The 72,089-nt window shown below is 38.0% G+C and overlaps 2 protein-coding genes across 3 annotated transcripts; one reads left to right on the forward strand and one right to left on the reverse strand.

Moving 5' to 3' along the window:
* Positions 1–12,162: 12,162 nt before the first annotated feature.
* On the forward strand, positions 12,163–28,725 carry COPB2 (COPI coat complex subunit beta 2). Of its 2 annotated transcripts, none has more exons than XM_074877734.1 (22): positions 12,163–12,308; positions 13,909–14,046; positions 14,667–14,753; positions 16,506–16,632; positions 17,718–17,866; positions 19,022–19,168; positions 20,458–20,557; positions 20,692–20,834; positions 21,057–21,256; positions 21,836–21,946; positions 22,222–22,310; positions 22,391–22,497; positions 22,786–22,929; positions 23,623–23,753; positions 24,054–24,261; positions 24,494–24,604; positions 25,404–25,618; positions 25,876–25,968; positions 26,047–26,227; positions 26,367–26,435; positions 27,868–27,957; positions 28,396–28,725. In XM_074877734.1, exons 1-22 carry the CDS (start codon positions 12,306–12,308, stop codon positions 28,489–28,491), a joined length of 2,739 nt encoding a protein of 912 aa, XP_074733835.1. In that variant the 5' UTR covers positions 12,163–12,305; the 3' UTR covers positions 28,492–28,725. The 2 variants fall into 2 exon arrangements, with proteins under 2 accessions (XP_074733835.1, XP_074733837.1); XM_074877736.1 differs by having other exon boundaries at positions 27,871–27,957.
* A 479-nt stretch (positions 28,726–29,204) lies between these two features.
* Positions 29,205–35,431, reverse strand: MRPS22 (mitochondrial ribosomal protein S22). The gene is made up of 8 exons (XM_074877737.1): positions 35,314–35,431; positions 34,905–35,059; positions 33,990–34,154; positions 32,651–32,794; positions 32,066–32,149; positions 30,962–31,107; positions 29,671–29,779; positions 29,205–29,384 (listed from the first exon to the last, which is right to left on the reverse strand). The coding sequence occupies exons 1-8, from the start codon at positions 35,423–35,425 to the stop codon at positions 29,292–29,294; spliced, it is 1,008 nt and encodes a 335-aa protein (XP_074733838.1). The 5' UTR covers positions 35,426–35,431; the 3' UTR covers positions 29,205–29,291.
* Positions 35,432–72,089: the final 36,658 nt, after the last annotated feature.

Consider the following 72,089-nt stretch of genomic DNA (forward strand, 5'->3'; position numbering starts at 1 on the left):
AGAGCACTTCTGCGGAGCCATTTATTCAATTCAGCCAGATCAGATGCTGAGTCAGGTCATACACATCTACAGATAGCACAGACTATAGACTATGAAGCTGCAGAATTTAATGCATTCAAAGTATCAGTGTCAGAAAAATGTGTATTGCTATTCACTGTTATTGATATCTACTTCAAAGATTTAACAATGAAAGAATGCAATAAACTTCCTGACTGTTTAGGAACAAGGCTTTTAAGTTAAACATTTTTCTTTTCACTTACATGTTCAAAACATGCAACTAAAAATAAAAGCATGTGACATATGGCAATTTTTTCTATTATCTCAAAAAATATTTGAGAATTTACATTTATTTATATAAATATATATCACATTGTATTTTTTAAACAACAGTCTAAATTAGACTCACATTTTCTAAACATTTTTGAGAAGCCACTATCAGTAAAATAGTCAGGAATAACACCTGGAAGATGAGCTTTACTGGTTAGAGGATTAAGGCAGAGCTGAATGGCTCCCTTTGTGAAATAACAGCCTTGGTTCTCTAAAAACACAGATTGCTGTTTGCTACTAATGGGTGCCTTGAGTAGCATTACAGCAAATTGCTTTCCTTGATGGAATAAACTGAATACACAGAAAACATGAACACTTAGTTAAAATGTTAGCACATCAAAAGTCACTAAAGGAAAATAACTGTTTTCCAGAGAAGGGCTTTGTATGATCATAATTGAACTATTTCTGTTTTAGTGAACCTGTGCCATTTAAAATGGGAAGCAGAACCAGATTTTCTACTGCCATGCTGATTGCAAAGTCATTCTGCAACAGAGCAAATTGAACACTTAACTGTGACTAAATCACAATGGCAGGAATAAATTAAGTGTTGGCTAGCGGGCTGCAGGATACTATGTGGGCCCCAACGGAAGTCTAGACAGCTCCAGTCCTTGCCCCGGTATGGACTTCCAGTTACAACATCTGCTCAGAGCAATAGGCTTATCCGACTGTTTCAGTTACACCTCTTCCTACCTGATTCACCTCGCTTAGCTTGTGTTGTATCTGCACTTTGCAATTCTACAGGGGCAATGCAGAACTACAGGAGGGTAATATTTATCATGAGATGATCTCATACCAACTGGCTGAACTTTCTCCATGGAACAAGTTAACTCAAAGGGATTGCAGAACATATTTTAGTATAGTAGTTTAAACCTCTGTAATGTTCCAGTAACACAGCATGAAGTGCAAGGCAATGAAGATTCTGGGCCTTAAGCTCAGACTTGGGTTTACAGGTATTCATAACCTGTTTTTTCACAAGGATCAGTCTCTATATTCTGTTGATACAGTTTATGTCTGCCTTTTGTTTCAAAGAAGAAAGTCAATCCTTCCCAAAGTCATAAATAAAGAAAAAAACCCTGTTTGGCATACTATAGATCTCAATATAAACAAACCATAAGCAAGGCTGTACATGAAAACACTATAATAACTTCTCAGATATGTATTTTCATTTATATATGACACAACTCTGTAGCTGTCCTAGTGCAAGTAATTTAAATAAAATGAGACCTAGAACATATTAGGAATCCTCCAGTGAAAAGCAGAACATCTTCTGGCACCTTGGAATAGGGTTAAAAAAGGCCCAAATAATCCCCCTCTCACTGCAGATTTGTTTCTTAATGGAAGTAGACACAGATTAAAATTATTTCATAGAATATATCAGTATCACTCTATTGGATATAACAACAGTGCAACAATTTATCTAAAAATGTGGGCTTGCAAAATATTTGAAATCTATGTAGTCCTTTGCCTAGATTACCAACAATAGTAACAATCAAGACTTCTAAATATATAGCCTCTGGATATAACTCTGCAGTCACACACGTATACAGATTCACACAGAACAGTTTCACCCTAGGCACTTTACAGTCCAAATCCCTTTCCCAAATGCTAGAGCATTTGGGCTGTACGCTTTAGTTGTTTTCTGGATTCCACTTGGACTGAAGAGCAAAATATGGAAACGTTTCAACCAATTGGTCTCAGATTGTTAAAAGATTACAACTTACCCTTCTTTCCTGACTACTCCATTAGGTTTTGGTAATGAAAACCATTACTACTCCTATTCTTTCCTGTCAGCTGCATCAGCAGTAATTAATCTCCACTGACTGAAGAGCATAAAGGTAGCCTGGTGCTTTTATTACCATTTTTTTCCACTGCATTATAATGATTATGAATCAAAAAAGATGTCAGAGAACACCTTTAGGTAGAAGAGGATTCAATCTGAGAACGTCTATATCTAGTCCAATGCCAGGTCTTATTATCTGGCAGTATTAATTAGAGAGGGAAAAAAAATAAATTTGGTTTACGTAGCTCTCCTTAATGTTTAAGACTGCAACCATGTCACTGTATGGTGAAATGAGCTGTGAAGTACAGCATGCCTGTCCTATCTAATGCATGATATAGGTAAGCTTTCTTAAATACTTAATACTAATACGCTCTATGGTCCTTTATGAAGTTACTTGAAGCCACAGAATAATTTGCAGCATCTTCTCTGAAGTTTTAATTTAGTGATTTTTTTTAGAAGAGAATTTTTACAATTATGTTTTTAATAAAATGAGTAATACAATAAACTTTTTTTTCTATACTATCATCTTCAGCAAAGAAAAATTTCCTCAAAAGTCTGCTCTACACTGCAAAGGCTTATTGCCAGAAACCTCCTTTTGTCGCTAGAAGTATAAACACAAATCTGATGTAAGCTAGTAAAGCCCAGTTTTTGTCTCGTCCAAATTAAATCTACTTTCCCAAACAACAGAATTCTCTCAGCCAACATACAGTCACCAAAAATACTGCTGACAAAATAACACTTGTATAAAGTGTTAAATAACCAGAGTTATTTTATACAAGCTCCCATCTTCTACTGCAGTCAGAACCAGTCTTCTGAGTCCCATCTCTGAGAAGCCACTCAAACTCCATCACGAATTTTTATTACATTTACATAGCAATATTCATCAGCTGTCATGAAATAGTTCACATTAAAAATTCAGATAGCATTTTCATTAAAGTTTATTTTTAAATAATTTGAAAGTTTCAAATGGTGTATAGCATCCCTTCCAGTTACAAACCCATCCAGTGAGGCTGGATTTTGTCAGCAGAACAGCCAAGTATGTATAGGAACATAGCAACATCCTATCATACAAGATCTGTTTTTGTAAAGGATGGCCTGGTGCAGCTCTTTGACACACAAAAACATTATCACAAAGTTAAATAGTTCCTGTTGGTCAACTTAATGCCAGGAATCACTCACATGCAACTGTTCAGCTACAAATCTCTACACTGAAGTACTGCTTAACCAAAAATGAGGAAATCACCCATCTTCCATTGAAAGGGAGGCTGTTATGATTTTCCTTAGATTAATGGCAAGAAACTGCCGGGTAAAAACATGCACACAGTTTACCGTGGAGCAGCTGACCCGTGTTAATTTGTTATACTATGGCAACCTACTTGTGCATCACAAACTATAGACATGAAGTTTATTAGTGCAGAGACTAATGAATGAGGAATAGAAACTACAACACTTGCCTTGATCTGTGGTTAAACAGAATATTTCAGTCTCTCTCTAGCCTGGTCCACACAGGAATTATTTATGGATATAAACATGTCAGTACCAAGATCAGTGATAATTTTTACAAATGTATGAGTACATATCATAAAATGGACAGTTATACAATATTAAAATGCTTTACAGAAGTAGAGTTTATCCCCCCTCCCCTCCTGGTATGGAAAAATGTGCACCAAATGAAGCATATTTATAGAAGCAGTCATCCACACATGCTAAATGTCTGTTAATATGTGGTGTAATGGACACTATGCTAACCTGCTTCTACTCTTAAGTTACAGTTGTGAAGCAGAGGGACATGAAAAAAAGTGGGGAAAAAAATGTATGAAGAAAAACTATTTTTAAAGGGGTTTTGTCCAAGACAAATAAAGTATCAGAATAATAGAAGAGGAAAATTGATGACCAAAAAAAAAAACCCAAAACCCCCACAAAACAGGCTGGAGTCAAAAGAAGCAGTGAAAATTGAAAAAAATTATTTACTTCAGTAGAAGGCCTTCAAAATTATCGTTTAAAAATATGTGAAAAGCATTCTTCCCCAGACAGATTTGCTAAAGAAACAGCTTGATTTCAGGTCCAGACACCAGCCAGGGGGAAAAGAAAAGTTTAACAGAATCAAGGCGTCATCTAGTGGCTGATCTTCTAAACACACAGTTAAGGGGGGCATCCTGTGGTTTTATTAGCCGAGTTTCCTGTCCTCTTCATAGACTCAAAACAAAAAATACTGTCATTATTGTAATTTTATATCTCCATAGTAAATTGAATAACATTCTTAATTTTTTTAAAGAACAGAACTATTAAGACAACATGTGTAGTCTAAACCACAACTTTACAAGTACTTTTACTTTGAGGGGATCAAATTCCAACTATATGCTAGCTATATATTATTAAAATTCAACAGTTTTAATTTGGATAGCCATATAAAAATAGTACTTATCTTCTTCTGATAGGAGAAGTCAATGTGCCTCTTCATAAAGGATATAAAACCATGTGTAGGTGATAGTTATTATTACTGATAGGAGGGAGGGGGGAAGTTGACGATGTATTAGAGAATTGTAGCATTTTCAAGAATAGCAGCATAAGAGGAGTTGAAACAGAAACCTTTAGGATTAAAAGCCTAAACTTTTTAGCTTGAACTAAGACTCTATATGGATCCTCACTCATCAACAGATACTTCATCTTTGAGAGTGAATTTGTCCAGAAGATCTGAATGCTGCAAATCCTATGTCAGGTTCCATTTATGTAATATATTGACAAAGGACTGAAAGAGGGGCATTCAAAGCTAAAAGCAATAATTGCTACAGTCTAACTTTAAAAATTCAAATGTTGGATAGGGATGGTTGTGATAACTTGCAGTCTCTATACCACATGAAGAGGGTACATAGCACATACTGTTACTATTGAATTACTTATATGACTATCTCTGAAAATTTTAACGATTCAGGTTCTACTAGAAATGGGAAAACAAAAGAAACAGAACTTGTATAGGACTTGTATATATAAATACATTGCTACCTTTGCCTCTAGCAATACATTATTTATGTGTGATTATTATAAAAGAGCAAGGATAAAATCTAATACAGCTTTCACCACCACCTGCTCCCCTACATAAATAACTGGTTACTGTGTCATTGTGAAGAAAAAGCTTCAAATACGAAGACACACATTCAGTGTTACAAAAATGCCACACAATTCTGTGATTGCTAATTGATTGAACTACAGTGCAAACTGAGAAACCATGTAACTATGCAGCTCAAATCACAATGATAGAGTGGTCTTAACCTTTCCTAAAAAACGCCTACATATTACAACTATGAAAACAAATTAAAAAAATAAAAATAAAATTTTTTAAAAGCCCCAAACCTGCTGACAGAGACACTTTCCATCTGTCAGGCATATCTGGAGAGAATGGTTCTGGATTATGGTCATATTTTGGGTTTCTAAAAGCTACTTCTGACACCCTACGTAAATTAGACTGACCTGAAAACAAAACATAGTAGCAGGGTTTTGGTTTTATGTGCCTAGCATACCACAAGCCTGACCTGCATTTGAGTCCGTGGTGAAACAACTGCTATCAAACTATAAAACACATAGCAGAACATTAGGTCATGCAGGATGAGTGCCTAAGCAATAGGATCTTAGTAACAAGAATGACAGCTACTTTTCAACCTCAATTTCCTTCCCATTGTTTGTTGAGAAAATACACAACTGAAAGATACCCTTATATCATTGCAGTCCCATAAAAGCAGTTCTAACACCATTACTGTTCCTTTGAAACAGATCATAATGTAGAATATTTAGATATTAATACTGTTCAGTTTGTTTTAACTAAATAAACGTGTCTTGGCCGTTTGATTCTGTATTGTTATGTACATTGTATATGCAGATGTTACACCAGGGGCTAAAACCTCATCTCTACATCTGGAAAACACAAAACTTCCTGATCAAGAGAAAGCAAACAACTTTGTTCATTCACAAACTATAGTCAATTATCAAAGTCTGGCCACTAACCTTTCACATTGCCTATGGGAGTGTCAGCTCTGTACAGCTGTGGGAGATTCAGTATGTTAAGAGTCAAATCATGTGTTACTGGTAAATGATTAAGAGGCCAGTCAGCATTGGCCTGTCAGCCCTGCACAGCTGTGGGAAATTCAATACTTAAGAGCCAAATTGACATTGGCTGGTCAGCTCAGCCAGAGAGCTCTGTTTGAGGAGCTCTGCTCAGGGAAGCTTGGCTAAGGCGGAGAGCTCTGCTCAGGGAAGCTCCGCTTGGTGAGTTTTGCTCAGGAGCTCTATCTGATGCTGGCTGGGAGTAAGCGCCAGCTCTGCTCTGTGCCGGCTTGGAGGAGAAGCAGACCTTGGAAGAAAGATAAGTCAGCTTGAGGAAAAGTATGGAACTGTTTCTGGGAGAGAGGGTTGATGACTGCCTAGTTGCTGATTTGTTTATTATGAAGTAAGAGCTTGGATGAGAGCATAAGCATGTATTATTGTATGAGTATGTATTAATGCAAGAAGAAAAAGAGATACTAAAGAAAATAAACAGTCCCTGTCCTGCAGAAAGAAATAAGAATGTTGTGATGTGTAAATTATTTTGGCCGCTAAAACTTACTACAACTTAGTACAACTTACTACAACTTATCAAAATTTAATACAATGCTGCTCTTAAACTTCTTTTTATTACCACTTTATAGCTGGATAAAAAGTAACTCTGTCAATCTTGTCTAACATTAATAGAAAACAAACACAGTATTTCCAGTTTTCTAGAGTGCTGGCAACAGATCATTATGATCATTGGTAATACTATTCAATAAACATTTTTTGCAAGCTTATGGAAAGCCCTAGGCTGAATCATTTCCCAAGCTGTCCAACTGTGGTTAGCAGTGATAACGTAATAATATATCATAGCAATTAAAAGTGAAAATGAATCAGTATATTTGTCCTGAAATCATGAATATCACTATAGAAATTTTTAAGTGGCTTTTGGACCGATGGTCCTCAGACAAGAAGATATAATTTTATAGGTTTTCTAGTTCATGTTATCTCAAGACTATATTCAAGGCAAACTAAACTGCTTGCTGAATCAGATCTTAGAAACAGTTTGACAGATAGGTTTAAAGAAGAGCAGAGAAAATGGAGTAAGTTTATCTGAAGCCTCAAAACGCAATAAAAGAACATTAATAGCAACATTCAGCTATAGTGAAAGGCATTGTAAATCTGATAAAAAAAGAAATTATATGCTCTAAACTTGGAATACCTGGGAGGATATATACTGCTGCATTCTAAACCACTTCTGTGGTTTCAAGGCCTGTCCTTTTGCCACCGATCTTAATGGAAGTGGAATCATGCCAAATTGTGACTACGGTCTCCAGAAAATAAAACATGAAGAATCAAGTGTTAATAAATCAGAAGCACTAGCAGGTCAATCAAGATCATTCCTGCTAAGTGATTACATAAATGAACCAAAGATAGCACTTCTCTAATCAATCAAATGTACTCAAAGAAGCTGTGACACAAGGGGGTAAGAACTGGGGTCTTTATATTATGTACAACACTTTGTTCACTGTTCACGGATAACCTGTCTTTTTGTCAGAGTTCTCTGTTTATGGACATCTCTCTCCTCATTTTTAGCAGGTGAGTAACTTACTGTGCTACCACGATTAACACTTTATGTTATATTCTCTGCTTAAATTAAGTCCATATTAGATACTGCTAAAAATATTGATGATTATCTTGTTGCCAATTTTGAAGAAGCTGGTTTTTTGTGCTCCCTTAATATATTTTTTAAAATTACTAAATCTTTATATGTAACTTGAAAATACAAGCTGATATAGGTCCCTTCTTCAGATGAAGACAGCCAATACAAAAAAATCTAAACCTACACGGGCCAAAGTTTGGCAGAATTGTAAGTTGAAAAGGCAGGTCTATAATGAAAGTGTCAGGTGGTATTATTTTAGGTGACTTCAAATATAAAACTTCCAATCCCTTCTTTACATACTGCAGTATCTATTTTCTCTGTATGCACCACATATATGATTGTATTTGAACCAACAACCATTTTTTGAACCTATCAGTTTATGCACCTTCAGGCTGCTACTGGCAGGTTGCAGATTTTGGCCGGGACAGGGCTATTTTTTTGTAATACAAACTCTACGGTTTTGAAAGTTCTGCTAAAAGTTCTGACTTCTTTACTGGCATTTTAATTCCTCATTATGCTAGTGAGTTTAACACTCTGACCTCTGTATGAGTCAGGATTGCATTCAAGGTTAGTGCATGTTTCCAAGAGAGTGAGAAGAGACAAAGGCTGGGCATCTCAGACAGGAAGAGACAAACTGCATTCCACAACACTGCTGCATCCCTGATCTGCAACAGAGTGAAATACTAGTTTCAAGGGAGCTTTTAATTCAGATTTACAGTGGGGTTTGTCTCACAGCTCTGCCACCTACATGTTAATAACACCACCTCTTTAAACCCACTGTGTTCCATCAATCTTCACTATCTCCCAAGTTAAGGCTGCAATGAGTTTTACTTCAGTTCACTGCACTGCAAATATTAACTCCTGGCAATGAACAGCACTTCACATTAATTTTTGCATATGAAATAAACACTTTACAATACTATAGAGTTGACCTAAACATATAAAAGCCTCTGTATATTCTAAAAGAAAGGATCTAATGAGACTAATACAGTAATTCAGGTTACAAGGTAACTCACAGAATACTTAGGGAATTAGTAAGCCATACATAACACTACCTCAAGATAATAAAGTTAGTCAAGCTCAGAGATGCTGGCAAACTGAGCCCCAAAGTGAAATACAGTGATCTTGGGAGGTACCACGTATCCCATAAAGAAAATAAGCAATGGCTGAAGTCTAGAGAAACAACGAATTTACATAAGAGGGGTGGTGTCCTGGGTAGAACAATCAAGGCAAAGAAATATTGGACCCTCAGGACTGAGCTGCCTACTGCAACAAGCAGCAGCACACACTATATTTATTACACCGGGTATGGATCTAGCTAAGGGCATCTGTTAGATTTTTGCCTGAATATGAATTTCCAGGAATATGGATATGGCTCCTATTTCCAGACTTCTAGTCTTTACCCGATAGAAAAAGAAAGTGGATTAGTGTTTTATTGTTGGCCTTCCCCTTCTCTGTTCAAATTCATTTGGTACACTGAGGATAAACTATAGGTTCTCGTGACTGGTATCCCAAACTACTTTAACCTTTTTCTTTGGAAGAACAACATTGTACTATTTTTAATCTTAAAATGCTCTATCCTGTTTCCAGAAGACTTTTTATTGCCATATAAATTCAAACCCTGCCAACAATTTCATAGCCAAAAGGATCTAAGCTGAAATCTCAGAAAAGTAAGTTCGAATGGATTGGCTGTCCTGAGAAGCAAGAGCCTTGTAAAGAAGAAATTACCAGTAGGCTGGAACAGTACCACAGTTGCTCCCTCCTTACAACTGTTGTATCTCTTGTTGCAATCCCATTATAGATGCTGTGTTTCTCACTAAATCACCACCAACAAAAATGTGCAGAATTCCTCTGGGACAGAACTCCAATACATTTTTTAGTTTCACAAAATTTAATGTGTCAGAATGCAATTGCTTCAACGACCATCACTTAGCTGGGCAGTTTTTTAAAACACCCTTTTTTTGTAACAAAAAGGTCCTTTTTAATGCTTTGTGTTGAGAACTTTCAAGAGATTTAAAAGTAGCTTTGTACGTACAGGAAATGTGTCCTGCAACACTGTATACCAGTTCCTTTATTATACACACATATCCATACTTTATGGAAATGCTGGTTGTGTTTCTAACAAGAAGACAGTTGTAGAATGGTACTAGACACTGAACTGTAAATATTCTGTACAGCTTGCTTTCTGGCTTCTTAGGGAAGCAAGGCCTATCATTGCACTCTACTGATCTGTGGCCATCTCATCATTCCCCCTCTACCGTTCTCTCCTCCCCCCTTTTCCCTGTCTATGGTCTTAAAGATATCAAGTAGCCACAAAAGCAACAGGAGACAGACAAACCCAAGTTTGTGCCCTTCCTCCAAGGTAAAGAAAATGCTTTCAGGCCCAGGAGAAAATAGCTAAATGCCCAGCATCCGTGTATGTTGCTCTAGGAAAGCTGCAGCAAGTGCTACTGCAGAGCCAAGCAGGTACGAGTATGAAAGGGACACTGAGGAACTTCAGAACAGGGCAATGCCCACAAGAAGCAATGTTTCATGTTTCTTCTGTTCCACTACTCTGGAAGAAAAGATTGTGATGGGGTTTTCTACCTGAAAAATATTTTTCATAAGCATAAGAATAGCTGGGTCACATAAAAGAACCCAAAAGAGATTCTGTTCTTTAATATCTGTACTGAAAGTCTTCATATAGACTCCCCATGGTTCTAGCTATTTTGTACATAACCCCCCATGAAACAGTGGCTACTACAGGATATATAGGAAAGAATACGAAATGAAAACTAATACTTAATGATATTTCCTCTGTATACCCATTTAATTTCCAGTAATTTGTGGATCATGGTCTTCTTGACTCAGAACTGGTATCTTTGCATCTAACAGCTGTGAGGGATATTTCTTAATTTCATTGCTTTATTTCACTGCTGCTCTCCTACTGTAAGGTCAGCCTTGGCTTATACCCCATGCCTCTTCTCTGCACTTCAGTTTTTCTATTATTACAGCTTCCCAGGAGAAACTAACAGCAAAGTAATTTCTTCCTTTCCCTGTTGTTATTTTCTTGACTAACAAGCTCTATTCCTTCATCTTTCACTTACCTTGCTTGCTGTCTTTGATTCCCCTGTGAGATCCTCACCTCTCTCTGGACAGAACCTCATTGAGGTTTTTGAAGAAAAATATACAATGTGTGCTGTTTATCCTCCACTACCTACATTCTCTAATAGAGGTATCCTTCCCCTACATCTCTTCTTTCAGTGTTCCGTCTCAGCTGCCTAAAAATCACGGATTAGACTCAAAAGTCATGAATTTTACTCATTACTTGTAAGCAAGCTTATCCAGATTCTACATCCTGAAACTCTGTACTCAAATGTTTTAAGCATTATTCTACAATCATTATTATAATGAACTGAAAGTGAAAAGAAAGCCTTAAAGGAAGCTGAAAGTCTAAACTCACTTGTAACTGACAACATGGTGCCCCTATTCTTGCTTCAGGCATTTTGCTTCTCACTTATTTTCATTAAGCTTCTGTTTTTTCGAATTTTAGGTAATCTGTCTTTTCTGTCTTTGCTCTCTTGGAGTGAAAATAACAAGAGTTGACGAAATCTGTCACCCCTTTGTTTGTTTATGTCATTCAAACTGTAAACACTCCTGTGTGGTAGGATAGAGCACACAGGGCTCCTAATCCCCACAGGTGAACACTTATCAAGAGGAGTATTTTCTTTAACTGAATCCCGATGAATGCAAACACACTCCGTTCCTTTATATGATGAAATGTGGGGATTGCAGTTTTTAATTAAAGATGGAACTTCAATCTGGCAGCAGTGCTAGGAGAAACTTTCTCAAGAGTGGTTCTTTGTGCTTTGGTGCTTCCCAGAATCTCACATTCCCCACGTTTCTGCTAGATGCTGTTTGGGGCTGCGGTATCTGTAGCTTCAGCTGACAAAAAGATTAGGAAGTGTGCCAGGAAGCCTTTCACATCTGCAAGGTCTGCAGAACTGACCAGGCTTGTGTCTTTCTTACTGAGTGAGAGAGGCACCCTGGGCTCCTTGCAGGGCCCTGCCCGCGCAGCCCCGCCCAGGGGCCGGCCCCGAAGGGCACCGTCACCATTCCGCAGCACGAGAGACCTCGCCGAGCGGGCAAAGGGCACCCGCGGCCCCTTCTCTTCTGCAGCCCCTCGCAGCCGGGCAGAGCCGGTAGTTCTCCTCCAGCCCAGCAGCAGCCGCCTGAGGCCCGAGGCCGCCCAAAGGGCTGTAGCGGGACAGCGCGGGCCTCACTTCACCTCACGCCACGCGCACCGCAGCGGCCTGAGGGGACGGGGGCGGGGCGGCCGCGCGCGCCGCCGCGCGCGCCACCGCGCGCTCCCCGCTCCCGGCCCGCCGCGGCTTCTGGCTCTCGCGAGGCCCGGGAGCTGCCCGCGCTGCTCTCGCGAGAGCGGCGCTCCCGGAAGCTCCACGTCGGAGGGTCGGAGCCGGCCCGGGGCGTAGCGACACCTCAGCCGTCGGCGCGGCCGCGGGGCGACGCGGGGCCATGGTGAGTCCGGGGGCCGCTCCGCCAGCGAGGAGCGCGGCGCGGCGGGGGTCGGGCCGCGGGTGCCCGGCCCGAGCGAGGAGGGTTGGGGGGCTGCCCCGGAGGGTGCCGCGCCCGTTAATGACGGGCTGCAGCGGGGTAGCCGCCGGTGCAGGGCGCTTGAAAAATCCGTCCTGAGCTCCTCGGTGAGGTAGCCCAGCCTTGCACCGCGCTCGCCTCCAGAAAAACAGCGCAGTTCGACGCGAACTGAGAGCGAGAGGCCTCGCAGGGGTGGGGGCCTGAGCAGCCGCCCCCAGGACGAGCCAGGAGCCAGGCCTGGACAGTGCGGGCCCTTCTGCGCGCTGCTGGCCCGGCCTAGGACAGCTGGGTTGGGCTCTGGGCGGGACAGGCCAGGGATGTCTGCGCAGGGTCTTCTTGCTCTGTTTGACCCGGGCTTCCCTGTTCCCGTCCTGTCTGAAGAAGTCGTAGCGTTGTTCTGTGATTTCCGTTTAATAAGAAAAAAGCATTTGAAAGTCGCCTAGCATTGTTATGCCTGAAGTCAGAGAGCAGATCCCTTGGGCTGTGTTACCAGTGTGGTAGTCATCAAACAGACCTAACAGCTGTCAAAGTGTTTGAGTACATGTTGCATTTAACCTCTTAGATCAGCCACAGTCTGGTCCTTAGCAGCAGCAGAAAAGAGCAGTTCCAAGGATACACACAGAATCACGTGCAATTATCTTGCCTGCTTTTCTGATATTTATAGCACGAGAAATAATCTACAAGTACATTATCTACCATCAGGTGTCATGACCGTAAGTTACAGGTGCTACACAATAGCTTGGTACCTTTTTCTCCTTGCAGTGTCTAACATCTGTAACTGCAGGTTTTATTAATGTTATTCAGCTACTAAACACATGGAGCATTCTTTGATCAGATCTTACCCATAAGTTCTCTGAGGTAAAATGTCAGCAGCATTAAGTGAGCCCAACAGTCTTTGAGTGTCTCAACAAATCTATAATGCCTCAAATATTTTAGAAAATCACTTTGCTATACTTCATACCTTTTAAAGACTCTGACTTTACATTGCTAGTGGTGAAAGTGGAAGGTCAAAGTCTCTCCCCAGTTTTACAACATGGTGTTCCATTCTGAAACTTAATATTGGAATTGTGAACAGAAATAAGTTTATAATGGGTAAATGTTGTTGTGTTCTGCTGTAATAACTGGCTTTTCCACCTGTTTTTTTCAGGTGAAGTAGCAGGAATAATAATTTTTTATCATTTGTCTTAGAAGTAAATTCACTTGTTCAAGGAGAACAGGAAGATGTGCGGTGCATCTTTTTTTTGACTGTGCTGGAGATACTTTTTACAATATGAAAAAATTCTGAATTTCACAAAAGTAAATTAAATAGACCTGTTACTGTTGGTGGGGATGTGATGTTTCCAGAAACCACTACGAAAACAAATAAGCAGATGGATAGAAAAGAGTAGTAGTCTTCTGTCTGCCTGAAAAGCAGGATTGACTTCTTTTATTCTAAGGGTTAACTTCAAGCTTTCCTTCTTCCATCATATTTCTGTGCCAGTTTTATGTTGAATAACTCAGTTTTGTCAATTCTTTTCCTCTCTAGCCTCTCCGACTTGATATAAAACGGAAACTGACAGCTCGGTCTGACCGGGTAAAGAGTGTAGACTTGCATCCCACGGAACCATGGATGTTGGCTAGCCTTTACAATGGCAGTGTCTGTGTTTGGAACCATGAAACCCAGGTGATGATTTTAGTTTTCCTTTATCATGAAATCTTCATAGCTGACAGATGTATAAATTCTATTCTTCAGTGCTAGATACATAAGAAAATTTTAAGTCACTGCCACTAATTGACTGTACTCCCCTGTCTTATTACAAAAGACACTATAACAATAGACAAGGAATATCTTTAGCTGTGATCTTAGTGATGTTTAATTTCCTATAAATCTGTTTTTCAAGAATTACTTCCTTTGTGGATGCCTTGCAAACTAACACCTTTCCTTCTGAAAGATTAGATGTCTCTGTCTTGTACCTCCATCTATATTTGTGAAAGTTGTAGGAACTGTTAGATCTCCACCTATCAAGTATAGTTGAAATTGGGCAGCAGCTCCAAAAATATTTAGAGGTGGGGTTGGGTTAAGAATGAAGGGAGAACATAAAGGTGATGTTAAAAGAACAGAGCAGACAAGTATCTCCCTTCTTAGACAGGTATGTTCCTTTTAAATAAAAGTGTGCATGTAGTGTTGTAGGATTCTTGGAGCGTTGCCAAAGGCAATATACTGGACACTTAAGAAAAGAAAAAGAGCTGATTTCAAAACTGGTATTTTCTCCAGTGCTATAAACTTATTATTTTTATTTTTAGACTCTGGTGAAGACTTTTGAAGTGTGCGACCTGCCAGTGAGAGCTGCCAAATTTGTGGCAAGAAAGAACTGGGTTGTTACAGGAGCTGTAAGCTATCGTTGTCTTGTGATTTCCATATGCAGTAGTACTTTCTCTAATTGATTTTCATGGCGTTCCTTTGTGCATCACATAATATAATTTGATACGGATTTGTAGAAGAGAAAGGAATAGTTCACTATTCCAGTTTCCCCAAAATTTTCTCCTTTAAGTAAGCTTAGAAACTTAAAACTTTTCATTTCAAAGCAGAACAACCTGATGTGGTGGTTAATTCTGCATGGTAGTGCAAGGTAGATCTAGATTCAACTTTTACTGTCAACTGGAACACACTCAGCACCCAATTTTGACTAAATAGTAGTAGTGTTACTGTAACTAAGATGAAACTTGACTATCCTGTGTAAGATGACTTAGAAGCTACTTTCTACCTTTGTTGTTGGTTATATAAAACATAACTTTTTTTAGAGTTTTACCTCTTGAAAAATACTCTGCTTTTATTCAATGAGTCTGCTTTGAGGGGAATAGTTTTATGCTATTCTTGGTAACACATTTTTTTGATGGAATTAATGTTTTTTTTGTCTAAATTGAGGTAATGCATAAAATTTTTTGTCTCGATTATTTTTTTTCTAGTCTTCTGCCCTATACACAGAGTAAAAAATTTCTTGTTGTTTCATTGTCTTATGCTGCCATGACCCAGTTACTTCAAGTGCACATAAGTTAGCACTGTTTCACAAGAAGTGCCTCTTTGGCAGCACGAGAGTTCAAACAGCTGCACAGGAACTGGATTAGTAACTGATGAAAGTTAGTCTCCATTTTTATTTTTATCAACTTAATTTCACCTGGATCAGTTTCTTGATCTGACTCAGTGTGCAGCTGTATTTGTCCTAGCTTTCTCAAGGGAGGCTGCAGTGCAGTAGCAAGAAATGGTAAGGAAAGGGCAAGAGAGCTGCATTCAGCAACAGGGCCAAGTCTTAGTGACTATGAAAATGTGACGATAGTCATTGCTTATTCTTTGTGTTCATGTTCCTTATGCTGATAGGCTGATCTCAAAAGAGCATACTTGCCTTTTCTGCCATTCCGAAGAGTGTTTTCTGTAGGTGTTGCTGCTTAAACAGGCATGTGTGTAAAAGAGGAAAAGACAAGAGTGGAAAAGTAAATGCTTTGGGTAAAACAAGTAGTGTAGAGTTTATCACTAAGTTTCATTTACACTGGCCTTGTAAGTCATGGTCACTTTTTAAAGTTTTACCTGACATTTTATTCCTTGTCAGATAGTTCTTCAAATTTATTTTTTAAAGGTTTAGGACTACTGCTTTTAATAATACTGTACTTGAAATAAATATCCCCTCCCCCAAAAATAAAATCTCCATTTTAAAAAAAAAAGTTGAAATCACCTTTCCACTCGACTTAGAGCTACAACTTTCCTCCTGGCCCCACAGCATTAACAGTGTTGTAAATTTTGTGTTGGAGAACCTTGCTTTTCATTTCCATACAAAGCATTAATAATTTTAAAAGCATTTTTGCACTTTATTCTAAAGAAATACTATTTTAAATACATCTTTTAAAAAGGAAATTTTAGTTGAAGTTTTTTTCATTTCGTAAATGCCTTGCTATAGGATTGAGTAATTTATAGACTTCTGAATCAGAGTATAATTTGTCATTAGCAATGTACAGAAAATACATTTTCTTAAACATCTTGATGTTAGAGGCTCTTCAATAGTGGAATGTTTTTTCTAGCTGCCCTGCACTGAATATAAGGTGTATGATACAGAGTACTATTTTAATGGTGGCTTTTCTTCCCTTTCATAGGATGACATGCAAATTAGAGTTTTTAATTATAACACCTTGGAAAGAGTTCACATGTTTGAAGCACATTCAGATTACATTCGTTGTATTGCTGTGCATCCCACACAGCCTTTCATACTGACAAGCAGTGGTAAGAGTTCTTTGGTATATTCTTATATTTAATAACTAGCTATTTTTAGGCTTCTGTTTTCTGTCTGGTGAGGGATTGCATGTCTCTTCCTTTTCTGCTGAAACAAGAATCCTTGAGTAAGTAGCCGACATGACAGTTGTCATTTCATGTTATTTAATTGCCAAATGCATTTGTGGCTTTTTTTAATGGATTATCAACTGTACTTACAATTTAAAATGTAATAGCTTATGTTCTTGTCAGAGAAGACCAAACAGCCTTGTTGCTTAATATCTGCCAGAGGAAAGGTTCATATATGTGCTAATCAGCTGTTATTTGAGAGTTTTCCATGCTAAAGTTCTGTTTTTCAAAAAAATTACATAATCGTTTAGAGTATGTTTTCATATGGCAATCTGACTTGAAGCAACAGATAACCTTCATCTTGTTTCCCAAAATACTGAGTTCTCTTATTTGAGGCAATCTGTGTTACTCAGGATTGGAAGATCACAGTATCCCAACAGATCCTGCCCAACATCTACATTGTGTTACTCAGTCCTTTTCATTTCTGGAAACCTCACTAATGAAGTTAGAGCTCTGCAAGAATGCAGAGAGTATTGTGAGTCAGAAGCACCATGTATTTCTGTCTTTTGCTATTGAAGCTAATATACTGGAAATAAAGGTACTAGAAAGGCAGCTTGGTTGACTCTGCTTCCTGTTCCTTAGTGCTCATCAGAGTTAGGTGCTGCAGAAGAAAGCACGGGTCCAATTCCTTAATACCTACTCAGTATTTTAAGATTAATAATTCAATACCTTAATATCAATTCCTAATCTCTGTTTTTAAGACAAATGTATTTCTTACTTAGTTTTAGCACCATTTTACTGGACAATCTTTCTGAGGAACTTGTACTCCCTGTGGGCCTTCTGCAAGAAAGGATGGTAATCTTACAGATGAAAAATATATTATTAGCAGTGCCTCCTTTCAAGGGGGAAGGGATGAGTGAGCCTTTAACTTGAAGTTATTAAGGATTATGTACATAAGGATATGTTTAAGAAGGTAGGTATCAGAATATATTAAACTAACTGAAGCTTGGTTTGGTTTTTTTTTTCAGATGACATGCTCATTAAACTCTGGGACTGGGATAAAAAATGGTCTTGTTCTCAGGTGTTTGAAGGACACACCCATTATGTCATGCAGATTGTCATAAACCCGAAAGACAATAATCAGTTTGCCAGTGCCTCTCTGGATAGGACAATCAAGGTAAAGAAACTGTATTTTGGGGCTTTTTAGTCATTAAGTAATTATCTGACAGCGTACACAAACCAATAATACTGTATGGACAATGGCTCACAATTCTTAAAGCAGGTGCAATAATAGTTTTTATGGAACAAAGACCTGAACGTTGGATGAGTTACTATGCACCTACTAAGTAATTCAGTAAATTTACAAGATTATGTGTCACCAATCATGGAAATGTGGTTCTCTAAACTTTAAGCACTGCATATCCATTATGTTACACAGAAATATTGGGGGGGAGTAATGGTTATACTGTCAATGAGTAGTTTGGGAGAATTGAAGCTATTTATATATAGTGGGTAAAGCCTTTTAACTGTGTGCATTTAAAAAAAAATAGTAAAGGCATTTCTCCCATTATTTTCATGTCCTTGGCTGTCTATCTATTGAACTGTTTCCAGCCTTCTTATGGTAGACCCTGATGAATCCCATTTGCTGTGAAACTGTTACTAAATATCTGGGACCATAGATTTACAGCCATCTGAGCAGTGAGACTTCCTCACATTCCCTATAAATTATCAGTATATTGGCTGTAAAAAGCCAGTTTTGATTTCATACATCCTCAGATGTTGAAATTAGGTACGTATAAATATTGATTTGATGTGATAATCATGGGAAAATAGCAGCATATCTACAACTTGACTTGATTCATTTGGAGTCCTCATTTAGCATAATACTTAACATTCATTTAATGTAACTGGAAAAAATAAAATTCAGAACACAGTTGGGGGCAACCTGTGTATGCACAAGTAGTTCATTGATTTTCCTAGGTCTATTAATTAATGTCATAAACAGATACTACTTACAAACATTACATGGTTTTATGTCCTTAAAAAAAAAAAGTTGAAAGAAACCAATTCCGTTGTTTTGAGGTGTGAGCACAACGTGTGCTCCTTGGCATGTTATTTCTGTTTATTTGGGGGGGGAGGATTGGTAGTTTGATAATTGTTCAAGTTCTTTACCTAAGAAAACAACCATGGCTTTGGAATTCCATATTCTGTATCTTTGGAATTCCAAAGTACATCTGAATACCTACTCTGTTTGGCAAGATTGACCTGGGTGCAAAAGATCGATAAGTACATGCAGTTGGATTTTTTTGTTGGTTTTTTTTTTTCTGGGAAGGTGTGGCAGCTTGGCTCTTCCTCACCCAACTTTACTTTGGAAGGCCATGAGAAGGGAGTAAACTGCATTGACTATTACAGTGGAGGAGACAAGCCATATCTCATTTCGGGTGCAGATGACCGGTTGGTTAAGATCTGGGACTACCAGGTATGTGTTCAGCTCTTCTTAAACTTTTATGCAGACTGCCATAGTAAAACCATTAGCGAAGAAATAGAAAAAGGGGGAAGGGACTTGAATACACCAACAGATTTTCCTCATTTTCACTTGGAAAGAAGGAAGTGGGGAGGAAATATTTTGTGACAAGTTTTGGTCCTTTTTTTTTTTTTAAAATGAAAAGACTTTGTTAACCCTTGAGAAAGCCTGCTGTGAAGTTAAATAGCCTCAAAGTTAATTTGTAGAATTAAATTTGGCATAAGGTTTCTATGATTAGCATTAGAGTTTTTTCTTGTAACATAGTAATCCCTGACTTTTGGACTTTTTTGTGGATTCAAGTGCTCCTCTTCTATGTTCAAATGTAAATATTGTTCATGTGTCAACTCTTTCCATCCTTCTCATTAATTTTTTTTTTTTTTTTTTTTTATTCCCTTCCCTCTCCTTTTTCATCCTATGCACATTTACACACATGCATGTGCTTCTACGTGACAGTGTGTAGGGGTCATGAGGTGACTTGTTTGAATGCCCTACAGGAAAGAGAGGTTGAATCCCGGGATTCAGTTCTGTGGCTGGAACGTAGAGCTCATAAGTTCCTGCTGTGTAGAAGCGTATGAATGGCCAGAAGGGCAAGACTAAAATTTGTTAGGTAGTACTTTCTGGTTGTTGAAGCATATCACCCTAGAGTAAATCCGAGCTCAGAAGTCAAAGCTAGCACTGTTAATTTAAGTATGCACTGCAGTAACGACTGTTGCGTAACAGTGCTTGAAATTTTGTCACCATGTACAACAGTTCCGTAGTCTAATCTTAATTGTCTCAAGCATAGTAGACTTTTCTTTCACAACTGTGTGAATGAACATTCTTAGTGAAGGCAATATTAGATCTGTCTTCACCTGTCGTTAGATTCAAAGGAATGTTTTTCTCTGATTTTTTTTGCAGTGAACTTCAGCTTTCTATCTTGCTTTAATCTGTTGTGCTAGGTAGCTCTGAGAAAGCACATCATCTAAGCAGAAACCAGACTGAAAATAGAGGAAAACAACTGTCAAGGGAAATAAATATTTTCTTCTGGGGAGGAGAAGTTAACTCAATGGAATCACAGTTTTTAATATGTCTTATGCAGTTGTTTGAGCATCTTGGAAATAAATGTTACTGTAAGAAATTTAGAGAAATATATTTATATGTTTTCAGATAAATTTTGGATTTGGGGGAGATTTTTTTAAGAAATGAAGGCAAAAATGTACCAGCGTGTTTATTATACATACCTGTACTTCCAACTTTTTTTGCAGAATAAAACATGTGTACAAACACTGGAAGGACATGCTCAAAATGTGTCATGTGTCAGCTTCCATCCTGAATTGCCTATCATTATCACAGGCTCGGAAGACGGTAATTTTCTATTTTCTGATATATAAAGGACAGGGGAAGAACTTACAGGAGAACTTTTGGTGGTGTGGCTACACACCTCCTGCCCTTGCATTGCGAGGAGATAAAAGGCATGTATTTCATTGTTTTTCCTCTAGGAACTGTGCGCATTTGGCATTCGAGCACTTACCGCCTGGAAAGTACCCTCAACTACGGTATGGAGAGAGTGTGGTGTGTGGCCAGTCTGAGAGGATCCAATAATGTCGCCTTGGGATATGATGAAGGCAGCATTATTGTTAAGGTACAATTAATGATTTGAAATGAGAAATGGTGATTTGTCACTGTCCTGTGTACAGAGCAACTGACTTCTGATTCTGTGATAATGAGTAAAATGCTGAAAAATTGTCATTTTAATTGGCATTTTTAGGCAGAGCCAGGGTATTTCACTAGGTATGTTCAAATAAAAAGAAAATCAAGAATGTGTTTTCTCCATCTGCTAAATTCCTCATGCTACACTTCCTAGCTTGGTCGTGAAGAACCTGCAATGTCCATGGATGCAAATGGAAAAATTATTTGGGCTAAACATTCAGAAGTCCAACAGGCTAACTTGAAAGCTATGGGAGATGCTGAAATCAAAGATGGGGAAAGATTGCCGCTTGCTGTAAAAGATATGGGAAGCTGTGAAATCTATCCGCAGACAATTCAGCACAACCCTAATGGACGGTAATAGATTTTAGAAAAATACTTCCACATTTCTGATTTCTCTTTTTTTTTTTTTCTTTGAAAATTTTTTGAATGAAAAAAATTAGTTGCATGTGTGCTGGTAGCTGGTGGAGAACAGGTGTATCAGAGCCAGGCACTGTAAAATCAGAGTAATAGATGGGCTTCACCTGTAAGGGCTCACAGCTTCAACAGAGAAGTTGGACGCTACGTAGGGGAAGAAGTATGCAAACAAAATGTATAAGATAATAGCAGCAAAACACATCTTTTTTATCACTTTGTTTGAATTGGTTTTTGTTAACAGATAAGCTAAATTAAAAGAAAAGGTAAAGGGGTACAAGGTAGAAGAGCCGCTCAGTGGATACCAGAAGGAAGAGGGAATAATAAGTAGCTAGCAACATGACACAGAAAAAAATCCAGTTCTGTGACTTTTGGAATATGGGAAGCTCTTTCATCCTGTCTGCATTTGCAGTGATTATATTGGGCTAGGGGCCTTGAACTTTTCCCATGAACTTGTGTTCATGATCATGCCTGTTGAACTGAACACGGGTACCTGACAAATGCATCTTTCTCATGCTCTAGGTTTGTAGTAGTGTGTGGTGATGGTGAATACATCATCTATACAGCTATGGCTTTGAGAAACAAGAGCTTTGGTTCTGCACAGGAGTTTGTATGGGCACACGATTCTTCAGAGTAAGTGTTGCAGATTTTTTCCTTTGTGTTAACTTAAATTTGCTGCTGCTAAGTTTTCAGGCTGTACAAATGGTAAACTGGCCTGAACACTAAAACCTGTGTGGATACTGAACTTTCAATAACTGTCCTGCTTTAAAGTTTTCCATTTGTAGCACTCTGCTGATTTTTTGAAGATAAATCAAGTGTAGTTGTTTTGTAGCAATTTAGGGTTTTAGTAATTTGCTAATTTGGAAGATGAGTAATTTTTTTTTTTTTACAATGCAATCTCTATTTAGATACGCAATCAGGGAGAGCAACAGTGTTGTAAAGATATTTAAAAATTTCAAAGAGAAGAAGTCATTCAAACCAGATTTTGGAGCAGAAGGTAAGTATTTATTTTTAAAATAGATATGTTGGCACATTTTTTGCACAACGTGGATTTCTTCCACCTTTATTTTCTTGCAGGCATCTATGGTGGCTTCCTGTTGGGGGTCAGATCTGTTAATGGTTTGGCATTCTATGATTGGGAAAACACAGAACTGATTCGCAGAATTGAAATTCAGCCTAAACATGTAAGTTTTTAGATGGGATTGAACGTATTTACCTGTCTGTGTTTACTGATTTTTTTACTAGACTGCTGGTTTTTCTTGAATGAAGCTAAGCTGTCAATCATAACATAATAACTACTTAAGTTTATCTCAGTCATGTAGCAGAAAGGGAAAAAAAAATCCCTGTATGTGTTGGCTTCTCAGGTCCGAAAGTTTCTGTTAGAGTTAGTATGCTTTAACTTTAATTTGTACATCCTCATTTCTTAACCTGAAGTCTCTAAAGCAGTGCCATTATTGATTCTGATAATACAGATTTTCTGGTCTGACTCGGGTGAGCTTGTCTGCATTGCTACGGAAGAGTCATTCTTCATTCTGAAATACCTATCCGAAAAAGTTGCAGCAGCCCAAGAAACACATGAAGGTGTCACTGAAGATGGAATTGAAGATGCTTTTGAGGTACCCTCTATCTAAAAAATGAAATAGAACTAGAGATAATGGAAGCAGGTCTTCCCATAGTATAGCAAATTTAGTCCTTAACATAGTCCTATTAAAGCTTAGATTCCAAGACACTGAGTACCACACAGTATACATCTGCCTGAGGAACACCACTAATCATTTTATTGGGGTTCCCTGGGGAGAGCGTCCCTGTTTGAATCCCAGCATGACAGATCTTGATGCCTGCATTTCTCTTCAGGCGTCTGTTTACTATTCTCACAGAGTTGTAGAGGTTATGCTTAAAACACACTTCTGGGTAGTATGTTTGCATAGGTTAAACTTTTTCTGCAATTTTCAAGTTTTGAAATTTATTGAAGTTTGAGCAGAAGTGAAAAAACCTCGTGCTGTGAAATGTCAGAAACAAAAATTTCAGAAGGAAAGTTGTCTTTGATTATCTTGCTTAATGCTTAGTTTGGTGCATGTTTCCTAGATTTATTAGTTCAGTTAAGAATTAAGGTAGAGATTTCATGTTACAGCATTTTTGTAAAACTAAAAGCATTATTTATGTACTGGAAAACTGTATCTAAACTTATTTTTGCAACTTGTCCAACTATTTACTTAAATACACAATATTCAATTTAATTTGAAAATGCAGTAGTCTTACTGTTAGCTAAAAGTATCTTTTTATATATCTAAATCAAACTTAATTTGCAGGTTCTTGGTGAGATTCAGGAGATTGTGAAAACAGGTTTGTGGGTAGGCGACTGCTTTATTTACACCAGTTCTGTGAACAGACTCAACTACTATGTTGGAGGAGAAATTGTCACTATTGCCCATTTAGACAGGTAAGTTGCTGCATCGGGTTGTTGAGAGTGTTAAAGGTTCTTTCAGTGAAGTTAGGACAAGGTGAGCCTTGTCACCTGCTTGCTGTGCGTTACTACTTTTTCTTACGTATAATGCTAATGTTTGTTCTGAGGCAGTAATGTAGTCTTGGAGGGAATTATCGGTCTTATTTGAAAGTGTCCATATAGTAAAAGCAGAATTTTTAATGTGAGTATTCTTGCTGCTGTAAGAACTACTGGGTTTATTTATAGACTATTTGGTGGTGGATCTATTCAAGATGAATATTCTTTGGTTTTTTTCAGAACAATGTATCTTTTGGGATATATCCCTAAGGACAACCGACTTTATTTGGGTGATAAAGAGCTAAACATTGTTAGCTACTCTTTGCTGGTCTCAGTGCTTGAATATCAAACTGCTGTGATGAGAAGAGATTTCAGTATGGCTGACAAAGTTCTTCCCACAATTCCAAAAGAACAGAGAACCAGAGTTGCACACTTTCTTGAAAAACAGGTAAGAAAACTACTTCTTAGTTATCAAAAACTTAATAAATCAGTTTATTCACATTTCTAATCAGGTTTGCTAAGCAAAACCCAATCTTGTTATCTGTAAGCATAAACTCTTGTTAATCATCCCTATTTATTTGAGAATACTGTAACCTTCTGTTGAGAGGGTTTTTGTCAGAACATCTAGGATGCTGTTTGACCTGATGGATCACAGACTTACTTTCAGATTTTTATTTTAGGGCTTCAAACAACAAGCTCTTGCAGTATCTACAGATCCAGAGCATCGTTTTGAACTTGCTCTTCAACTTGGAGAATTAAAAATAGCCTATCAGCTTGCAGTGGAAGCAGAGGTAAACATACAATTTTTGGTAATTCATACTAATTCTGAGTATTATCATGAATCTGAGAGGCCCTGTAAAAAAAGACTGGTCCGTGGGGATGCCGTACAGCTCCCTGAACACTATAAATGCCTCCAACTTCCTCAGTGAAGTTCTTCTGCCTGTAATACAAAGGAATCTAAGCCATGGGATGGGGACAGAAGAACGTTGTCTGCTCAGAAAGCTACGGGAACTCCTGGAGAATATAAAACTTGAACCAAGCCTTAATCTCCAGTATTTAACAGTGAGAGGAAGAATGACAGGACTGAAGCCTCTAGGCCTTTGTTCCAGCCTTGGAAAACTTAGACTGATGCCCTAAGATGACTGACAGGCAGTGATTTGTCCCATAGCCACTATTCAGAGAATTGATCTCTCAGTTCCTACTGTAAAATAATGAAGTTAGTGATAAGGAATGTTAACTTAGTTACAGATAAATGCCTTTCTTACGTTCTGAAGGTTAACTTGTGAGCTTTAGGATATTGTTACTGTTTAAATTTCCAAAGTTATTTCTACTTCCTCCCTCCCTGTTTAAGAAAAAACTGTTTATTTTATGTAACGGTATAGCTGTGTAATGATCTGCATATAACACTCCCTGTGTCATGCTGTGAAGCTGCAGTAATCATAGTATTTCAAAGGGAAGACTAGTGTAATGGTGGGATACAGCACCTTCGTGAGTAAACTTACATTTTCATATTGAATGCTCTGAAAATCTTTAAATGTGAGGGTTATTTTTTGTGTTTTCTTTCCCTCTCTCCCTTTTTTGTACCATTAGTCAGAACAGAAGTGGAAGCAACTTGCTGAGCTTGCCATTAGTAAATGCCAGTTTGGCTTAGCCCAGGAGTGTCTCCACCATGCACAAGACTACGGAGGACTTCTGCTCCTGGCCACAGCTTCAGGAAATGCTAACATGGTGAATAAGTTAGCTGAAGGAGCAGAGAAAGATGGCAAGAACAATGTTGCCTTTATGAGCTACTTCCTGCAGGGAAAGTAAGTACCAAACATGAGATTCACATTGTCTTGTTCTGCTTTCTGAAATGCAAAGAACCTCAGGATCTTCAAAGGGTTAACTACAGCTAACTTAAAACTTCCTGGAGGAAGATTGTGGCATGTCCCTTTCCAGAAAAGCCAACTCCTATGTATAAAATCTGAAATGAAAGCACTTTAATGTAATAAACAGCTAATCTAATACAAAAATCTGTCTTTATTAAACTTACTGGTTAAAATCACATTTTAAAATCTTCTAGGCTTGATTCATGTTTGGAACTCCTGATTAAAACTGGACGTCTCCCAGAAGCTGCTTTTCTTGCACGGACATATTTGCCAAGCCAAGTTTCAAGGTAACCTCAAAGCATATGCAGAGTGTGAATAGTGTTGTCAAATTAGCTGTATATAACAAATACGGTTTGCATCCCCAGGGTTGTTAAACTGTGGCGGGAGAATCTCTCTAAAGTCAATCAAAAAGCTGCCGAGTCCCTGGCTGACCCTACAGAATATGAAAATCTTTTCCCTGGATTAAAAGAAGCTTTTGTTGCTGAAGAGTATGTTAAACAAAGTCTTGATGACTTGCGGCCAGCCAGGGAATACCCCCTTGTCACTGTAAGTAAGAAGTGGGAGCTCTTCTATCGTCTCTAGAAGAAAAACATTTGGTGCTGTGTGAATTCAGCTTAAAGCAAGTCAGTGCAACCACTTAAACATTCCATGAACGTGTGTTTTGGTGTGTTTGTGTTTCTTTTAGCCAAATGAAGAAAGAAACTTACTTGAAGAAGCGAAAGGCTTTGAGCCTTCTGGAGTAATGGCACCTCAGGTCAGTGTTACTACTAAATTATGAACTCTCAGAAAGAGACAGAAAACTAATTTCAATTTGCACATACAAACACTGCTCCAACTGCTGCTAGTTTTTAAAAGCTCAGTAGTTGGAACCTGGAAACTCTTGGATATTACAGCAACTAAAAATGCTTTATATTCTTTGCTAGTGTACATGGTTATGGACAAAGAGTATTCTATGACTGACTAGGAATCCTACCCAGTTACTTGAAAACCTGTTCTAATCGGTATCTGAAGTAACTCAAACTGATTTTTTTTCTTGACCACCTCAGTTATCCACGTATTATGCAGAAAACATGTGATTTAAAAATAAGGTATAAGCATACAGATTGAAACGAACACTTAAAATGCTTTTCAGAGCTTAAACAAAAGATGACAACTTCTAATTCTTGCTTATATCAAATATACGTTACATCTGAACATGAAAATCAGTGTGAGAGTTTCTTAAAGATAGTGATGTTGGCACAGCTCTCTGAGGCTATAAACTTCTAAAAACTGCAGTGGAAACTGAGGGAAAAACAAAGTCACAACTGTCCATTCTGTGGGTTTTTTTGGTGTAGGAGTTGCACTATGAAACTTCATTGACAATTTAGAGAAGCTAGCTTACTTTCAAGTAACTTTAGTGACTATTTGCTTCTCGTGTATCAAAGCAAGTATCGTTAAAGCAAAATCAAGCTTGTGTGCACATTTGTTAAAGAAGATACAGAAATAGCATTACAGAAGTTAGTTCTAATTTGGTTTCGATAGCATGCATTAGAAGCTGAAAACAAGACCACTGATGTTGGAAGTGTATCTTTGCATTCAATTAATGATTGCATAGAAGTCCTTAAACGGTTGTCTCTTACAGCTGAGGCTGAATATGGGAAGTTTTGTAGGATATAATTATATAATTAATCTAAATATGGTTCGCCACTGCTTCAGTAATGGTACTAACTGTTGAATTATCTTAATATGAAACTTGTGCAGCAGTGAAGTGAGGAGGGTAAGTGTTAAACCAGTTATCGGGTATGGAGCGCAAAGCCCAGCCAGCAACAGAACTGATTTACCACCTTTGCTAAAAGGGCTGTGACAGTCTCGAGTAACCTAATCTCTTTCCTGCTGAGGTCCTTGAAAATCACTTAACTTTCTAACAGCACTTCAGTATTTGAGACTAACTGATACTTTCTGGAGGTTGTTTTCATTGTATCAGTTCCATCATCAACTGCTTTAAATACACTGGGTGGTGAAACAGTGTCTCCAGTGGAGTGAGGACTAGAATGCTTACCGGCTCTGAAGGTGTGGTTCAAGAATTACTGAGGGAAACTTCGAAAGAGAACCAGTGGGAGAGGGGGGTTATAGGTCTGCTGTTGTTTACTTGTTTTTGTTGACAGAATTTAAATTCAAAAGAACTTACAGAATCTCTTTTTCATTAGAAGGCTGAAGAACCAGTTCCATCTCCTAAACAAGAAGTGATGAAGACAGTTTTGCATAGCTCTGATGTACTTCCAACAAGAGATCAAAAGGTACTGAAATATATGAAGGGAAGTACAAGCACTAAATTCATTTTACATTAAAGACTTCATCTAATAATGTGATTAAACCAAGCTACTGGAAAATGTCACTTTCTATTAATAGACCCAGACAGCTTCGACCAGCACAGTGTATTGGGTCCCTTCCTGTTGCAGGCAGAAACTGCACACAGGTCCTACAGCCTTGTCGATTTACAAGGAACAAAGGGTGAAGTCCAAAGGCAGTTGGTCAGAACATGGTGAAAAGTTGCAACTCTGAGAGCTGCTTTCTTACCAAGAAGGCAGCTTCTCTATACAGCTTATTTTAACTCTAACGTTCCACCTGCCTGCCTCAGCTTGGTATTTTGCAGAATGTGCCAATCCTACATCCTATACGCTGGCTAACATCTAACTGTAGTAGTATCCCCTGAATCTAGTCTTTCCTTTTCCTAGACACTGCTGGACTTGGAAGATGACTTGGATAACTTGGATCTGGAGGACATTGATACCACAGATATCAATCTGGATGAAGAGATCTTAGATGAGTGAACATACCTTTTAGGTGACCACATCAATTACTCCAAACAAAGGAGTGAAGTTCTGTGGACTATGTCCCCCAAGTGAATTTGATTTTTATACTTCAAGTGGACCATGTACATGTAGAAAGAAGGGTAGACCCAGCAACTTCAGTATGTTGAAACTCAAGATCTAGGCCTGCTCCCATGCACACTAAAAGATGTTTTCATTTATCAAGCAGTTCAATAAACCCTTTTAAACATTCTATTCCTCAGTTCTCCATTTACTAATAATTCTACTACTCTCAACCCAGCTTCAATAGTGTGTATTGCAAATATTTGAAACAGGAGCACTCTCACCTTAACCTGACTTTTCTTAGCAAGCACACTTAGGTATAGGGTTACTTTTATTAGCTTGTCTCTGTTAATGATCAGTAGCTCAGTTACTCTTCCAGACAACACTTAGGTCTTTTAGCTAAAACAGAACAGTACTATGTCTTAAGCGATGGATGTGGTGTTACGCACTTTCCTAAATGAAAGTGTCCAGACCCTACACTTCAATAACTGAAATGAATTCAGGGCAATTCTTTAGTTAAGGTGCAACAGTAAAGGAGTTAAACTCTAGATATATTGTCACCTCAAAACAAAAATTGTGATGACTTCTGTTATTTTCAGAAGTTCTGTAAGTGAACTTACAAGCTGCTGTAGGGATTCTTACATTGTTTAGTAAAAAAAATTCTCCAATAGTCAGTTGTTTGAAGTATTTATTGTGGAATCCTGTACAGAGCATGTTTATAAACAGACTTAAGACTTAACGATGAACTAAGGTTTATTTCATGAAGCTGTAGAAGTAGCCATTGCTTCTTCATAAGCCTGGAGGGCCAGCTGTATATAGCCTTCTTTCTGGGACTCAGTTTTCACAAATACCTGCAAACAGGGCAGGAGAGAGATTAATGTTCAATATATATTATGTATTATGCATAATTGCATAATGAACCTTCATCATTCCTGTGGTAAATCAGGCAGCTACAACTGAAATCCTGGTGCAGCTACATGTAGTTTAAAAAAAAACCTCAAACAACCTGGCATGCACAACAGTTCTAGTTAAATATCTCCTTCTTAAGGTAAGGAGAAATTTAGACTATAAATAGGCTTCTGCTGTTTAAAAGCTTTCTTTTCTGTAGTTAAGCAGCCTTAAAGTAGAAAAGCATACCTTGATCAGATCAACTCCCTGAAGTTTCCTTTCTTTAGCTTCTTTTGCTGACTGACATTCCGGATGAAGCATATGATACAGTGTAATTAAACTCGTAGTGTCATCCAGCCTAAACAAATAAAGACCTATTTGTAGCAGTTACTTTCTCTTAAGAGTATTTAGAGAAAGCATACTTTGTGGTGTACTTTGCACACCACAGGCATTCATAAATTTCTGCTTTCGCTGAGCATACAGTCCTTAGAACACACAGCTAAACAGGCATCCCATCACCTACTGCAACGGCAGCCTGTTTGTGGGAAGGAAGAGCAGAAGCATGCAAACACCAAGGTGCACCAGGTAAGGTACGTAAATTTATCCATACTGCAGTTTAAGCCTGATGTACTGTTCAGCTGTAATACAGCTGAAATCCCTCTGTAAAATACAATTGATTACCCAGTTACAAGTATTTAGCAGAACCTTGCCAAAGAAACTTTCTAACACTGACTGTAGTAACTAGGATATTTTACAGAAGTAGTATTAGAAATCTTGTGACACCTAGCCCTCAGCTAAATTTAAAACTGGAACAGATGTTTTACATAAACATAAGCATAAGCCAAAAGTGGGCAGGTAGCAGGTAAAGATTATCCAAACTGGTAATTGTCCAGATACTTGAATTTTGCCTTTAACAACTGTATTCCAAAATGAACTTGCCTGTATTTCTTCATAGCCTCAGATTTAAAAGTAGTATCTGACTACCTGTTGACAGTTTCTAACTTCAATGCCACCATCACTGCAAGTGGAGTGCTAATTGCACAAATTTCTCCTAGTGACATTTTGACCAATATGGTTTGCTTCAGGGAGTTTTGAATAAATTTAGCAGCATATCTTGCAGAGATCCATCCATTTAAAATGAAAGTGTATCTATCTGTTCCTAAGCTACTTAGGAATTACTCTAAAACCCAGTGTGTCAAAAGCGAAAATTGAGTTCAGTAGTACGAAATTATTAGGCTTTAAGATCAGTAGGGCCCAGAGCTGGAAGGGTACTGACAATTACATGGGAAACAAAAATAAAACCCCAACACTTACAAAAGGCTAATTTCTGCAGAAACCTAGCTTAATACTCCACAACTTCACAGACTGCAGTTGGTGCTTCCAGTCAGCATCTATATAGCAAACAGCTAGCTTAAGATTTCATGGCAATGAAAACTTTTATACATCTTAGAGAAATACTGTTTCTATTTTCAAACAAGGGTACTTCTTGTTTCCTATTTGTTTAGATAAGCAGAAATAATAAGTGACAAACACCACTTACAAGTCTCTGTGGATCATATCTATTAGTAAGCCATCCGTTTTCTTTCTGTTTACTAGATACCACACCATTCCTCCAAAGTGTCTTGTTGAACGGAGCAGATCATACTTGGCATGTTTCTCAATGTCATCATATGTCCGATGATGAACCTATACACAGAAAATGTTTGTTTCATCAGCATGACTGAAGCCTGATGACAGTTTCTCCCCTCCACCTCTTGCTGAGAGGTTTTTAATCTATTTTCAGACCTCCCTAAAGTGTAGGGGTAAGCCACAGGCTGAACCGCGCTACCTTAAAGCTATACATGTTGTAATTCAGGCTAACACTCAGATAATCCAATTCTTAGTACTTAGGCACAGACATCTTTGTGTCAAGAGAAAGCTAAATACTAGCCATGTACTAAAAATTTGGGGAGGGAGGGGTATAACCTCTGAACCTTCATTTCACTGCTGTCAAGCTGTAATCTATTTTTTTAAGGAGAAAAATACTACAGCAAAGAAGTGAAATTCTACTTTGAAGAAAAGGTACTTTGAAAATTGCCTAATAGAAGTTGTCTTCTCGCTGATTTGAGAAATTATTACAGCTTAAAGAGAAGTAAACGTGTTAAAGTCAAGTGTAGACTAGCCTATTCACCAGTAACTGTAGTTACCAAACCTAAACATTTCAGCTAGAAGTATATTTTTGTACCTGGTCTTTTTCAAAAATGCTGTGTGTACAGTGCTCTGAGGTGCACTTCATCAGTTATCTACCCGGTCCTTTCAAATCCTACCATAGCAGTTAGCTTTAGTAGCACAACTCTGGTTGTGCTCACTTACTGTCTTTATCATCAATTCTGGTTGGATACCAAAAAATACCTATAAATACTATTTTTATGCATCCGTGGTTCTTTCTATACTGTTGAAAGTTACTTAAACAGAACCCTGTTTTCTGCAAGAAAAAAACCCAAGACTCATCACAAGGACAACAGGTAATCTATATGGGGAAAAAAAGAACACAAATGAACAACAACTTTGATGCCCAGATAATACTTATGTTTACAAAACAAACCCTAAAGTTCTTCACTAACGCTTTTTTTTTTTTAACTAGAAAAATGAAAAGTGAACTCACTCTGATATAGTCAGGTGAATCTGGCTCAAACTGAGCAATGCACATGTTAAGGATATCCTCATGGCGGTCTTGCTGAAACACAGTCTAAAACAAAAATTCAAATTCAGGAATAGATTCTGTATTGCACCATTCCAACTCTCCAACATCAAAAGAGCAGCCACAACATTTCTGTTCTGGGCAACACTCATAGTGAGTAACCCTTTAACCACAAGACAAAATAGATAAAAGTACAGTAACTGCCTTGATGACATTAGTACAATGTTTCTTGATTTTTTTTCTGAAATGCCTGTTGACACTTTCAGATCAAACATACAGTTTCATCAATGCATAACAATTAAATGTGGATTTCTAGTACGACAGAAAATTTACACCTACTCAGGATTTACCTGGCCCTAACCTGGAACTTTATTGTAAGTATTTTAACTAAGTTACAATGATAAGCAATTGTTCAAAACAGAACTCAGGCAGCTTAAAACATACAAATGGACTGGCTTATTCAGAGCTGCTCTGTCCAAATAGCACCGTTTTGCTATCAGAGCACAATTAAGTAAAAATTATCAGTTTTCAAAACCAGGAGGCTCTTACCACAAGGTGTTCATCCTTGAATACCACTGGGGGAATAACTCTGCGCCCTTCTTTTGGGAAGAATATCTGTATCATCCTGTCTCGTTCTTCCCAGGTTGCTTTGCGTAATACACCATTTGGTTCTCTAACTACAATGAAACGTTCCTGAAAAGGAGGTAAAAAAAGAGCATTATCTCCCAAAGTAGACAGAACCACTGCAAGAAAGATTCTCATTTGGCGAAATCCTTCTATACCTAAACTCACACTCATAATACCAGTTTCTAGTTGATTGTTGCTATGTGCTAGATTCATCGTTTTCTCCTTTTATACCTGCTAATTAAGTGCTACATTTGCACCTTAATTTTACTGTATGGCATAACTGTGCATGGGCCTATGCTAAAAGCTACAGCTCTGAAGTTTAGACAGGTAACACTAATACCCTAAGAAAGGCATTAGCTTTGCTGCTGGCCTGATTTTATGCATTTAATAACACGTACTAAATTAAGAATGCAAGTGTCTTGTACTTTTTAAACTTTGTTTCAGAGGTAGGTGCTAGAATCAAGTAAGGGCAAGTGCAAAACAAGAAATACAACTAATGAAACAATATACTTAGATCCATTCACAAGCACATTTAGGGCAGCAGACCGGAAAGTTTGTTGGGACTAGGAAGTTTTGAATACATTGAGGCAGGAGAATAAACAGCAGGTTCCTGGAGAGAGCTCTCAGGTGGATTAACAGATGGAAGACTCAGCAATTAATTTTGCAGGATCATCACTATATGCATGTTTGAACCATGGAGATTTCTTAGAATCATAACTATTTGTGGAGAATTTTTCCAGCCTTTTACTACTAGTACTTAAGACAATCTAGATGTTTCACTATACAAAGAAATCTTTATCCCTATACTCCACAATTCTATTTGACAACTGTTTCTTCACAGCTTTCCTGTGAATTCATTTATCATTTACTCAGCTTTCCACCAGACCTTTGCAACTGTGAAGTAGCTCCATCTTTTGGTCTATGCACATTACTAAATAATCTGATTCCACAGAAAACTTCTCTAGGAAGCATGGAAGAACTCAGCACTCCTAGTATACACAAGCATCTGCTTTTAAAATAATTAACTAACTATCCCACAGCTTCCCCCTCACAGCACGCCTGCTTTTGAGCACTGGAATGTATTTTATCATTATCGCAAACATTTAGAAATACATGTCTTTGTATTGCCTTGTACCAAACTGAATTTACAACTCCTCAGCCTTTTTGCAAACTGCTATAACTACATTTTATTAAAACCTAAAGCTTATTTTGAAATTAAGAATGGAAAGCTCTTAAAATAAATTAATACACTGTTACTTACACGATGTGGAATGGAGTAAGTTAAATCTGTAAACACGTATTTTGTAGTTTCAGTTCCTTCAAGGAATTTGTCTTCTGCTAAGACATCATCAATTGGCTCTCGTTCATTCAAAACAGGGGGCATGATTAGTTTTTCTTTAGCTTCCTCAATAGCTTTTTTTGTGGCCTTGGGGAAAAAAAAAAAAAGTAGTTTAACTTGACAATTTAAAAAAATCATCCTATTGAAAAGCTAACATACAATTTTGGGACAGATGGTTTCATTTAGAGAGAAATTTAGAAAAAAATCTTTTTCTTAGGCAGTTCAACAGTGAGACACTAATTCAATCTCTAGGTAGATGAATCGCATGTGAACGATACACTGGTACTGTAACTTGGGCAAACTGCTGGAGGAGTTCCAAAACTAAAACCTACATATACTACTAAAAAATGCCAAGTTTAGTTCAGGTATTTTTCCATGGTAAATTTCCCCCAAAGCATAAACTACAATCAACTGTTTATAGATAGCTATGACTGTGATTAAAGAAGAACTGGCTTAAGTCAGGCCCCTTTATCATCCTGGACCATGGTCAGACAACAGGGGGAAAAAAAAAGTATTCAAAGGATTCCTGGGGCTAAAATTTCAGAGAAATATATTTAACACAATTGGGAAGCATAAGGAAAGAGAGCCTGTCACTCAAGTAAAAAAGCATACCACTTCCTTCCATATTCCATAAAAATCAAGGAAAATTGGGTAAGTAAAACTATATAAAGTGAAGAAACACTGATTCACACTAGTTTAGTAAATAACCTGAAACAGAGGAACGAAACCGAAGTATTTTCAGCAGCAGTATTAAAGAAAGCAGAAACATGGACTGTTACAGACTTTGTGCTAAAACCAAAATAAGTTAAAATCTGAAAACGGAGCAGAGCAGCCTACCTCTTTCAGCTGAGCTTCTGTCATCAGCTTGTACTTGGGCGGTTTAAGCTCCCTTCTCACCGGCCTAAAAACCTTCTGCAGGTTAAGCCCTGTCATTTTGTAGAGCAGATTTTGAACCGCTTCATCCGCAAAGGACGGCTTGGCGGCTTTTCCTTCTGCGGGAGGGTGTCACACGCTGTTAACCCGCGGGGCTGGGGCGGCGAGGAGACTGCCGCGGTCCCGCCACCCCCTCCCCTCACGCGAAGGCAGCCCCCCACGCCGCCCCCGCCGGCACCCCCACCCCGCCCCGCTTCCCTCCCCCTCGGCCCCCTGGGGACCGCAGGCGCCCTGCACGAAGGGCGCGGGTGGGTAAAGGGGCGCTTGCAGCCCATGAGGCGAGGCCGGGCGGGGGGATCCCCCCTTCACGTACCGTCCGCGGCCCCCGCGTCCTGCCCGAGCCCCCGCCGCGCGCGCCAGCCCCACAGCGTGCGCGCCAGCCGCGCGGGCACCGCCGCGGAGCCCCACGCCCCGAGCGCCGCCATCTTATACACGCCCCCGCCCGCCCCGCCCGCGTCGCGCGCGCCGAGTGGCGCCTCGAGGCACGCCGGGACATGGAGTCTCCCCTGGCCTCAGCGGCCTGTCGGAGCGGCGGCCCCGGGCGGGAAGCCCGCCTCAGCGGGAACCAAACGCGGTCTGCCGGGCCTTTTCCCGAGGGTTTCCTTGCTTAGTGGGGAGACAAAGTAGTAGGGAAGCAGAGGAATTTAGGGCACCGTGCACGCTGCCGCGATTAAACCCCCGGTAAACTGCAACTACTGAGAGATGAGGAAAGGTGCGAGGCGGTAGGTGGGTGCACTTCCCCAGCAGCTGCCTGGTACGATGCCGGTCAGGGCAGGCAGCTACTGCCCTGGTTCTTGGGCGGTCTGTGGTAATTCATACAAAATTAAAAACCTCATGTGGCTCTGTCTGCTAGTTTGTCACTTGCATGGTGACTGAAGGGACAGTCTCGTCAGGTGGCAAGTTTTTTGTCTGGCCCCTAATCTGCAGGAATTCCAAAGAATACAGCAAGTATTCATGCCTGAAAGTACCACCTGAGGAGTACCTGTGCCTGTATAGTGCGGCTTCCTCAGTCTGGTAAAAGCAGTCACTGCTGTTGGTGGTGATGAGTTTAGCCTTCTACTGTTCAGGGAACTTGAACATTTTTGTAAAGGAGGGAAGTAAATAACTGTATTCAAGCATAAAACCAAATTAAATTTTATATGCAATAGATACAGCAGATCAGATCTAATGGCTGTGAAGAGGGGGTGTGCCATTGTAATGGGTATGTTATTTCATTAAAATAATAACTGACTTCTTAAAACATTCTCTTTCAAGGGGTTGAAAGTTTATTATTACTTGAAGTTTATTTTCTCTAGCAGGTCTGTATCTTCTATTGTGAATTTCAGTCTTACAGACTGTGGTTAGGGGTGTGTGAAACAGAAAGAAAACCTATTTTCAGCAGACAAGTCTCTGTACAGGGGCCCTGAATGTTTCCAATTTTAAAAGGTTCAAAGCCATGTATTCATGCAAGCTGGCTGATGCCTTCCGTTGAAACAGGAACTATTTCATCTCCAGGAGGGAAGATATGGAAACACAAGTAATGTGCTTAAATTCTGTAGATTTCCAATTGTTTTAAAGTTTAGTGGGTTGTCCATTGCTTTGCCAAATCAAAGTCTAAATTACGTTGCTTTTGAAAATGGAGATTGAAGTTTTGGAGAAAAGAAAGACTTTATAGCATATATTGGCTTTCATTAGAATAAAGTTAAGCATCAGCTGAAAAATGTATTTGTTTCTAATAATAGATCTTCATTGTACTGGGGAGTATTCCTATTTTCCTCAGCCTTATTCAATATCCAAACTCATGTGCTGGCTTGAATTTTATATTCAAGCTTTTCAATATCCTGGCCTTTGCATTGTGAGAAAGGTTACAGGAGGGCATATTCTTCTCATATTTGTATTGGTACAATTAAGTTGAAATCATTGAGAATTAAAGAGTGCAAATGAACCCTTAATATTATTTTAATGTAATTTTGTGCATAATTTATTTAAATAATGATAAGAAAATGAAAAATAATTTTGAGGAAATGGAGAAGATGTTGTTTTTCAGTTCTTGCTTGGAAGATCTCTGGAGAGAGAGCTATACCCTATAAGGGAATTGGGAAGTTATTTGGCGACTTGCCTAAAAGCCACTTCAGACCTGTTCATGAATTTGGATGGCAAGCCAACGTCCATTTTAATTCACAGAAGTGCTTAGAAAAACAACAGAATTTATTGGGCTATATCCAGGAGAGGTTAAATTCACATTCATTCTGTATTGGAGTAGTAACAGCTGCTGTGAGGATTAGCCTTTTGGCTGCTGGGATGAAAGGAAATATTAACTAACTATACCGTAGATGGAAGTACAGCAGGTTAACATAATTTATAAAATAATATCAATTTATATTGGATAGGTTGATTATATTTTATTTATGGTTTAATATTTGTACTGAAGTAATTTTAAGTAGGATGGTTTATATTGGTATACTTAAAAAGACAACACCACCTTGAAGAATCAGTGGTGTAAAAATTGATAATGAAATAAAGAAACTTTCTTAGCTTTTGTTACTATTTTGAATGCATCCCAGGACAGTTGCTGTTGGAAAATTACAACCATCTGATGACGGGTGGATGTCCCCTGTGAAACACATTGGTGGTCTAAGTCTGGATTCTATTGGAAAAGTGTCAATACAAAATCACCTCCACAGTTGGCATTAATTTCCTTTTTGTTGGTAGTTTCAGGAGAGCAAAAGGATCAGATGGCTGCTGAGAGTGAACCATTTTGGTTAACATCTCAGGGAAAGAGAAGGCAAATGGGGAGCTTAGGAGCTTGCATTGTTGCTTTGCCTTTTTAATTGTTAAAATAAGGGGCTCTAGTTTATCAGTCTTTCTGAATAATAAAGATGTCAAATTAGTAGTGAAAAGTCGTTAGGGAGACAGAATTCTTTCTTGGAAAAAATACAGTAAAAAATACAAAATGTAAGGTTTGGTAACTCTGCATCCAGCCGCTGTGAGAAGAAAGAGAGTGAACCCAGTCAGGCTGTGTGCATGTTCACAGTTGATGACATGACCTTTTTAAAATTAATGGTTGGTTCTCTTCTTCCTGATAAGAAATAATCTGGCAATCCTGTGGTACGTTTTTCTGAGGGACACAATGGACCAGGCTGGAAGCTCTTTTTACTAAACCTTCATGGATTAGTTTGAAGAGAAATTATTTTTCACAAAGAAGGCAGAGAGTGCTGAAGTAAGAGAGGTGACACAAACCTTATTATGTCATCAAATTAGTCTTTAAAGGAATAGTATATTACATGAGGTTGGTTTTGTTTCACCATGCACATAGATGGAGTGGGGTGGGCTTTTCTGCTAAAATTATTGGTGTGGTTATTTGTAATATGATTGTCTATTTTCAGGCATATTACCTGCAAGTAAATTCTTTTCCAGTTTCTTCTGTTTAAGGACAGAGTATTATTTTCTCTGGAATTGTCTTTTAAGGTCTGTAGGCATGGATTTGCATTGCCATCCAGAGCCCTGAGTAGCTGTTTTGATGATGGTGATGATGATGATGCATGAGCATTTGCTAATACATCAAAAAGCCTATTTTCTACCTTAAAGCCATATAGAGATCTGAAGCTGGTTTATTTTCAAATTTCATTTTGATACTTGACAGCAGGGATAGATCAATGTGGCTGTGAAACTCTGTCCCAAGCTGCTGGGCCAAACTTACCTCCAAGGGCAGAGTTATGGGTAGTTCTGCTGGACAAAGTCCAATTTTTACAAATAGTAACTGAGATGCCCGCTGAAACTGAAGTAGTTGAGCTCAACTGTAGCCATTATCATCCTGCATGAACAGCTGCCTTCTGTCACCTATGTAAATATCCCTAGTGAAACATAATGAGTGAAACATTATGCAAAAGTCTTCCAAGCCTGTTTCTTCCGTGCTGTCAGTTTTAGCAAGTGCTAACAGTAATCTTAGATTGAAGAGCAAATGTCCCTCTGGGTTTTATTTGTGCCTTGACTATTTGACATTTGTGTTTCAAATTTGAAGGGAAAATGACAAAACAAAAAGGATTATATGTGCTCTTTATTTTTAATTTTCAGTCTAGTTTCAGACGAATTTACACTATGAATGTGTGTTATATTCCTATGGGCCACAGGGGGGCAAGATTGAGATTTTAAACATGAAGAATGAAAGTGTCTGAGCAGTTATAGTGGATAATGTAAATGAACTCTTCTCAGTAATGACCCTGATTTGCCTCTGTCTCACATAAAGCTGCCATAATCTCACTTTAATAATGATAAATTAGATATATACAAATACTGTCTCCAGTAATTGAGATCACATACATTATTTATAGTAGGGATATAAATCCCACTTAAGTTTATATTGGGTTTTTTGCTACACTATGAGGGCTTGAGCCAAAGCCCATTAAAGCCATTGGAAGTCCTTCCCTGACTTCAGCAAGCTCTGAATTAAGTCCATATTTTTCAAATAAATTTTATTCTTCCTTTCTGCTCTTTTAATACTTATCTTTTAAAAATGAATTGTCAGGAAAAAAATAATAGTAAATATTCAATATTATTGAGAGTAAGGTAAGATTTGAGTAATTGTTGTTTTCCCCCTTCTTAATCAGTTTTTACCCTCTCTCTCCTTCCATCACTATTTAAAGTCCTGGCCATCTGAATCCAAGCACTCGCCAGGGCACTGTGAACTAAATCTGGTGTCCGGCACAAATTGTTAGATGTGAGCAGGATGGGACGTATCTGATACCTTTATTTCCACAGCAGAAGGACAGAGCAGGAATCCTGGCAGATTTGTTGGTTTGTTTCATTCTCTGGGAACAGGAATATTTGGAGGAGATAGCACACTCCAATTCAAAGGTTAATTACAATTTTTCCCTTTTCTCCTGTTGCTAACCCAAGTGGTCAGTACCTTGCTCTCATAATTGTATTTATCTGGTGTTCAGTGAAACCTAACACCTGACAGAATATTCTGAAACCTAGACTGTCCAGATTAAACCTAGATGTGTATTAAGTGTATTGCCTGGCCTATTGTCAAAGGCTTCATAAAAATCCAAATCAGATGTGTCTACTAGTTACACTTTGTCATATTTTGTCACTCACCCAAAGTAGCCTGGAGATATGATTTTCCTGCTTTTTTTATCCAAGTTTCATCAGAACTATTGTATCATTTTATGGTTTTTCCTTTAAGTATTATATCAATGAATTTACCTGACACAGAAGCATATCATCCTAGTTATAAACGGTTTTAATACCTGTTCAATGGTAACTGCAAAATTTTGTTTCTTCCAACCTTTTCTGATAATAGCTGATTTTATTAACAGACACAACCACTTCATTCTTCAATTCTTTCTGAAGTAGGTGAATACATTTTTCAGCTGATGACTTGTCACAGTTAAATAGATTAATTTTCTGCAAAACTGGTTTAGTCTCTATCATAATTTTCTTTGTTTATTTTTTTCCAGTTTAAAGAGCAGTTACCTCACAACTGGCCATCTTGTTGTTTAGTGATGCCAAGAAACCACTCTTAACCACATGCCATTCCCTTCTCACATTCTGTTTGCCTCTGATACTCCATCTGTCTCTGGGATTCTTTCACAAGTTCCCTTCTTCTGGTTTATGTAATTATTTTTCCTTAAACCTCCTAATTGTTCTTCATATTGCCCCTAAGCCTTCCTGTTTTCAGCTTAGATTACTTTGAATTCATCTGGATTTATTAGGATTTGTATTGTCCCCTTGTTTTCTCTTTCTTCTTTCCCCAAATTAATTTTTCATGGAAATAAGCTCCTGTAGTTTGCTATTTAACAATATGCATTTTTTAATTTACTTCATTGTTGCTGTTGATAAGGGCAATGTGTACCTTTGGCTTGCTATTATATATTTAAATAGCTTACATGACAGGGCCAACTTTTTTTAACCAATTTCTTACCCATACTAGACTAAAGGACTTTTTTACACTATTTAAAATAAAATCCCCTCTCTTCTAAAGGTGGTGCTGGAGGGGTTTTTTTGTTCTTTTTTTTTTTTTTTTTCTTTCCTTTGGGTCCAGAATGTAATACAAATTAAATTTGCTCAGGCAAACCCACTGTGCATTTAAAAAAGTCATTATAAAGACAGGATCCTGGGGGTCTGACAGAAAAGCTAAAACAGCTGTGCTCTCCAGTACAAACAACACATAAATCTACAGTATCTCCTCTTCATGATCAAATAAGTGAAAGAAAAGGCTCAGAAAGTAGAAGATATTTTTATCTCACAGAAGCAGAGCTAAAAGAATTTAGTGTCAGTTTAAATCTCAGCCATTTCTATTAGGCTGTTAAAATCTAACATTTTTTCATTTGTTTTAAGCAGAAGTATTTTGATTTGCTAGTCAAACAACTCTATTTACCTGCTTGATATGAAGGTTGTCTTTAGGTCCAAGATTAAATGGTTATTCAGCTGTTTAGTGGAGGGTGTATCTCACAAGAACAGTTTCCAGTTGTGTCTATTCTTGTTACTTTCTTTCTATCCAAGCAAATCGAGAAACTCCTAGAAACAAAAATAGACACAGAATTAATTTGGTCAAATAGTTATCAGATTGTTTTTACCATTTATTTCTAAGTAAACCTCTTGACATTTATTAGGTTGCCCACTAGAGTTAATAGGAAGACTCCCATCCATTTTTGGACAAACTGTCTGAGTAGAGTACGAGATGTCACTAGATGATTTCCAGAACAGCATGAACAAAAATGGTTCAGCTGGTGCTATACCTGCTTAATCTGGGGTAAAATACGTATGTATATTCTTTACAAACTCTTTTAAAGCTGTGCACTGAATGAGAGATTGCATTTATGTTTCTTTTTGTTTCCAGAGATTATGTATATGGGTAGAAACCTGCACACTGTGTTACCACAGCTCTTTCCTTGTGTACCCATAATCCCTGTACGCTTAGCCATGCCATTTTGCAATACATGATATGATCGTTAACATATGTCAATGTTTGTACATTTGGACTAGAATAAGTGCTTGGATCTTTGTGAAGGCACATATTACGTATCTAAATAAATAATGTAGCCGGGCAGCTGCAGAGATCTAGTAGTGGCTTTATAAAATGTTTCAATGGAAAAAAACTGCAGACAGCCCAGCATGCCAGGAGAAATATTAGTGACAGAAACATAAAAAACACAGGCCTAACTCTGCCCTGTGCACTGTGTGCAGCATGCCCCCATTTGTCAGAGGGATGAGTGTATGAGACACAAAGGCAAAGCGTGGAATTCTTTCCTTGTTGGGGAAGGGGATGAAAAACAACCTTACAGCAAGCAAGTAGACTGAAAATTAAGATGAAAAGCTAAAAGTGCTAGCTAAAAGCCCAAATGTTTGTATCTGGCTAGATTTATTTTTTTACAACTGCACAGCAAAAGGGGAATGTGTTTGTCCTCCCTTTTATTCACCCTATTTTGGGCTGCCTGATTCTGGTTCCTTCCCTTACAAACACCCCATACACACACATCATATCTTTTCATAAACAGTCTCAGCTTATTATCCAAGTGGAAACAATGAATAATTTTCTTTCAGGTTATTGAGCTGAATCAAATCACAGAGGGGTCTAATGAGTGCCAGAGCTTCTGAGAGAAAAAGAGTGGAAGCAGGATCTTCTCATTTCATTAGCAACAAGCCTCCAGATTGTGTCACAGCGTTTCAGGTAACTATAGCCTCAAGATGCAGTTTTATAACTGGCCAAAACATCTAAGACCATCCTGCTCCCCCTGTTCAAGCCCTCCCTTGGGCTGTTTTGCTTGTTGGAAACATTTTGGTCTTCATGACAGTCACTAAACAGAGTCAATGATTTTCTTCTGAGTTTTGATTTTAAAAAATTAGTTTGGGCCACGTACAAATTCAGGATCTGACTCTGAAAGGGAGCTTATATGCTGCATGGAAAAGCGAATCAGATTCTGTCCCCTTTGCATCTCTGCAACAGCACAAAGATTTCCTAAACCTTACAAGATATTATTGCGATGCAGCCAATCCACATGGTATTATCCATTGCTGCAGCTCTGAGATCACTTCATTTTTCCCTGCATGCTCCAGTGCAGCAGAATTACTTCCAACCCAAGTACCATTTACTTTGTATGTAGGCAGTGGAATTTTTGATTGATACTTACAAATAAGTAGGCTATTTCTTGGATGGTTTCAGTTTAGATCCAAAAACTAAAGGGACAATTTGAGTGCTGAGGCAGCAGAAAATTAGGTCTGATACTGTGAGCAACAGAGCAGTGTGAGAGCAGTACTGTATAGTTTTGTATAACTATGTCCGATATTAACTGTGCATTTGCTGGGCATTTTTCAGCCCTTAAAGCAAAACATCATTTTAATTAGTTCACTCTTTCTCCCTCTCCTCTCATCTCTTTTTTTATGGTATACCTGATCAAACTTCATCTAAATGCTGGTACAATATGTGATTCTGTGCAATATACTATAAGCTCTACATATGATTATATCTCCTACTGATGACAGTTAAATGATGCTTACTTTATAGTCAGACATTCTTTTGCTTTCTCCTAATAATTTCCTCAGTACTACCCAAAAATGAATGGTAGTTCAGAATAGTATCTGCCTTGTCAACTATTAGATGTGATCGTTTTATCACATAGTACTGTATTTCTGAAAATCAAAACTAATCGGTGTCTATTATTGTGAAATAATTCGGAATATCCTTTCGAAGTGCTCAACGGTATTCCCTGTATGGCCACAGAACACTAGATGGCACTGTGTGGCTGCGTGTCATACACAGCGATGACAGTAGCAAAAGTCTCATAACACGTGAAAGAGTCCTCGTCTTTCAAAAATATTTGTAATATTGCCTTTTTATTATGAAAACAATTAAAATGTGTAAATTCTCGGTTTTTACACTCTAAAATCATTGCAAACCTTCTTTTTCCTTCATTATAATTACATGGGGAACATTGCTTAATGAGTTAGACTTGTGAGTACATTTGCTCATTTTTTGGTCTACTGTAAAGCTCTCCAATCGATTAATCTACCAAAAGGGAGAATTTTCAGTTCCTGATATCATCAGCATGCTCCTTACCATAGAACAGGAAGGAATGACAGCTAGTGTGTTGCCCTCTTCTATCTCCTCAAATAACCTTTTACTCGGTGCCATGACATTGATGAGAATGGACATTTTAAAAACTAAGTCAAAGCAAAAAGGTGTTAGGTAGCAACAGCAACCTTATACCCCTATTTTGAGCTAAAGAGTCATCTTGAAGACAACCAGTGCAACAGTTGTTAGTTTATCAGTATTTGGTTGGGTTTGGGTGACTTGAAGAGAAGTGGTTTCTTAAACACTGATCTTACACAACTAACATTTTATTCAAAAGGGCCCGATCCTGCATAGAGTCTTTAAGAAAAAGATCGAGGGTGTTTTGATGACGTAGTTAAATCACGTGTGGTGTGGTGTTACTTTTCCATCTCATATCCGACCTCTGTTTCACTGGTTTGGGTCTCTCCCTTCCCCACTCTGTGTGGGTCACTTTTTATCAAGATAAAACCAATTCCTAGCTAGGAGATGGGTTCTGTTAATAACTGCCACAGACTTCTTGGTGACTCTGGGTCAGTCACTTTCCCATTTTGTGTTTCTTAGTTCCCCTAGGTTTAAAATACAGATTGATTGGATGGATAGTAAAAGTGAAGTATTACTGTATGTATTCCTACTTTAATTTTCATTAGGCCTAATGAAATATATGAATTTTAAAAAATTATTAAAGTGTTTAATAGGTAGCTGTCATGTAAGTTCGAGAGCTTTTGACTAGGTATTATTTTAAATTCTAATAGAATTTTGAATTAGCTGTGCAATGGCCTTTCAATTTTTCCAAACAGCCTGACTTTTTAAAATCCTGCCTCTTTATCCAGCAAGTCTCACTTTGTCCTATGTTTGGCAAAGTTAATTATCTCACCTTACAGAAATGTAGGCGGAAATAATTCTTAGAAGCGTGAGATGATGATATGACTTTAATGTGTCTCTGTACAATTTTGCATGCAATGTATTATTGCTGTACAAACAAGAGGGAGATTTTTAAAGCTGAGGACCCACCAGGACTATTACAGATGGACATTATGCCTAAGACACCACAGAATGTTCCATTCCCTCTGCCCGCTGGTGTATTCTCAGCAGCACAGGAAGGCTGTGTGTCTGCCTCTTGGGACAGGGGGATTAAGAGGCTGCTTCATGTTCTGTTCCAGTGAAACTGATTGAAGGACTGACAATGGCTTCTAGTTCCTGTTGGATCTTAGGACTCAGTGATAGTAGGATGAATGTAGCGCTGTCTCATTCTTTCTCTTATTATAGGCATTGCTGCTTTCTAGGCTGAAAAGGAGAGGCATAGCATAGAGCAGCCATTTTATTTCCAGTTTCTCCCCCTTGTCCTTCCCATCCTAGTGCAGCATCCAATGCTGTCTTGTGACAAACATTCCATTTTGGAAACATGGCTATCTGAGGGGGGGAGTATGTGGGGAAGAGGAAGTCTGCATGGGAAGAATAAGATGTTTAAGGCCTTTATTAATGACCCTTCTCCATCCCAGTTTCTTTCTTGCTGTTGGGGCTCTCTGCTCCATGTTCCCCGCTGATGCTTTATTTTGACATTTTTGATCCCTCATGCACTTTCTTTTTTTCACCCATTGTGCTTTTCTCTCCTCTTTTCCTGGTAGAAGGGCATACCCCTGTGGCATTTAGTTTCATTTGGTTGAGTGTGATACCTGTCCCCACTGAGAACATTTTTTTGGGGGTACTCATAACCACTGTGTGTAAGTGTAAACTGTTACCTCTGGTAGCTACAATCCTTTATTTCCAAATGAAGCAAGGAAAACCCTTGCTCAGTGGAAATGAGATTGGAGACTCTGCAGTTTATAGACTAATCAACTGTAAAATTAAAACTGAACATTTTGGAGAGCAGTACTAAAGTAAAATAAATATCACTAATCAATCATGAAAGAATTTTCCTGATGTTTGAACTTATTGGTTGTCTTTCAACAACTCAAAATGAAATCAGAATCCAAACTAGCCACAGAGCTGCCTCCATCCTCTTACAAAGCAACCAGTCTCTTAAAACAAGCAAGTATATGTTATGAGCGGATGCGAACCTCAAATTGTCCCCAGTAGTTTAGAAGCCAAGGGTCTCTGTTGCTTCCCTCCAACAGGGAAGGAGCATGCATAGCCCTTGCTGGGTCAGAGTGTGATGAGGCCCACCTGCTCTGATGGGCCAGGTCACAGAAGCACTGCTGCTTTCAGCAGCCAGCAGGGTCAGGAGCTCACCTGCTCTGCTGGAACACCACTGCCAGGAGCCCACAAGGCCTGACTGGGCTGCATTATGGTTTGGACTGAAAGGCAACCAGGGACACAGCTATTGCTTGGGAACAACAGCTGTGTTGCAAGATTATCTCGATGACCAGAATGTATCCCATCCTTACAGAAAGAATTGTTTCCCCCCGTTCTTCCCATTGGCACCACCAGAACAGAGGACACTAAACCAAGTGTGCTATGTCTGAGGAGGTGTCCATGCCTCAGGATTCCCAGCAGGTGGGGAAAAACCCTTCAAAACACCCTTTCCAAATCAGATTGTTTTAATAGTAGCAGGACTAAATGCTCTCAAGTCTCCTACTTATGTTTTCAATGAGAAAATGGCCAAGCAATAGCCAAAGCCCCTCACAGAAACAGGACATCCTGAGCTGTGGCAGATGGACTTCCTTTACAAAGGTTTAATGAAAGTTTTCAACAACAGCTCTGTGTATGTGCTGGGGGGGGGGTTAGCATGTGTACACACTTATGTACACACAGACGGTGCAATGCTACACAAGCTTTTTAAAATAACATGGAAAATACTATGGGGTGTGTAAGTTTTGCTGGAAGAAATGTATTTTGTAAAAAAAAAATAAATATTTACTCTGATATGGCATAAGGCGGGATTAGGTGGAGAGAAAATTTCAGGATGTGGGTGGACACAGTTGAAGGTCTTGTAGTGAGTGTTCAGTAAAATATCCTTGGAACATTAAAATAAATGAAGAGTAAACTTAATGTATCAGTGAACATAGAAATCTTGATGCTAAATATATCTGATGCTAATATTCTGAGGAAGCCAAAGTTCAGTAATTAGAAAGAGATAATTATGCTTTCTCTCCTTCCTGGAAGAGATAGATAATATTTTTTTGTAATTATTTCCTAAATATATAACAAAAATAACTAGTGAAAGATGACAAACCTCTGTTGAAGTTTATGATACACAAGAACCTATTCCAGCTGAAGGCCTGTTCCATGGTAATAACGACAGAGTAAAAGAAAAAAAATTTTTAAATATTTTTAAAGTTTTATCTGCTATCACGTATAAAAAGATCTGGAAATGTCACATTTAATAAAGCAAAACAGTTATACTGTAGTTTAGACAGGAATGGTGATAAAGCATGTTATCCAATTATTGATGAAGTTGTCTTTAGCTCATAGCTTTTCACACAAAAACAGTGTGTTGCAAAATGCAAGGGGGAAAGATGGTACTGGAATAGAGTTCTTCAAAAGTTTTTATATGTGTTCTGTACCTGGGTTCCAGCTTAAGCATCATTAATTACCTGTGCCTGGGCTTCTTTGCCACAGAAGGCTAGAAAGCCAGGCGTGAGCTGGATTCCTGGGCCATTTAGTCAGCTATTGCAGCACATGTGTGGCTTCTGACACAAACAGAGCATCTGAGTCTCTGGGCTTGTGTCACTAAATGATCAAACTGGTGCTTATCTTTCCTCAGCTCTCACTGCTTTTTTTCATCAATCAAATGGTTCAAATCAATGAATAATTGATAAATGATAGCAATATGTCAAGGACAATACATACCACATTTAAATGCAAGGTAAATGCTTATAACAACGAGGACTTTTAGTAATTGTCATAAAAGCTTAAAAGTATTCAGAGATTATTAAAAAAATATATATTTGTTTTATTCTGTCCTTCACCCAGTTCCAGATAATTTGACCTTGTCGTGTTTCACATGAAGTAGTCACAGGTCAAATCATGTATCTTTAGTGGCAACCTCTCTGGTCAGCACTTCTGGCTGAGTGTGGCTGGTGGTTTTTGACATGACTCTGAAGCAAAGTGGTTGGCACCCATATCCTTGTGCATGTTCTTTTGCTGTAACTCAACTTTGGTTGTAAGGAATTTCATGGTGTTTCATTTCTGGATAAAGTTTTGCAGAACTGTTGGAGGTGAACGCTAAAGAAGTGAAAACCCATTTAAGATCAGGTTATATAGAAAGGATGTTTAAATGTTGGGGCATCAACTCACACATGTGCTTTTTACATGTCAGTACTTATTGGAACAAAATTAAACCGAGAGTGCCCTGCGCAGGCCTGGCATCTTTTCAGTGGTCAGGTAATGAAGCCCCAGTGAAGAAATTATATTGAAGAGATCAATATGTGGTGGGTTATTTTTTTTCATTTTGCATTTATGTTAATAAATAGTAGGCTGATTTGTGATGAGTATCTTCTTCCTTTTAGAATAATTATTTTATTTTACCTAGTGGTATTTAAGAGTATCTTACAAATATATATATATATAAACTCTCTCCTGTTTAGCATGTTGGCTTCCAGGAATTACTCTCCTCTCTTCATAGGTTAGAAAAAGCACACAACCTTGTTAGAGAGTCCTATGTTAAATGAGAATTCAGGAAGGCAAAGTGTAATTACTCCAACTGGAATTGGGCCAGAACCTACCCCCCTATGATTAGACCTTATTTCCTTACATTAATTAAGATAATTCTGTACCCATACCCACACTGAATCAATATAAAAGCCAAGACTATGAGTTGAACATATATGAGACACAAGCACCCCTAAATACCTGCCCTCAGGATTCTGGGAATCAGATTTGCATGTAGAGCAATACCATGTTTTGGAGGAGATTTTTTTTAACGTTGGTGAGTGTTAACTTTAGTTCATTTCTGAGGTGCCAGTTTTCTAGGACGGACAACAGACGGACACTGCTCTGATGTCCATTATCTGGTACAGCTCTGTGGAACTCAAGAGAGTTTAGATTTTCAGGGAATGCTGTGAGATAATAAACTATTCTTACGATATTTTAACAAAATTATATTGTTGTCAAAATCTAGTAACAGCATGAAAATATTTATTAAAAACTACTCTTTGCATTTTTGTCTTATATGGTAAACAATCTGGTCTTCTAATCCCTTCTGGATGAGTTTAGGTTCCTGTCTATGCTTAGAACACCCTAGTCATAACTGCAGTGGCACCTTCACCCTCTCTTCTATTTTGGTTTTGTTGTACTGTATTCCCAGAAATCTGTGTCAGAATTAGAGGCCCATTATGCTGTATGTTACACAAACATACAGTAAAAAAAGACATGCCCCAAATTTGATACTACTGTAATTGAGAGACTCTTCTGTTGTTCCTATTATCACAGTATATAGAAGACTTCCCAAGATGCTTTAGACAGGATGACCAAGGCTAAAAATGAACAGCACTGAAAGGAATGTTTGGTTTAGAAATTTTGTGTCATTATTGAAACTACAATAAGGTAAAGACTTTTTGTTTTTCTTCTCTTATAAAAAGATGTGAAAAGTCTTTCTTACTTTGTATTTGCAAACTGGAACCTGGTTTTGCTATTCCTGGGAGACAATGGAACATGGGCAGGAAGTATTTGCTGTTGAGGAGAAATGCTGTGGTGTGCCACATCATCTGGAATCCCTAAGCGCTGAAGGTATAAAACTGTGTAAATTCCACTTATTTTAGGTCAGTAAGACCAGCCCCAGGTAGGTTACAATTGCATTTAACACACGATGATATAAAGTAGTAGGGAGACGAAGCAGCAATGCTAGTGCTAGAAAACACGGATATATGTGAATGAGGTTTGTGTAAAGATAGATAGATTTGAATTCTTAAAACCAGAAAATAAAAACTTAAATGAAATGCATATCATACAGAAGTATGTTATAATCTTCTACTTAAGAGTTAATTTTTGTAGAGATTTGACTGACTTGCACCTCTGCAAAACAAGGGGTTTTTACCATAAACTTAAATTTCCAACTGTCCGAGAAGATTCATAAAGATTCTGATACAACAGCAAAGGAAAAAATTAATTGGAAAAATAAATGGCAATCAGATACATTTTACTGGGACAGATTCTTAAATGTGTCCAACAGCAATAGAACTTAAACTGGAGACATGAGGAAGATGTTGGTTTTATACCTTGGGTCTGAAATCTCTTTATTGTAGAGCTGTTATGGATTTAAACAGAAAAATTATGTCCAGGACATTTTTGTTGTAGTGTCCTTAGAGCCCTTAGGAAGAGAAAAACACCTTGTCAATTAATTTGCTGTGTTTTAATGCTATATCTCTTTAGAATCAGTGGAATGCTTAATGTCTTCTGATGGATAATTAGGCCTGACATGTTTCTGGGAATGTGCCTGTAGATATACATAGGAGCTAGTTAACAGGAGGAGGGCTGAATGCTAGGCCCAAATCAGGAGAAGGTTCTTTGGTTTGGCAAGATGTTGGAATCTGCACGGTGACTCTGCCACCTGGAAGCTGGTTGAGCTCTTGGAGGGTCAGGCTGCACATGGGTCTGAGGAGGAAGAGAGGATGAGTGTGAGCAGACAGTGAAAGAATGTGTAAGGATGTGTTTTGCTCCCACACCAGAAAGAGAAGACTTATAGTGAACAAAAGGACTGTGTGGCCCCATATCCTGAGCTTCCTGTTATATAATAAAGCTTTGATTTTGGGGTTTGCATTTACATCTTTATTCAAATCTGATTTCAGTCCTGAGCCTGAAGCCTAGAACACAAGTTCTTATCTTGCTTCCTGTTTTTTCTAGAGTTGTGCTGCTTGTGGGCCAGAATAGAACCAGCATCCACTTGTTCCTGGTTAGGACTTTCAGTGAAATGACTGGTTTCTTACAGTTGCCCAGCAGACCCAGTTGAGAGCCATATTGGAAGAATAGCAACTGGTATCTCTGAGAAACCAGATGCCTCATTTTCAGGGGTGAAATGTGGTTTCAGGTCTCCTAGAAATTTAATCACATTCTATAAAGGCAGTTTCTTAACTAAATTTGTGATTCAGGATTATATGGATGCAGCCATATGTTGTCACATCTTTCATTTTTTAGGATGATTTAGGAGATTGACATGTAATGTTATATTATGACCCTAAAGTCTGATGCCAGTCTTCTCTTTCCCTGAAAACAAAAGCCTGAGCAAGTCATTCTTCAGTTTAAGATTTGATGAAACTACTAAAATAAATCAGTTTACTTCAGAAGTTAGGTAAATTCTTCTTCACACAGATCAAATTCAAAATAAGGCTTTTCTAGACTGCATTTTCATTTGCCCAAAATACTGTTTTTTATTTGTTTATTGACTATAAATAACAAAATTTATAAATGCATTAAGTGCTCTGTTAGCATTCGAGCATCTACTACCATCACTGAAACAAGTAAAAGTACCTACTGTGATTTAATGACCATATTGGCTAGCAGGTAGGAAATTCAGTTGTGTAACACCTTGTTCAAGACATGTTACACTGAAGTTGAGGACAGCATTGGGCCATCTCCTTGATGTTTTATTTCCCTTGTAGGTAGCAACATTGAGTAGAAACAAAATAACTCAGAATGTAGAGGATAAAAATGGATCATCTGAGAGCACTGGGCAAGTGACCTAAAATACAGGATGGTTTATTGTTGTGGGTTAGTTATTTTAATGTTGGGCTAGTCCTCAGAGAATGGGTGGAACCTTCTCTCCAGCCAGAAGAACCCAAAAGGGTATGAGCTCACAACAGGAACATGTGGGATTTATTCTATTTTGCTCAAATCTGAGACTTTAAGCCACCCAGGACTGATAAATAAAACTGACCTGTTGAAATGACCGTAATACTTTGTGTAACTGAAAACTCTGTGCTAATTTTGTAAAGTATGTGAAGATACCGTATAGAAGAATGAGTATCTTGGGTTCCCACCCCTGGTGGCTAGATTTCATGAGGAGGATGTACTCGTGTGTGAAAATAGTAAAGGAGGTACAGGTGTTTTTGTGGTTTTGGTTTGTTTTTTTTTTTTTACATTTTCCCCTTAGTTTTTCATCTTGGAAGGAAGCAGGGAAATGGGGTGTTGGCTTCCAGTGAAAATAAATGGCTGCTTCCTGATTCCACCTGTGTAACAACGGCACCAGTCAATGGCTGGAGTGCATGTTCTTTTTTTTCCCTCCCTGCTAGCTCCTAGAAAGGGATATGTTGTCTGCCTTTGTATTTGTACTTTTATTGCCTAGCCTGCTTTTGATCATATTGTTTCACCTGTATTAGATCCTGACTTTGCTGTTGCTTATATACAAAAGTGGCTCTAGTAACATCTTACCTTTTGTGTTAATTAGCTCACACTACAGAGGGGTTGTCAAGATATGGGTACAAGCTGCTCTCAGAGGAAAGAAAGCCTCATGGCTGAAGTTAACCCCACAGGACTTTCTCAAAGCCACACAGGAAATCTGTGACAGATCCCAGAATAAATCCCAGATTTCCTGTCTCCTCCACTTGTGCTGTAACTACAAGGCCCATAATTTCTTAGCTGAGGAAAGTGTTGTCCAATAGTATCTCTCTTTTTCTCGTATACTATTGCTTCTGTTTACTACACTAGTTGCTGCCATATGTTAGGCTGCGGTAGTTCATCCCTGTGACTCTTTCTTTGTTGTATTTCACGCGATATGCGTGCGTATTGTACAGTGAACAGTATCAATGCTGGGTACTAGTACTGTTCAGCATAAAAGAAGGTATTACTAGTTAACCATGGGATATTTGCAGGTACAGATAATTTATTGTCTGATTCCCTCTTCAAAATAAACTGCTCGTACTTCCAATCTAAATAGCATTCAGAGAAACAGTTTTGGTATTTATCAAATGATAGCTGCCTGTGCTAAAATAATACATTTTGATAGAGTTAAATTATTTGAATAGAGTAATTTTCATTTTTGCTTATGCTACTTTGTACTTTGGAAAATCAACAGATTCTGTCAGTCTAAAGCATCAGTCCTCTTTAATGAATTATAAATTAATAGATGCAGTATTAGCAAGGGAAAGTAATTCATTGTGGATCTATAACTGAATGAGAAACTCTTAAGATTTTATGACTTTTACTATGGCTTGATAAACGGAGATTAGAGGAATTTGGTGCGTTCATTAGGTATCTTAGATGTTCATGTATTCAGATGTATTGCTGAATGTCTAATCTTTTTTTAGATACTTTGCCGCTAGGTGAAACTTCAATAGTTTTCATTCTGTGCTGCTCAATTTGCCCTCATATGGTTCTTCTTTAGATAACATTACTTGTACAAATTCCAACTGAAGCAGAATCAGTAATCTTCAGTCAGTCTTGACAGCATTTCTAATGCAGTGCAGCTATGGAATTTCATTCTGTTTTCTTGTTTTCTAAATTACATCTAAATAACTGAACAGAAACATGGGAACAAATAAGCTTTGCTAAACATCCTCTTCTTAATTTAAAGGATGACATTTAGAGCACTTATTAAATGTGTAATCGTTTGAATGCAAAACCTTTGTAGACTTCAGTGGGAAATTCCACAAGTAGTAAGCTGAAGATTCTTGCTTTACAGATGTTTAAAAGCAAAAAGTAACTTCCAGAATATTTTTAAGTATTATCTCTTTCATTCTCAAAAAAAGAAAAAAAAAATCATCCCATGTCACAAGTTGCATCTGTCTCTAGAAGTGGAGTAAGGATTTAAAATTCTTTTTCTGCCCAGTGATGTCAAGGTCAGTTGTTACTGAATTTGGTGAGAGGAAGTCTGGGTCCTAGAGACTCCATCTTAGTAAGGTCCCTGGGTATGCAGCGAACTTGCAGCATAAGTGTAGTCCACTTGAAGTGATGATACTGCACCCAAGATAAAAGTTGCATGTATGTCCAGGTGCCAAACAACAGGTACTTAACACAAAACAGGCTGTAAAAACATTCTGGAAAAAAAAAAATGGACACTGTTGAAGTTAGAATAAATAGAAACACAAAACAGCTGTAGCTTCTAAAACCAGTTTATTTTTAACAAAATACCTTTTTGCCTTTTTCATAGGATTTTAAGTATCTTTGTACTGGGAAGCCTAGTGATACAATATTAGCACGTAAAACTTAGAATGCACAGGTGAGAACAGTATCACCCAGTTGCTGGATTCAACAGATAAGTGAGATGTAGAAGACTCACTTTTTCAGTCAAGTTGTGGTAATATCAGCAAAACTGGCTGCTAAACAAAGATTTCACTGGCGTGCTGCATAGGCTAAAAGTGACACAAAATAGTAGTTAGAATATGATTTTCAAAGAGGCCAGAGAATATCTGAGAATGAGCTGCAGTTTGGCAGTTGATTCCTATCGGCACCTTTGAATATCCAACTCTTTTAAGTCTAGCCTACTAAGTCATTCATTAAACTCACTTAAGAGTAAAAATGGTCAAAGATTGTGAATATATTAAGCAGAAAATCTGAACTTAGAAGTTTTTGTATGTTCCTATAAAAATCTGCAGGCAGGTTTTTTTGAGATTACTGTAAATGGAGAAGCAGAAGAGTGCACAGTTAGCTAGGCCTTTGCAGATCGCACAAACTATGCTGTACTTGAAAACCTTAGAGGTATCAAATTGCTTAAACTGGAGCTGACTTTGTACAGAACAAATCTCAGCACTCTTTCTGGAATTATCAACCCTGTGGAGTGAAATGCACTTTGGTGGTTTTGCAGGAGTCCTAAGGGACCATCAGTTTGTTATGTCCACTCATACTGGACTTGAGTTGGCTTGTGGTGCCACAGAAACCTGAGCAGCCTTCTGGGGAGGGGGGTCTAAAAGGATTCAGCACTGCCAACTCAGTGATACTAAACCAGAGCATATAATAAACAGTGCCAAGACTGACTCAGTGCTCTGAAAGGAGCTGCAATAAACATAACCTAACCAGTGCTAAGCCAGAGAGACACCCAAAGAGAGCTGACTGGGCCTGTGTGCACTCTCTCCAGTATTCTGGGTCCCAGAAGGCTTGTCCATGAGGCAGACATGGTTCCACAAGAGGGCTGATGCTCTGCCACATCCCCTGGTTCCTTTTATGCCAGGAGCAATGAGCACTGCTGTGCAGAGACTCTTTCCTCTGCAGGAGTCATTTCAAACCCAGAGGGATGAGTTACCTCCAACTCACCATTGGCCCTGTTGGATCTAGAGTGGCTCCACATAGCTGTCTCTGCACCACACAGTCTGGTATCCATTTTACCCATATTTTTTCCATGACCTTTACTGTCCCAGTTCCAATTTCAGTGGATAACAGAGAGTCAGCTGTATTACACTTGTTTTAATGTAAGACTGGTACTCTTTGTGGTGAGAAGAGTTACTCTTTAGGATGGATGCCACCACTGGTGGCAACATGTGTACTGATCTGAACGTAATGCCCTGCAAAATAAACCAGAAGATATCAAATTAAAGAATAACAGTGCTCACTTGAGCCTATTACAAAGGCAGAAGGATAATGAAGATTTGGAGGATGATGGTGTTCATTTTTCCCCCACACAGAGCTTTGATGAACATGAAAGTGAAATGGCACAGATCCAGATATAGAACGCCAGCTTAAATTAAAGTGGAAGGCTTTTAAGCCAGGTCATTATTACATTATTAGACTGTAACAAAGCATTAAGAGAGTTATCACACAAAAGATAAAACTTTAGCCTGAATATGCTTTTGAGAAAGGACATACTGTGGTTCTTAATTTTTCATTTTATGAAGAGAAATTTGTTGATACCCTACCTGTCATCTCCTGACCAGTGCTTTATATTGATCTCAGTATTTGCTATTCATGGTGGATAAAGGAGGCTAGTAGCTCACAGCAGTCTCCAAATAAGGTGTGTGTGAACTGGCACCCAGCCTTTGAAACATTTTTCCACAGCTGCTTTGTTTCTGAGCTGGCTAGACTACATGAACTACCAGTCTAAAGCCTAATGGTCATGGAACTAACCATGTTAGCCTTTCGGTCACTCTTGTTAGAGTATCTAGGAAGTCAGTCCTGAATGGAGGCATGGTTTAGAACTGCTGAGTAGACGTTTCTGCATGCTGAGGAGCTTACAACATAAATCTTCAAGGTAGATGCAGTTTGGAGAGGGATATGATAATATGCTGTCTGGTAACTCATTAAGAAACTATGTACTTTCTACTTAGAGGAAAAGATGCTTCCCTTAGCATTTCTATTTACTTCCCTTCATCTCTCACCCGATTTCTGACCACGTTTCCTATAGCAGCCCAGAAAAGGATAGAGTAGTCCCAAAAGCAAGGTCTGCATGTGTGGGAGGAGTTCATCTAGTGTAGATACTAGATGATGTTCCCTGGTACATGGGACAAATCAGTACTTGGGCTGTAAGCAAGACAGACTTGCCAATAGCAGGCCTTGAAAGTGACTGAAGGCATTTGTCTCCCAGTGCTGATGCCCACAGCCTCAGAGAGCTGGGGCAGCCAAGCTAGCAGAGCTCTGTGCTGACACGGAGCTCCTGAAACTCTATCCACAACAAAATTTTCATTCAGTTTTCTAAATCAAGTAATTACATTCACAGGAATGGAACAGTCTGCTAAATGACTATATTAATAGGATATTGTAATGAATTAACAAGTGAGATGAACAGGAACAGAATAATGCTTAACTAATTATACATGAATAGACAGGACATACACTTTTTGGTCTCATAGCACTTAGTGTTTAGCTTAGACTTTGAATATGGAAATGTATTTACAAGCTGTTACTCTCTATATGAATGAGGACATGGCTCTTTCAAAGTTGGAGATTTAGATGATACCAACAAATTTTTCTGGCCCATAATAGTCAATTCTGGGATCCTTTACTTTGCTTCTTAGTCATAACAGACGAAACACTATCATTCCTCATGCTGCAGTGGTACATTAACCCACAAAGTAGTGCCAACTTCTGCTTAGACCCAGTAATGTATTAAGGAATAACAGGGGATAACAGGCTGGTCACAGGTCATCTTAAAGGAATAAATAAGTTTCAGAGACACAGAGGATTTTCACTGACAGCTTAGAGCTGAACTGCTCTGTGTTCAATAGTTGTCTCTAGCCTCCTTTTTATCTTAGTAGTTTAAAAATACTTATATGTCTCTGTAGCTGCAGAATTGTTCTTAAGATTGTGATGCTTTATAAATCCAAAGTGATATGATCAGCAATTTATCTCATTATTTTGATTGCAATTAAGACAGGTTAAGGAGAAAATAAACCAACTTCAGTTAGAATGTAACATCTCTCATATAAAGTACTCCTTATTTAATCTAGTTGTTTATAATGGTTCTGTCTGGTTAATGAAACTACATGCAATAGTGGTGTTACCATAAACCATTAGGACTTTTTATGCCGCTGTTTTTAGTAAGTCTGATTTCTTTGTGAAGAACAGCTGTTATGTACTTGGACTATATGAGATCAAAGACATAATGAACAAACCTCATAGATCTCCAGTCAGAAAGCCGTTCAGTTCTGAGTCTGTACTGATTGTGGAATTAGAAATATCCCTAATAACAGCTGGATGCATCTGGAGAGTTACAGAGCCACACTTTCTTTCTTTATCTCATTACAGTTGATGTTTTCTATCTTTGCATTTTCTTTCCAAATTGATCCGAGATGCAAATAATTTTTAAATTTCAATTCAGTTTCCCAAATGAAACCTAACTGAGATGCCTATCAGGATTAAAGATAGAAATATAACCATCATGTACTATATGCCCCTTGCGAAGTAAAGGAAAACTCAAATATTATTTGCTTTTTATAGGGATATAGGGGCATATGCATAAATCTTTAATAATGCATATCATAAATTAGTATCGATTAAAACAATAAAATTTTAATCAGCAACGTTTAACACAGGCACAGGAGTTCAATTTTACACGTGCGGTGAAGGACATATACCTTAAATGAGTAGTATGATAGTTGCAACCAGAAGTACTGCACCACCTAGTCAGCACATAAAATTACAGCCATTCTCAATTTACAGGCTAAAGTGGCTCTTTTTCTCCTAATATCCCTTTGTCCTTCTTGTACATTCAATCATTTGGATGCCTATTTCAGAGATGAAGACAGACCCTTGTTTTAATACCTTCCCGATTTGCAAAGCCAGTTTTGCTAGGCAAGATGGAGCTGGATTGATAATAGGTTTTTGCAGTAAATGTGAATCCATTCATAAATTGTAGCAAGTGGTCACCTGAGGAGCTATATAACCAAACTTATATAAGCTTTACAAATAAAATGAGTTGCTGGAGAGTCACCTTTAATAAGACCATTCCCCTTTGCTGTCAGAGCATACTTTTCCTATATGCAGAACTATTAGGGAAGAACACCGGTTTACTAGGGAAGGGTTCTGCCTTCTGCAGGTGGATGCAATCTCTGAGCTGATGAATATGGTGTATTTGGTGGCAGGAAGGGAGGCAGGATTTGAGGCAGTGCAGCTGCAGTGTTTTATCAAAAAGCTTGATAGTCTACCTATGGCTTGGGCTTACTAGTTTGTGAATTTGTTCTTATGCCAGCACTTGCAGTCTAAGATTCCTCAAGTCTTTAACAGCATGAACTGTATGGAATTGCAGAGTTATTTTCCCCCCAAATAACACATGCAGTTCTGCGATCTTTGTAAAGCAATCATCTGAAGCTGTCAGGTAGGATTTCTTTTCCTCAAATGAATGTTTTAGTCAATTAAATACTAACATGCAGTAAAGTCCTTTAATTGCTGATTGTTTATTTTGTCTAATAATTATTTTCAAAGGTGAATTTTTAATCATAGCACTTACATGATTTTATAGGACTTTATCATTAAAACACATGTATTCAGTGCTTTAATATAGGCTAATAATCATTAGTGCAGTATTCTTTGGAAAGGAAAATAACTCACTCTCCTTCTAGAATAATCTGTTGTTGTGCCACTTTGTGAAAATTCTTTAATTAAATTATTTTCCCAGAAGGTGAGCAAAGATAACTGTAAAAAGTAACAGCAAATAATCAAGAAGAACTGTTTTGATTACAAGCTGTATCCCAAAATACTTTAGACAGACAACAGAAGACTGCTTTGCTTGCTGAACTTTTTGGCTGGCCTAAGCTCTTTTTAATCTTCAGACACATAGAAGCACTATCCCTTACATACATATGAAAGAGGCAAGAAAAAAAAATCTTTTTTTTCTTCCAATTTGTGGCTTTGAGAGAAATGCTGTGTTGCTTGACTAGATGCTTTGGAATCACAAAAAGCATTTCTAGTTTCATTCCAGTGGATATTTTCTTTTGACAAGGTTTGTTGCTTCTAGCAGACTGACCCCCTCTTAAAAATGTTCCTGAAACTTTCTTGATCTAGAACTGAGTTCAGAATTTGTGTAAACTTAGAAATCAGTATTCACGAGGAATAGCCATGGTATCAGCATGAGTAACTTCCAAAAGACTATCCCTTAAGCGAACCCTGGAAGGATCAACCCTTAATCCTCCTTTTGCCCCTCTTTGTGCTGTCATTGGTATCTCCTCAGTGTGAAGGAGAAACTATAGCAGAAGCAAGGCAACTCAAAGCTACTAAAAAGTTATTTTTGAAGACATTCTTTCCCCTGAAGCTACCACTCTCCTTTACTAAAGAAAAGGCTGCTTTATATAGCATCCCCTTTCTCTAAGCTTCTTAAAATGATAAGGAAAAGAGTAGGGCATATCTGCTGAGTCAGCTGCTGCTTTATTATAAAACCAACTGGAAGGGGAAAAAAAAAAGTAAAAATACCCTGGCGTAGAGAGTTCACTGCAGAGTCAGTTCAATAAAACTTGTGCTTCCCAGTTCTGGCAAAGCTTCTGGACATTTCAAAGGGCTTGATAAACAGCAATAGCCTTGTCTCCCACACATTAAAGCTTCATCGACAACATCATATGAAAAGAAGAAAAACCTGGCAGAACAGTAAAGCAAAGGGTAAGGTGTTCCTTAGATGGGTCAAGGTGCTCTGAGTTCCTCTTGCTTCACTGAAATAACAGCCTTTTTTCTGGCAGCAGAACATCTGTAACCTCTGTCTGTGTCGAAGCAGCACATCTGTTCACAGTTATGGGTCAGTACCCATACAGGAAGCATAGTTGTACTGCACTCAGAGATGCTGGATCATAGCTCAGAAAAAGCATTTTTAAAACTTTAATTAGTGAAGGGACAGGAGAGTAAAATGAATGCAAATCAGATCCATGAGAGTTAAAAAACTCAAACAACTGCTTTCAACCTGATGAACATCTAGATGGAGCTATAGGTGACAATAGTAGGGTTTTCATTCAAAGCTGTATTTTTTTTAAATTTATTTTAGTTGAACGCCCTGATTCTAAAAAATACTGAGGAATAAAATTTGTATCAATAATGCAGCAAAGCACATGATGAGCCTGATGGGCTATCTGCTCATATGGAGTTCAGAGCATGTTTTCTGATGTCACTTCTGTCCTGTCAACCCACAGCTGTCAATATTTCCCCTCTGTCAGGTAGCTTCTTGGAAATACTTCTAACTTTAGAAGGAATATTGAAGCATACAGCACACAGATTGCAGTAACATTAAAATCGGTTTGCTGTTGCTAGTGTTGCCCCATAAAGAACACGTTTATTTCTTTTGGTTCTCTTGTGAAAAAATATTTTGAGAGGATTAAGGGGTATATTTTCAGTCTTAAAATCTGTAGGCCTATGTAGATGCAGCTGTCTAATTATAATATCTACTTTGAATCAAGTTATTCTAAGTCTGCTTAAATTCAAAAATGTAAAGATTTCAGAAGAATAGTAGCATCAAAACCTTTTGTCCTGTGGCAGGAAAGACACATTAAAAGACAGTTTAGAAAGCTAAAATTTAAAAAACCTTTGTATTTCATAACATCATCCAATGAATTTGTTCAAAAAAATTAATGGACTTGGTTTGAAACTTACAGATATTAACATAGACTGAGCTGATGTTTTCCCTTAGATTAGCTCTGCTTTTTGATAACCTTAACTATGAGGCTGACCTTCTTCTCCACCTTAAACCCATTTAATGTAGTCCAGTTTTATTGCTGTAAATTAGAATCAGCTGATAACATTGAAATTTGACTATAAGATGCCCCACTACCCAGCTGTTGGAAGTATGGTGTTAATCTTTCATTAAAAAGGAAATTACACTTCAATTTTCCCATTTCCTCAAAGCATAGGCACTTCAGCATTTAAGTGTTCTAGCAGGGTCTTTTTTGTGAACTCTAAATTCCATCTCACAGCCCTTGAAGAAAGGTCAGTGCTGTAGAAGACAGCTTCTAACACGCCAGAAGTTGTAATTACTAAAACAAATTCATCTAATGACTGATCTTTCATTCTTAATTGGTAATGGTAACTTGTAACAAGAATACTCATCTTGACATTGTATGCATTCATTTGTGTGGGCAGGAAGCGCTGTGTAACTTTAAGAAATAATGTATAAGATATGACTAGGACATAAAAATGTCTGAGTTATTTACATAAAGACACTTGGGAGGTTTATAGTACTCATTTCTGGCTTAACTCTTCTAATTGCAGTTAATAAAATCCCTGCCTTTCCCAAAATTCAAAGGGCAAAGATGTTCTTGCTGAGTAAGTTGTAGCTGAACCTCTAGCTTCTGACAGTTAGGTAATATGCTATCCTACAGTGAAATTTTTTTTCTTTCTCTGTTGTAGGAATTTTTTCTGGCATGTCTGTCCACTTGTCAACCACATACGAGGCCCTAGAGGGTCTCTACATTGCGTTAGACAAACTCCTGCTCTGATGCAGCAGAATTTTGGGATTCCCTAACCATTTAAGCAGTTACTGCAAAAGTACATATCTGTGAGGCAGTGTACTCGGTCATCGGCAGATAACTTGATGCTGGTCTTATTGTCAGAGAGACTGATGCTTATATTTACTAACCTGTCATTAGTAAACCATCTAAACATTGACCCTTATACATTCAAAGACAAGTCAATATTCTAAAGAGTCGTCTTCTAGATTTTCTGGTAAGTATTTTATATAGGATATGTGATGCCTTCTCCTCCAGTGGGGATAAATTCTACAAAAACCTGAACTCAAGCCCAATATTTATGCAGTTACACAAGGAGAAATTCTTCATGTATTATTGAACTGTACAGCTCAGTCCTTATAAGATGCATTTTTTCCTGTGTAAAGTCTTGGATACATTCAAAGTACATAAAAAGACAACATTATCTATCACAATGAGACATGGTATAAAACTAGAAAAAAAACATTTGCAAATATGTAAGTATTTGTACTTGTATTAATAAATACTAGCAGTTTATTAATTACAGTAATTGAATAATAACAGTTTAAGTTTTCAGTTGATAGTAAAGCTCTAAATGCAAGACAGTAGGATGAGAGGGAACAGCTTTCAGTATGGATTCTCTGTGTTGCATGTATTTTGGTTTTGTGAGCTTGATAAATAAAATCTTCAGAATAATTTGTCACTCAAAACTGACTTCAGACATCACTTTCCAAAGACCTTAGTGCACAAGCCAGCTGATCCTATATATGGATTGCTAGCTTGCACTGAAGTGCATGCTCTTGCATCTCTACTATTTGATGAGTACTATTTTTTAATCTCTCACCTGCAGTGCAGGTATATTTGAGCATGCTTAGTTTTGCATGCATTGCTACAGTCACGAGGCATTCAGCAGTTAAAGCTGACCTAGTACTTAGGTTGTGGGAAGAATTAGGTTGAATCAGACAGTTTTTCTACAACTTTCCACAAGCAAGCTAAGATACAGGGAGACTTTTTGAAAGTAGACACAACTGTATTTTTATACATCCCAATTTTTTCTGAGGGTAACTACCTAAAGGCTACACCAAATACCACAGAAATAGAGGCTCTACAAAAAAATATATTCTTGCTGGATATAGTCTAGAGAACAACAACCGTGATAACTTTGGGGTTTAGATGATGAGCAGAAACACAAGCATAGCAAATGTATTACGATACTTCTTAAGACACCAAGGTCAGAAAGCTACAAAAGAGGAAAAAAGTGCATAGTTATAGAAGAGAGTGCTGCTAATTTTTGCTGTCCACAAGCTGAGGGGGGAGAAGAGACTGTCAGTGATCATAATAGAAATAAAGCCTGTTAGCTGCATTAAAAAACTTATTTTAGAATTAACAAATATAAAATGCCTGTGGGAAACTACGCAAAATCGATTAAAATATATTTGAAGGCTGTGGATCAGACTGAAAGAGTTACCATACTCTATGTAGTTAAATTCAAGGCTTGTTATAATAGCATATAGCTGGAGTTTCCTCTTAAAAAAATAATTTTGTTTCTCAGTGACTAAGTATGCTGTCTGGCAGGAGATACCAAAATCTCAAAGTATGCTATGGGTTGCAATGGCTAAAAAAATCAGTGTAGTAAGTTGTTGCTTTCTTCAGAATCTGGACTGTAATAGTAGTTACTATCAGACATTTGGCAAGGTCCTTATTAACTTCAGATCTGCCTAACTACCAAATAGAACAACAGCATGGGTAACATATTGAGCAGGGTCATTCAGAAAATGGGATCATAAAGTTTAACGTGGATGAACTATGCACCTGTGTGCCTTGTATGAGGTTGATGCTGCATGTTAAAATAAGTTAGAGAAACCTGTAAAGATTCCTTCAGTAAGCACAGTACCTTGTAGAAAAGAAAGCTGGCAAAAGTGTTGAGAATAGTTAAAACACTGTAGGCTATGATTTATATTGATGTTTAAGGCTGGAGAGAAGTGTATGATTGTTTTATCGAATGTTAGGAGTTTTCCCAGAGGAACTTTGCTGGTTTTGTGATAAGTGTACAGCTGACCCATTGCTTTTACTCTAGCAAATTATTCTGTTGATTGATAGTTCAGTTAATTTCAAAAGTAGCCTTCTTGCTGCAGATGCAGCTGTGAATTCTAATCAACTGAAGCAATTAACTGCTATCTCGGTGGCTTTAGAGGAGCCAACTGGAGAACCAAATGTACTGAGAATGGGCTTTTGCAGATAACTGAGTGAATTCATGCCTAACATTTACTCCCTATAACTTTCCCTTAATTTCCAATATTTAGTAACTGCATTTGTCTCTGTATTCCTTGATCAAGTTTTCTACTTTCACTATATTTAGTTTTACTTAATTTAGCAATCGGTAAGTGGGATTAAACAAGGAAGATCTTATGCTGTGATTAGGTTAAATAGCTGACTTCCACATTTTTAGACTGGATACAATTTAAGTAGTCTATCCAGTGTCCCGAGTGGACTTTTAAAGATAATCTGCAACAGGCTTCATTGAGAGCAAGCTTGGTACTAGAAAAAGGTAGTTAGTGTCAAAGTGAGAGAGAAGAGTAGAGAAACACATGTTCTAAAGCATTTGTTTTCTGGGGCGGGGGAACCAAGGGTCTGACCACATGTCATCATTTTATAGCCCCTGGCACCTTTTTAAAAGCATAAGAGTGTTAACCCTAGTGTCCTGACCAGAACCCATCTTGGTTAAATATAACTTGCCAATATTAACTTCCATTGTAGTTTCAGCCAGTTATGATGGATTTTTATTTCCTGTCCTAGGCTTTCAAACTGTAGCCATACTGCTTTTCTTTTTTTAACTTAAGGTAAAAGAGTGACCAACTTTAGGATTCTTTACAGTTTATTTAGTCCTGATCTAAATGAGTCTTCTCCGCTTGAGAATTATTTGAGACCAATTCTCCAGACTATACCAGGTCATATAAAGCCCAATATAAGTATATCAAGCCATACTAGTGTAAAAAGTTTTCAGGATAAGGACTTTATCATTTGGTGTTCAGATACAGATGTCTTAGTATTTCTTTACAAGTTGTAACTGCTAATACTGAAAGTCACGTGAATACGAAGTAAGCAGAACAAGAGAAAAGCAGATATAGTTTTTCAGAATGAAACTACATGATGAACTCCAGCATAAAAATAGTAGCACTGAATAGAGTAGTTAACCTGACCCATAATATTTTTCCACATACAACTTTTCACTTTAATGTCAGTTAAATCCTATTCTCACTGAGTGGAAAAACCAGCAATTTTAAATTAAAAAAAGACAATTAATTATTGAAGAGAATAATGATGTAAAAACTTTATCTTGTATGAGATTAATACAATAATATCCTTTCTTTTTATATTCTATATAAAGAAAAAGAATTTTCTATAAAAACCATACATAAAGAAGTCAGGTTTCATCAACAAGCATTGTATTACCTCTTACAGCTGCCACCCTTAAGTAAAGCAAAGACCCAAAATAACTAGCTGTTACTCATCCTGTATATTGATTTTCATTATCTCATTTGCATACTGCATTTGCAAACTAGTAAGAGAAGGGAATTGTGCCCATGTTTCAAGAACTGGGGCTACCTGGCCTCCAGCTGTTCCTGATCTTGAAAATTGCAAGGCTGTAAGATAGTAAATTAAGATTTACCAGAATAGCTGAATTGTACTGACTTAGAAAACTAAGAGCAATTAAGGCTGTTGCTGGGTGTTTTAATCTGGAAGGGGAAGGGAGTGGTTATTGATTATTATTTTTTTAGTAGTCAAATTTTAGGAAGTGTTCAGATGTGCTCAGGACAGTTTACGAATATATACAAATACATTTACTGATATGGTCGTGGGTAATGATTCTTGGTGATTTGCTAAAATTGCTTCTCAAATACTTATTAGATTATTTTTCCTTTTTTTCAGAACAGGGCAGAGTTAAGGTTAATGGGGACATTTCTACATGCTAAAAGAACATACCTTGATATATGGAGCTACCTTGCTTTTGGAGCAGAAGTGAGGGAAATTATTGTGATTTAACCATTACTTACTATCTTTTGTATAAAATAAAGCCTATGCTTATGTTATATACCTCCTAACTGAAATCTAGTTTAGGATTGCCTTAATGCACTTATTTAGCTTCGAGAATTCAACTGAGTATTTTTCTGGATCAGGTGTAGCTATTCCCTTTCAAAGTATCTTAAATCTCAGCTTCTCTCAATGGTATCCAGTTCGCTGCTCCCGTCGGGGTCCTGAGGGCACTAGTACTGTGAATGGCCCTGATCAGCCTCCTCTGGGGACTCCAGCCATGCACACACACATCTCACCCGTGGGCCCAGGAGACCCATTCCAGCTCAGCCCAGGGCCTTTCCTCCGCGCCTGACGATGTTATAGGAGTGCCTGTCTGCAGCTCTTTTGCCTGTGCCAGTGTCCAGCCATGGACCCCGCTGATCCAAACTCTGATCCGCAGACTGATTTCTTGGCCTGACCTTGGCCCTGCCTCACCACTTTGGCCTGCCCAGCAATCACTGGGCTGGGTCTGACCCTGGTTACCAGCAGCAGGCTTGATCCTGTTCTGTTGACTTGTGTTGCTGACTAAACCTCAGACCTGCCTGTCACCATGATCTTTCTTGGTGATCTGGACTTTTTTGTTGAAGCTGGCTGCCACTGCTGGTGCTGCCCGGTTTGCCATGTTCAGGTACTGTGGGACTGGTGAGGCCCATGCCCTGACAGCTGCATTATTGTGCTCGGCTTCCCACCCCCTGCACAGCAGCTGGTCCTGCTGCTCCCTGCCAGTCCCTTTTAGCAAGGCAACTGTTTCATTTGCATGCAGAATTCATACCTGTGTCACCTGGTGATTTTAAATGTACTTTCTAATGACATGTTAGAGAAATTTTAGTTTTAAAAATCCATTCATCATGGACAAGAAGTGTAAGCACTAAAATAAGCTAGAGACTTCCCGAGTCACTGAATTCAGAATCCAGCAGTTGAAGACAGCTGTATTTCATTCAGAGTAGTCCAGGGAAGATCTATTCTCTTTTCTCTCATAGATAGCTAGCAAACTGTATAACTTCCTCTAATGTGCAATAATATCCATCCAAGCTTTAGTGTGAGACAAATTGCATGGTGTCAGTTACATAGAGGAAAGCAGGCGGTATGGGAAAAGGCAAGCTTTTAAAGTCTGGCAAATTTAGTCCTCATTCATCCAAACTTAAAATTAACTGCTGTTGGATCAGTACTACATTATCTGTAGAGGTTTTTTCCCTGTTTTCAGCTTTTAAAAATCAAGACAACTTTCCAGGGGTTGACTAATCTATGCACCCAGCTCTTTCATTTAGTTCTGTTTGGAAAGCTGTTTCTGGAAAGACTCAGAATTCTAAAGCCAAATTTATACTGGGCAAGTTCCACTGATGGCAAGAAGTTTTCACTGGTGCAGATTTGACCTAGCTTTTGAACTGTCCCTTTATAAATAGCTCTGTGTATGCCAGCCCACTAGCAGGTTCACTGCTGATAGACACCCCAAAAAGGGTCTTTTCATATGGTTATTTATAACTATAAAAAGCACTAATTTTTTTAGACACATAGACACTGGTAATGTTTATGATAAATTTTGCTTCCTACTTGCTGTGACTGATGTTTACCTCATTGCTTTTTCAAAAAAAATGAACTGCATCTCCCCTTCTATGCCCTAAATCCATTATGTTTTATTTACTATCCTGGCATAGAAGAACTTTCAAGAGGGTAGAAATAACTTCAGGATAACTGAAATGGCACTTTTTTTTTTATTCCATCCAACAAAAAGAGAAATATTTTAACTTCAAAGTATTTGGTCAAGATATATTGCTGTACCCAAATAAATTCCCTGTGTTTGCCAAGAAAAAAAACCAACCCTGTAGTACAAAAGAAAGTTTGGAATGAATAAAAAGTTCAATAGGGGTAGATACTATCAGAACTGCTTTTTCACTTGAAAGGAACATGAAAAACCTTTTGTAGTGTTCATATTAAACTCTTAGAGGACACTAGCTTCTCGGAAAAGTCCTCCTGTTTGTAATATAGATACGCATCGTCATTGACTCTCAAGCTGAAAGACACTTAGTACCTCACTTTTAACCTACCATCTTATTGGGTTTTTTTAGCATAATCAGGGATTTAACAGTCTATAGCAGTAGTTTGGTCAAGCACTGTCTTTGTCAGTGATACTGGTGAAAGGTTCTCCTACACTTTCAATTCCAGCAGTTTGCCCCATGCCACAATCACTGGTCCCTCAATTGTCACAAAGGGCACAGCCAGGCCATGAATGGTGCTAAAGAACCATGTTTAGAAATAAACATGCATTATTCTGATTTTTAAAATTACGGTCGAATTCCCATCTGACTTTAGTCTCTCCTTTCTAGGCATCTGGATCTGGAGTACTACCTTTATTTCTTGCAGTTGACAAACTGCTAACAGATATGTAAAAACTCTGTAACTTAACTTCTGATGTTCTGAGTTACGGATTCCCTTTTAATAATGAAAGGCTTTTACATATCTTGAATGGAATATTGACATCTGTTTTGGCAGCCTTGGTTGAGTGTTTTCATAGTAATTATTCTTGAAAAAGGAAAAATAATTTGAAATGCTTCTCTAGGCTGTGTTCCAACTGGGATAATTACATGCTACCTCCCTTTAATCCCCCTCCAACATTGCTCCTTATGATGTTCCTTAGCTGTTGTCTTTAAACTGTTGTTCACTGCTGCTCAACAGAAGCCACCCTTCCTTTCAGAGATGGATATGGTTCTTCGCTGACTGACACAGTCTTTGTATATCATTATGTTAATCAAGGAGTCCTGGAGTTTCAGAATTGCTCAGTTTTGGTCTACATTCCCTCAGGCAGACCACAACAGATCCAGAGCAAATCCTACTCTAGCTCTTCACATCTAGAATCATAGAATATCTCAAGTTGGAAGGGACCCATAAGGATCATCATATACTTGGTGTGCTTCCATGGGTGGACTTGCTTTTTTTTTAAGGTGAGAAGAAACTGGAGTAAACTCTTCAACGTTTATTGAAGCAACCCAGTTATTTTATTGATTAGCTGTGGTGACCTTCTAAGCTGAAGACTGGTGAGCCTGCTTTTAACCTGAATGTTCTGTCCAAGAAACAAGACAAACTGCTAATGGCTCACAGTGTCATTGACCCAGGACAGGTAACACAGTGTGATCAGAGAACTGATTTATTTTGCCTACTCAAAAATATCAGTCTCTCTCTCATCCTTGCTTAGTCTGGCCAACACATGAGATGATATCTTCTTACCACACTAATAACAAATGTATTCAGAAGAGCGGTCATATTAACCCTAACTGGTATTTTATAATAGCTCTTCTTTTTAAAAGAAGCATTACTTTGAATTTTTGATCCACAAGGAGTGAAGGAAAAATGAAGGATCTTTCTTTCACTATGATTTAGCCTCTGTATCAGCAAATGGTCCTCCAGAAACTATAATATCCTTGGTTCTGTGACACCTCCCCTCTGTTTCACGGTTGAAATGAGAATCTTGTAGCTATCTCAGAGTGGGAAAGGCTGTTTTGTTTTCTTTAGCCAAATCAGTAGCCTTGTTTTTAGAACAAAATGTCACTGATGGGAATAACAGTTCTTTTTGGTGAGAACCGAACTGGTTCACAGTGTAACAATTGTGATAAACGTCGCCTCTGTGGTTTGACTGAACCAAAACAACTTGGCATTTCCAAGCAATTAAAATGCAAGCGATGAAGATTAGACTATTTAAAAAAAAGGAAAAAAGAAAAAAAAGACAAAAATTGAAGGCAGATAACTAAATTGCAGCTGTGGCAGGTCAGATTTACAGCATAAAACCTGGGCCAAAGTCCCATGTGAATTTAAAAGGGATGAGCTAGCAACTGATAATGTAGGAAAAAAAGGGACACAACCTTCTTATTTGGAATTTTGATCCCACTGATGTGGCATGAGCTCGGCTCCCTGTCTCTTCCAGAAAACTTAACTGCTTTGCTATCTTTTTTCCCTTTCTGTTTATTGAAGGCAAGGGAGAACAAAACAGACTTGAGAAGCGTATTGCAAATGATGTGGCAGAATGTGGAGGACATGTTCTTTTAGTAGAGTGTGTGCAATATTTAATTCCTTTGTAAATAGGCAGTGGGTTCAAAAGGAAAAAACAGCTTCCTCATTATTGTACCTTTTTACTGTCTTTTAAACCCTTCATTGAACTTGCTGACATCTTAAAAGTTTGTGAAATCTCTTCACAAACTGTGGCTGACTACTGATAATTGTGGCTGTGTCACAGTAATCAGTATTAAAAGGTTCTGTTTCATCTTTCTCTCTCTCTCTTCACTGTAGTTTTGCTGGGATAAAGTTTCACATAGATTGAACTGTAAAGACGGGGACATTGGTATAAATCACTGTTATGTTCCAGTGAGTTGCATGGAGCTACACTGCTTTTGATGTTGGTTGAGGGCCTGGTCCACTAAGGTGATAGACACTGAAGGATGCAGGAGAGTAATCCAAGATTCACAGGGGCTGAGGAAAAAGAAAAACGGGAAGGAACATGGAAGATGTGGTATACTGTGTTTCAAGAGTAGTTGACTGAAGAATCACACCTGGTACCATTTAGAAGGGAATTTAATATGCATAAAAATAATTGCTGGAAGACCAGTGAAAAAGTTTAACCACATTAGTGATCAGATTGACAGGCTGTGTAAGAAAATGGGAATTTTCCAGAGAATATGCTGTCTAAAGAGAGGAGAAGGTAGCATGGGCTAGGAGACAAATGCAGTTCCTAATAAATATGCCAAAATAGAAAAACTCCTTGGAGAAAAAGACAAAGAATGTTACAAAAATATAGTACATGTAACAGAGAAAACCATCACAGTAATAATGCTATCAATCAAATGAGTGTGTGATGACTGATTCAATAGCTGTGAAGTTAGTGACATAACATAGTAGTAATAAAGCCTTTAGCAGTTATTGGTGTATTTAGGTTTGCTGTATTTTAATATGTTAGTCAGATGAGTAATTTACTTCTGCTTTATTTCTACTTGAGATTTTAACAAGCTCTAACAGAAGTTAACCAAAGAATGCAAAATTTTTGTTAGCTCCAATCATAATGACTCATTTGTAAGCAAGCATAAAAGCTTAGAGAAATAAATACATAGTTTTAACATCAGTGGTAAGGTTCTTTGGGACTTATTCTTTGACCACGCTTAGTTTATGTAGCCTTAGAGATCTAACTTTTGATTTTCAGTCAGAAGTTTATGGGAAGCATTTTAACAAAAAGTAAAGCCAGGGGAGTTTCACTTTAAGCACAGTGTATCTTATGTGAAATGTATTATAATCTTCGTTACAAAAATATATAGCTTCCCAGACATTGATAATGACCATTGTGCATCCAGAAAAAAAAAAAAAAAAGTTAATTTTGCTTTTAATTCATGGAGAGATTCATGTGTTTGAAATTTGAGTGAATTTCCATGTTCAGACCAAAATTGGCACATACACACCAACATTCACATGTGTCTGCCTACACACACATTTGTCTAAAATAGTAATTTGAAAATTTGCAGGCTTGCAGATATTTTGTGAGAGTAATTTTGATATGCAGAGCTGGTCAAATGATTTGACTTTTTTTAAAATAAAAAAATCAACACAATATATTTTCCATTGCATGCAGGTTTGCAATTAAAAAAAATTTGAACTAACCTATTTTGATATTTTCTAAACTAAGTAACATCATTTTTAGTTTGAAATCACTGTCATAGCTAATGATTCAATTAAAATTATCTAAAATATGCCTAGAATTACTCAAACTTCTATCCCAGTTTCACATAGGGAGAATTTCTGAAACTTCAAGTATGGTTATATGACAAAAGACAGTTTCCCACCTACCATTGGTGTCTATTTTGAAATTATTAAATGCAGTGTGAAGTGTTGCCCTGGTTGGCTACACTAGAAAGACTTTCACAAAAATTCCTTTAATTTCACTGTTACAGAAGATAAGTCACTTAAATGTAAGCCTTACTAAATAGCATAATATCAATGATACTTGGTAAGTATCACTATATTGAGTTCAAAGTGCACCTTCCATTAATGTACCTGAAAACAAAATTAAGATACCAGAAATAATGTTTATGGATTGCTCCTTTATATTATAAACTTCAGAACAGAGGCCCCTTTACCCACAGCCAATATATTTTATCCTTTGCATAAAAAAATTCAAAACCCTCTTCAGACTAATCCTGTCGTCAGAATACAGCAAACATGCTGTGACTAGACCTAGACTAATGTGAAAAGGAAATAGATTGACTGATTGCATCTTTTGCTCCCATGAGGGGACTATGTGACAATCATGAACTT

Source organism: Strix uralensis, chromosome 9 (genome assembly GCF_047716275.1).
Source record: "Strix uralensis isolate ZFMK-TIS-50842 chromosome 9, bStrUra1, whole genome shotgun sequence".
NCBI lineage: Eukaryota > Metazoa > Chordata > Aves > Strigiformes > Strigidae > Strix > Strix uralensis.

What these genes read in the sequence shown, in the direction of transcription:
- COPB2 (XM_074877734.1), top strand. An exon ending in CAGCACAACCCTAATGGACG is followed by an intron (nt 21,257 to 21,835) that starts GTAATAGATTTT and finishes CTCATGCTCTAG; the next exon opens with GTTTGTAGTAGTGTGTGGTG. An exon ending in TTCCAACAAGAGATCAAAAG is followed by an intron (nt 27,958 to 28,395) that starts GTACTGAAATAT and finishes TCCTTTTCCTAG; the next exon opens with ACACTGCTGGACTTGGAAGA.
- MRPS22 (XM_074877737.1), bottom strand. Translation starts at nt 35,425, where the DNA reads ATGGCGGCGCTCGGGGCGTGGGGCTCCGCGGCGGTGCCCGCGCGGCTG. An exon ending in GGACGCGGGGGCCGCGGACG is followed by an intron (nt 35,060 to 35,313) that starts GTACGTGAAGGG and finishes ACCCTCCCGCAG; the next exon opens with AAGGAAAAGCCGCCAAGCCG. An exon ending in CAGAAGCTCAGCTGAAAGAG is followed by an intron (nt 34,155 to 34,904) that starts GTAGGCTGCTCT and finishes TTTTTCCCCAAG; the next exon opens with GCCACAAAAAAAGCTATTGA.